We start from the raw sequence: 72,089 nt of genomic DNA, 5'->3' as shown, positions 1-72,089 counted from the left end.
ACACAACCTGAGCCCGAACCTGCTGACCAACACCCAGGAAACTGACCGCAACTGAGCACGTCAGACCCCCCATGGCCTTAAGTCGTCATCTCTTCCCAACTGCGGATTTCACGCTTCAGAACCTAGACCTTATCTCCAACCACTGCCCAGGGTTGAAAATGATGCAGAAATCAGAACTCCTTCCCCATGGTTAGAAAACTTGTTTTTGGCATGTTGTCCAAAGTTCAGTGTAGTTGAAACCAGTGTGGCCCATGAGGCCCTGCCCATGCCCGCGGGCTATGTTGGTCACAAACACACATTGTTACAACTCAGCCTGAGCCCAGTCCTCAAGTAAGGCCTCTCAGTGGCTGGATGAAGAGACAGCATATTGGGCCTGCCATGCCCCTAGGCCCCAATTTTTAACCTTAGTTTGGGTTGTCCCTTCTCTCTTCACCAGGGCTCTGCTTTCGAATTCCTCTTTGGTTGGGACACCTGAGGTAACAAACCTAAAAGGAGACATCCATTCCCACAGATTGACGAAAAATATTGGGACTGCGCCAAATCCACAGAGAGGAAGATTCGTCCATGGCCCATGAGGCCTCCCCACATTCCACGGCCATCGCTGATACAAAATCCAGAGACAAAAGCCTGAGCAAGCGCATCAGAATCGCTCATTCTTTATATCCTGAAGAGTTTTTCTCATGGTTTGTAGATTGGGCCTGCCATACCTATATCCCCAAACCTAAGCTGAGTTTGTGTTTTCAGACTTCCTCCCTCAAAGTCCTGGGCCCCACACCCTCCAGGCTGGGGCCCCTGGAGCCACACATTAGGACGCTGCCTACCCCATCCATGGGAATTCTGCCCATTCCATTGTCCAAAATCGAACAAATTAGGATAACCCTCCAAAGTCCCCGAGGCCATCCCAAAAGTGTAGGTCTCCCGGGACAAAGAAAGGCGGTGACACCAGTTAAGCATCCACCTCCACTCATACCATAGATGGATGAACCCAGAGAAGAAGATTGAACCAGACAGGACCCTAGGCCATAATCAGATCCATTGCTTTGGTTTACAGGCATGTCTCATCAAATGCCTGGATTCCAATACCAGCATAGAGGGTTTCCTGAGGCACCCATCAGAACAAATCGTCTACACAAGAAAACTTGTGCAAGGCAGCTATGTCAAAAGCTTAGGAGAATACTTCAGGGTCAGGGTGCCTCCGCCCCATTCCAAGGCCCCCATGGACATAAACACTCATTAGGCCCCATACTCAGGAAAGTCCATTTCAACTCAGCCACCCCAGCAGAGCCATCAGATCTCAACTGTCTTGTTGCTAGGAGACAATTGGAATGCGAGGCGGGCTTCCCTGGCATTCATACTCGAACGGTGCTCTGGAGTCATTCTGTATGGGATGTCCTGGAGCTGCACAACAGTTCTCAATTGTCCCGCAGAAGGAATCATTGAAGGGGGCATCCCACAACTCCCAACGTGGGAAAACCTCCATGGCCTTGAGACTCCGCTCCGTTCATGAAGGGGAAGTCATGCACAGAAACTCCAACCTGAGCCAACGTCTGATGCTCGCCGTGACTTCAGATGCTTGAGATATTGGTTCAGATCTGCAAGAGTACCTGCCGTGCCCTCGGCCTGAGCCGAAGTCTAGCTTGTGTTCTCAGAGTTCTGTCCTCACACTCCTGGCCCAGAAGCCCTCAAGTTTGGCAATTCTGGACCAACAATGCAGCACTCTGACAGCCCTCTAGAAAGAATATATTCCCTAATGAGCTGCCCAGGCACCTCAATAGAGGATCAACCTACACGGCACTCGACTATACCCAAATTATATAGTCTAACCTGGGCATTAATGCACTGTCTGACACAACCTGAGCCCGAACCTCCTGACCAACAGCCAGGCAGCTGACCGCACACTGAGCGCATACGACCCGCCAAGGCCTTAGGTCATCATCTCTCCACAACTGCGGTTTTCAGGCTTCAGAACCTAGACCTTATCTCCAAACACTGCCCAGGGTTGAAAATGATGCAGAAATATGAACTCCTTACCCATGGCAAGAAACCTTGTGATTGGCCTGTTGTCCAAAGTTCAGTGTAGTTGAAACCAGTGTGGCCCATGAGGCACTGCCCATGCCCCAGGGCCACCTTGGTCACAAACACACATTGTGACCCTCAGCCTGAGACCTGTCCTCAAGTAAGGCCTCTCAGTGGCTGGATGAAGAGACAGCATATTGGGCCTGCCATGCCCCTAGGCCCCAATTTTTAACCATAGTTTGGGTTGTCCCTTCACTCTTCCCCATGGCTCTGCTTTGTAATTCCTCTTTGGTTGGGACACCTGAGGTAACAAACCTGAAAGGAGACATCCATTCCCACAGATTGATGAAAAACAATTGGGACTGGGCCAAATCCACAGAATGGAAGATTCGTCCATGGCCCATGAGGCCTCCCCACATTCCACGGCCACGTTTATACAAAATCCAGAGACAAAAGCCTGAGCAATCGCATCAGACTGGCTCATTCTTTATATCCTGAAGAGTTCTCCTCATCTTTTGTAGATTGGGCCTGCCATACCTATATCCCCAAACCTAAGATCAGTTTGTGTTTAAGACTTCCTCACTCAAAGTCCTGGGCCCCACACCCTCCAGGCTGGGGCCCCTGGAGCCACACATTAGGACGCTGCCTACCCAATCCATGGGAATTCTGCCCATTCCATTGGCCAAAATCGTACAAATTAGGAGAAGCCTCCAAAGTCCCCGAGGCCATCCCAATAGTGTAGGTCTCCCGGGACAAACAAGGGCGGTCTGACACCAGCTAAGCATCCACCTTTACTCATACCATAGATGGATGAACCCTGATAAGAAGATTGAACCAGGCAGGACCCTAGGCCATAATCGGATCCATTGCTTTGGTTTACAGGCATGTCTCATCAAATGCCTGGATTCCAATACCAGCATAGGGGGTTTCCTGAGGCAACCATCAGAACAAATCTCGTCACCACAAGGAAACTTGTGCATAGCAGCTATGTCAAAATCTTAGGAGAATACTTCAGGGTCACGGTGCCTCCGCCCCATTCCAAGGCCCCCATGGACATAAACACTCATTAGGCCCCATACTCAGGAAAGTCCATTTCAACTCAGCCACCCCAGCAGAGCCATCAGATCTCAACTGTCTTGTTGCTAGGAGACAATTGAAATGCGAGGCGGGCTTGCCTGGCATCCATCCTCTAACTGTGCTATGGAGTCATTCCATATGGGATGTCCTGGAGCTGCCCAACAGTTCTCATTTGTCCCGCACAAGGAATCCTTCAAGGGGGCATCCCACAACTCCCAACGTGGGAAAACATCCATGGCCTTGAGACTGTGCTCCGTTCATGAAGGGGCAGTCATGTACAGAAACTCCAACCTGAGCCAACGTCTGATCCTCGCCGTGACTTCAGATGCTTGAGATATTGGTTCAGATCTGCAGGGGGTACCTGCCGTGCCCTCGGCCTGAAGCCCAAGTCTAGCTTGTGTTCTCAGACTTCTGTCCTCACACTCCTGGCCCTGAAGCCCTCAAGTTTGTCAATTCCGGACCCACAATGTGGCACTCTGCCTGCCCTCCAAAAAGAATATATTGCCTAATGAGCTGCCCAGGCACCACAAATGAGGATCAACCTACACGGCACTCGACTGTACCCAGGTGTCTAACCTGGGTACTAATGCACTGTCTGACACAACCTGAGCCCGAACCTGCTGACCAACACCCAGGAAACTGACCGCAACTGAGCACGTCAGACCCCCCATGGCCTTAAGTCGTCATCTCTTCCCAACTGCGGATTTCACGCTTCAGAACCTAGACCTTATCTCCAACCACTGCCCAGGGTTGAAAATGATGCAGAAATCAGAACTCCTTCCCCATGGTTAGAAAACTTGTTTTTGGCATGTTGTCCAAAGTTCAGTGTAGTTGAAACCAGTGTGGCCCATGAGGCCCTGCCCATGCCCGCGGGCTATGTTGGTCACAAACACACATTGTTACAACTCAGCCTGAGCCCAGTCCTCAAGTAAGGCCTCTCAGTGGCTGGATGAAGAGACAGCATATTGGGCCTGCCATGCCCCTAGGCCCCAATTTTTAACCTTAGTTTGGGTTGTCCCTTCTCTCTTCACCAGGGCTCTGCTTTCGAATTCCTCTTTGGTTGGGACACCTGAGGTAACAAACCTAAAAGGAGACATCCATTCCCACAGATTGACGAAAAATATTGGGACTGCGCCAAATCCACAGAGAGGAAGATTCGTCCATGGCCCATGAGGCCTCCCCACATTCCACGGCCATCGCTGATACAAAATCCAGAGACAAAAGCCTGAGCAAGCGCATCAGAATCGCTCATTCTTTATATCCTGAAGAGTTTTTCTCATGGTTTGTAGATTGGGCCTGCCATACCTATATCCCCAAACCTAAGCTGAGTTTGTGTTTTCAGACTTCCTCCCTCAAAGTCCTGGGCCCCACACCCTCCAGGCTGGGGCCCCTGGAGCCACACATTAGGACGCTGCCTACCCCATCCATGGGAATTCTGCCCATTCCATTGTCCAAAATCGAACAAATTAGGATAACCCTCCAAAGTCCCCGAGGCCATCCCAAAAGTGTAGGTCTCCCGGGACAAAGAAAGGCGGTGACAACAGTTAAGCATCCACCTCCACTCATACCATAGATGGATGAACCCAGAGAAGAAGATTGAACCAGACAGGACCCTAGGCCATAATCAGATCCATTGCTTTGGTTTACAGGCATGTCTCATCAAATGCCTGGATTCCAATACCAGCATAGAGGGTTTCCTGAGGCACCCATCAGAACAAATCGTCTCCACAAGAAAACTTGTGCAAGGCAGCTATGTCAAAAGCTTAGGAGAATACTTCAGGGTCAGGGTGCCTCCGCCCCATTCCAAGGCCCCCATGGACATAAACACTCATTAGGCCCCATACTCAGGAAAGTCCATTTCAACTCAGCCACCCCAGCAGAGCCATCAGATCTCAACTGTCTTGTTGCTAGGAGACAATTGGAATGCGAGGCGGGCTTCCCTGGCATTCATACTCGAACGGTGCTCTGGAGTCATTCCGTATGGGATGTCCTGGAGCTGCGCAACAGTTCTCAATTGTCCCGCAGAAGGAATCATTGAAGGGGGCATCCCACAACTCCCAACGTGGGAAAACCTCCATGGCCTTGAGACTCCGCTCCGTTCATGAAGGGGAAGTCATGCACAGAAACTCCAACCTGAGCCAACGTCTGATGCTCGCCGTGACTTCAGATGCTTGAGATATTGGTTCAGATGTGCAAGAGTACCTGCCGTGCCCTCGGCCTGAGCCGAAGTCTAGCTTGTGTTCTCAGAGTTCTGTCCTCACACTCCTGGCCCAGAAGCCCTCAAGTTTGGCAATTCTGGACCAACAATGCAGCACTCTGACAGCCCTCTAGAAAGAATATATTCCCTAATGAGCTGCCCAGGCACCTCAATAGAGGATCAACCTACACGGCACTCGACTATACCCAAATTATATAGTCTAACCTGGGCATTAATGCACTGTCTGACACAACCTGAGCCCGAACCTCCTGACCAACAGCCAGGCAGCTGACCGCACACTGAGCGCATACGACCCGCCAAGGCCTTAGGTCATCATCTCTCCACAACTGCGGTTTTCAGGCTTCAGAACCTAGACCTTATCTCCAAACACTGCCCAGGGTTGAAAATGATGCAGAAATATGAACTCCTTACCCATGGCAAGAAACCTTGTGATTGGCCTGTTGTCCAAAGTTCAGTGTAGTTGAAACCAGTGTGGCCCATGAGGCACTGCCCATGCCCCAGGGCCACCTTGGTCACAAACACACATTGTGACCCTCAGCCTGAGACCTGTCCTCAAGTAAGGCCTCTCAGTGGCTGGATGAAGAGACAGCATATTGGGCCTGCCATGCCCCTAGGCCCCAATTTTTAACCATAGTTTGGGTTGTCCCTTCACTCTTCCCCATGGCTCTGCTTTGTAATTCCTCTTTGGTTGGGACACCTGAGGTAACAAACCTGAAAGGAGACATCCATTCCCACAGATTGATGAAAAACAATTGGGACTGGGCCAAATCCACAGAATGGAAGATTCGTCCATGGCCCATGAGGCCTCCCCACATTCCACGGCCACGTTTATACAAAATCCAGAGACAAAAGCCTGAGCAATCGCATCAGACTGGCTCATTCTTTATATCCTGAAGAGTTCTCCTCATCTTTTGTAGATTGGGCCTGCCATACCTATATCCCCAAACCTAAGATCAGTTTGTGTTTAAGACTTCCTCACTCAAAGTCCTGGGCCCCACACCCTCCAGGCTGGGGCCCCTGGAGCCACACATTAGGACGCTGCCTACCCAATCCATGGGAATTCTGCCCATTCCATTGGCCAAAATCGTACAAATTAGGAGAAGCCTCCAAAGTCCCCGAGGCCATCCCAATAGTGTAGGTCTCCCGGGACAAACAAGGGCGGTCTGACACCAGCTAAGCATCCACCTTTACTCATACCATAGATGGATGAACCCTGATAAGAAGATTGAACCAGGCAGGACCCTAGGCCATAATCGGATCCATTGCTTTGGTTTACAGGCATGTCTCATCAAATGCCTGGATTCCAATACCAGCATAGGGGGTTTCCTGAGGCAACCATCAGAACAAATCTCGTCACCACAAGGAAACTTGTGCATAGCAGCTATGTCAAAATCTTAGGAGAATACTTCAGGGTCACGGTGCCTCCGCCCCATTCCAAGGCCCCCATGGACATAAACACTCATTAGGACCCATACTCAGGAAAGTCCATTTCAACTCAGCCACCCCAGCAGAGCCATCAGATCTCAACTGTCTTGTTGCTAGGAGACAATTGAAATGCGAGGCGGGCTTGCCTGGCATCCATCCTCTAACTGTGCTATGGAGTCATTCCATATGGGATGTCCTGGAGCTGCCCAACAGTTCTCATTTGTCCCGCACAAGGAATCCTTCAAGGGGGCATCCCACAACTCCCAACGTGGGAAAACATCCATGGCCTTGAGACTGTGCTCCGTTCATGAAGGGGCAGTCATGTACAGAAACTCCAACCTGAGCCAACGTCTGATCCTCGCCGTGACTTCAGATGCTTGAGATATTGGTTCAGATCTGCAGGGGGTACCTGCCGTGCCCTCGGCCTGAAGCCCAAGTCTAGCTTGTGTTCTCAGACTTCTGTCCTCACACTCCTGGCCCTGAAGCCCTCAAGTTTGTCAATTCCGGACCCACAATGCGGCACTCTGCCTGCCCTCCAAAAAGAATATATTGCCTAATGAGCTGCCCAGGCACCACAAATGAGGATCAACCTACACGGCACTCGACTGTACCCAGGTGTCTAACCTGGGTACTAATGCACTGTCTGACACAACCTGAGCCCGAACCTGCTGACCAACACCCAGGAAACTGACCGCAACTGAGCACGTCAGACCCCCCATGGCCTTAAGTCGTCATCTCTTCCCAACTGCGGATTTCACGCTTCAGAACCTAGACCTTATCTCCAAACACTGCCCAGGGTTGAAAATGATGCAGAAATCAGAACTCCTTCCCCATGGTTAGAAACCTTGTTTTTGGCATGTTGTCCAAAGTTCAGTGTAGTTGAAACCAGTGTGGCCCATGAGGCCCTGCCCATGCCCGCGGGCTATGTTGGTCACAAACACACATTGTTACAACTCAGCCTGAGCCCAGTCCTCAAGTAAGGCCTCTCAGTGGCTGGATGAAGAGACAGCATATTGGGCCTGCCATGCCCCTAGGCCCCAATTTTTAACCTTAGTTTGGGTTGTCCCTTCTCTCTTCACCAGGGCTCTGCTTTCGAATTCCTCTTTGGTTGGGACACCTGAGGTAACAAACCTAAAAGGAGACATCCATTCCCACAGATTGACGAAAAATATTGGGACTGCGCCAAATCCACAGAGAGGAAGATTCGTCCATGGCCCATGAGGCCTCCCCACATTACACGGCCATCGCTGATACAAAATCCAGAGACAAAAGCCTGAGCAAGCGCATCAGAATCGCTCATTCTTTATATCCTGAAGAGTTTTTCTCATGGTTTGTAGATTGGGCCTGCCATACCTATATCCCCAAACCTAAGCTGAGTTTGTGTTTTCAGACTTCCTCCCTCAAAGTCCTGGGCCCCACACCCTCCAGGCTGGGGCCCCTGGAGCCACACATTAGGACGCTGCCTACCCCATCCATGGGAATTCTGCCCATTCCATTGTCCAAAATCGAACAAATTAGGATAACCCTCCAAAGTCCCCGAGGCCATCCCAAAAGTGTAGGTCTCCCGGGACAAAGAAAGGCGGTGACACCAGTTAAGCATCCACCTCCACTCATACCATAGATGGATGAACCCAGAGAAGAAGATTGAACCAGACAGGACCCTAGGCCATAATCAGATCCATTGCTTTGGTTTACAGGCATGTCTCATCAAATGCCTGGATTCCAATACCAGCATAGAGGGTTTCCTGAGGCACCCATCAGAACAAATCGTCTCCACAAGAAAACTTGTGCAAGGCAGCTATGTCAAAAGCTTAGGAGAATACTTCAGGGTCAGGGTGCCTCCGCCCCATTCCAAGGCCCCCATGGACATAAACACTCATTAGGCCCCATACTCAGGAAAGTCCATTTCAACTCAGCCACCCCAGCAGAGCCATCAGATCTCAACTGTCTTGTTGCTAGGAGACAATTGGAATGCGAGGCGGGCTTCCCTGGCATTCATACTCGAACGGTGCTCTGGAGTCATTCCATATGGGATGTCCTGGAGCTGCGCAACAGTTCTCAATTGTCCCGCAGAAGGAATCATTGAAGGGGGCATCCCACAACTCCCAACGTGGGAAAACCTCCATGGCCTTGAGACTCCGCTCCGTTCATGAAGGGGAAGTCATGCACAGAAACTCCAACCTGAGCCAACGTCTGATGCTCGCCGTGACTTCAGATGCTTGAGATATTGGTTCAGATCTGCAAGAGTACCTGCCGTGCCCTCGGCCTGAGCCGAAGTCTAGCTTGTGTTCTCAGAGTTCTGTCCTCACACTCCTGGCCCAGAAGCCCTCAAGTTTGGCAATTCTGGACCAACAATGCAGCACTCTGACAGCCCTCTAGAAAGAATATATTCCCTAATGAGCTGCCCAGGCACCTCAATAGAGGATCAACCTACACGGCACTCGACTATACCCAAATTATATAGTCTAACCTGGGCATTAATGCACTGTCTGACACAACCTGAGCCCGAACCTCCTGACCAACAGCCAGGCAGCTGACCGCACACTGAGCGCATACGACCCGCCAAGGCCTTAGGTCATCATCTCTCCACAACTGCGGTTTTCAGGCTTCAGAACCTAGACCTTATCTCCAAACACTGCCCAGGGTTGAAAATGATGCAGAAATATGAACTCCTTACCCATGGCAAGAAACCTTGTGATTGGCCTGTTGTCCAAAGTTCAGTGTAGTTGAAACCAGTGTGGCCCATGAGGCACTGCCCATGCCCCAGGGCCACCTTGGTCACAAACACACATTGTGACCCTCAGCCTGAGACCTGTCCTCAAGTAAGGCCTCTCAGTGGCTGGATGAAGAGACAGCATATTGGGCCTGCCATGCCCCTAGGCCCCAATTTTTAACCATAGTTTGGGTTGTCCCTTCACTCTTCCCCATGGCTCTGCTTTGTAATTCCTCTTTGTTTGGGACACCTGAGGTAACAAACCTGAAAGGAGACATCCATTCCCACAGATTGATGAAAAACAATTGGGACTGGGCCAAATCCACAGAATGGAAGATTCGTCCATGGCCCATGAGGCCTCCCCACATTCCACGGCCACGTTTATACAAAATCCAGAGACAAAAGCCTGAGCAATCGCATCAGACTGGCTCATTCTTTATATCCTGAAGAGTTCTCCTCATCTTTTGTAGATTGGGCCTGCCATACCTATATCCCCAAACCTAAGATCAGTTTGTGTTTAAGACTTCCTCACTCAAAGTCCTGGGCCCCACACCCTCCAGGCTGGGGCCCCTGGAGCCACACATTAGGACGCTGCCTACCCAATCCATGGGAATTCTGCCCATTCCATTGGCCAAAATCGTACAAATTAGGAGAAGCCTCCAAAGTCCCCGAGGCCATCCCAATAGTGTAGGTCTCCCGGGACAAACAAGGGCGGTCTGACACCAGCTAAGCATCCACCTTTACTCATACCATAGATGGATGAACCCTGATAAGAAGATTGAACCAGGCAGGACCCTAGGCCATAATCGGATCCATTGCTTTGGTTTACAGGCATGTCTCATCAAATGCCTGGATTCCAATACCAGCATAGGGGGTTTCCTGAGGCAACCATCAGAACAAATCTCGTCACCACAAGGAAACTTGTGCAAGGCAGCTATGTCAAAATCTTAGGAGAATACTTCAGGGTCACGGTGCCTCCGCCCCATTCCAAGGCCCCCATGGACATAAACACTCATTAGGACCCATACTCAGGAAAGTCCATTTCAACTCAGCCACCCCAGCAGAGCCATCAGATCTCAACTGTCTTGTTGCTAGGAGACAATTGAAATGCGAGGCGGGCTTGCCTGGCATCCATCCTCTAACTGTGCTATGGAGTCATTCCATATGGGATGTCCTGGAGCTGCCCAACAGTTCTCATTTGTCCCGCACAAGGAATCCTTCAAGGGGGCATCCCACAACTCCCAACGTGGGAAAACATCCATGGCCTTGAGACTGTGCTCCGTTCATGAAGGGGCAGTCATGTACAGAAACTCCAACCTGAGCCAACGTCTGATCCTCGCCGTGACTTCAGATGCTTGAGATATTGGTTCAGATCTGCAGGGGGTACCTGCCGTGCCCTCGGCCTGAAGCCCAAGTCTAGCTTGTGTTCTCAGACTTCTGTCCTCACACTCCTGGCCCTGAAGCCCTCAAGTTTGTCAATTCCGGACCCACAATGCGGCACTCTGCCTGCCCTCCAAAAAGAATATATTGCCTAATGAGCTGCCCAGGCACCACAAATGAGGATCAACCTACACGGCACTCGACTGTACCCAGGTGTCTAACCTGGGTACTAATGCACTGTCTGACACAACCTGAGCCCGAACCTGCTGACCAACACCCAGGAAACTGACCGCAACTGAGCACGTCAGACCCCCCATGGCCTTAAGTCGTCATCTCTTCCCAACTGCGGATTTCACGCTTCAGAACCTAGACCTTATCTCCAACCACTGCCCAGGGTTGAAAATGATGCAGAAATCAGAACTCCTTCCCCATGGTTAGAAACCTTGTTTTTGGCATGTTGTCCAAAGTTCAGTGTAGTTGAAACCAGTGTGGCCCATGAGGCCCTGCCCATGCCCGCGGGCTATGTTGGTCACAAACACACATTGTTACAACTCAGCCTGAGCCCAGTCCTCAAGTAAGGCCTCTCAGTGGCTGGATGAAGAGACAGCATATTGGGCCTGCCATGCCCCTAGGCCCCAATTTTTAACCTTAGTTTGGGTTGTCCCTTCTCTCTTCACCAGGGCTCTGCTTTCGAATTCCTCTTTGGTTGGGACACCTGAGGTAACAAACCTAAAAGGAGACATCCATTCCCACAGATTGACGAAAAATATTGGGACTGCGCCAAATCCACAGAGAGGAAGATTCGTCCATGGCCCATGAGGCCTCCCCACATTCCACGGCCATCGCTGATACAAAATCCAGAGACAAAAGCCTGAGCAAGCGCATCAGAATCGCTCATTCTTTATATCCTGAAGAGTTTTTCTCATGGTTTGTAGATTGGGCCTGCCATACCTATATCCCCAAACCTAAGCTGAGTTTGTGTTTTCAGACTTCCTCCCTCAAAGTCCTGGGCCCCACACCCTCCAGGCTGGGGCCCCTGGAGCCACACATTAGGACGCTGCCTACCCCATCCATGGGAATTCTGCCCATTCCATTGTCCAAAATCGAACAAATTAGGATAACCCTCCAAAGTCCCCGAGGCCATCCCAAAAGTGTAGGTCTCCCGGGACAAAGAAAGGCGGTGACACCAGTTAAGCATCCACCTCCACTCATACCATAGATGGATGAACCCAGAGAAGAAGATTGAACCAGACAGGACCCTAGGCCATAATCAGATCCATTGCTTTGGTTTACAGGCATGTCTCATCAAATGCCTGGATTCCAATACCAGCATAGAGGGTTTCCTGAGGCACCCATCAGAACAAATCGTCTCCACAAGAAAACTTGTGCAAGGCAGCTATGTCAAAAGCTTAGGAGAATACTTCAGGGTCAGGGTGCCTCCGCCCCATTCCAAGGCCCCCATGGACATAAACACTCATTAGGCCCCATACTCAGGAAAGTCCATTTCAACTCAGCCACCCCAGCAGAGCCATCAGATCTCAACTGTCTTGTTGCTAGGAGACAATTGGAATGCGAGGCGGGCTTCCCTGGCATTCATACTCGAACGGTGCTCTGGAGTCATTCCATATGGGATGTCCTGGAGCTGCGCAACAGTTCTCAATTGTCCCGCAGAAGGAATCATTGAAGGGGGCATCCCACAACTCCCAACGTGGGAAAACCTCCATGGCCTTGAGACTCCGCTCCGTTCATGAAGGGGAAGTCATGCACAGAAACTCCAACCTGAGCCAACGTCTGATGCTCGCCGTGACTTCAGATGCTTGAGATATTGGTTCAGATGTGCAAGAGTACCTGCCGTGCCCTCGGCCTGAGCCGAAGTCTAGCTTGTGTTCTCAGAGTTCTGTCCTCACACTCCTGGCCCAGAAGCCCTCAAGTTTGGCAATTCTGGACCAACAATGCAGCACTCTGACAGCCCTCTAGAAAGAATATATTCCCTAATGAGCTGCCCAGGCACCTCAATAGAGGATCAACCTACACGGCACTCGACTATACCCAAATTATATAGTCTAACCTGGGCATTAATGCACTGTCTGACACAACCTGAGCCCGAACCTCCTGACCAACAGCCAGGCAGCTGACCGCACACTGAGCGCATACGACCCGCCAAGGCCTTAGGTCATCATCTCTCCACAACTGCGGTTTTCAGGCTTCAGAACCTAGACCTTATCTCCAAACACTGCCCAGGGTTGAAAATGATGCAGAAATATGAACTCCTTACCCATGGCAAGAAACCTTGTGATTGGCCTGTTGTCCAAAGTTCAGTGTAGTTGAAACCAGTGTGGCCCATGAGGCACTGCCCATGCCCCAGGGCCACCTTGGTCACAAACACACATTGTGACCCTCAGCCTGAGACCTGTCCTCAAGTAAGGCCTCTCAGTGGCTGGATGAAGAGACAGCATATTGGGCCTGCCATGCCCCTAGGCCCCAATTTTTAACCATAGTTTGGGTTGTCCCTTCACTCTTCCCCATGGCTCTGCTTTGTAATTCCTCTTTGGTTGGGACACCTGAGGTAACAAACCTGAAAGGAGACATCCATTCCCACAGATTGATGAAAAACAATTGGGACTGGGCCAAATCCACAGAATGGAAGATTCGTCCATGGCCCATGAGGCCTCCCCACATTCCACGGCCACGTTTATACAAAATCCAGAGACAAAAGCCTGAGCAATCGCATCAGACTGGCTCATTCTTTATATCCTGAAGAGTTCTCCTCATCTTTTGTAGATTGGGCCTGCCATACCTATATCCCCAAACCTAAGATCAGTTTGTGTTTAAGACTTCCTCACTCAAAGTCCTGGGCCCCACACCCTCCAGGCTGGGGCCCCTGGAGCCACACATTAGGACGCTGCCTACCCAATCCATGGGAATTCTGCCCATTCCATTGGCCAAAATCGTACAAATTAGGAGAAGCCTCCAAAGTCCCCGAGGCCATCCCAATAGTGTAGGTCTCCCGGGACAAACAAGGGCGGTCTGACACCAGCTAAGCATCCACCTTTACTCATACCATAGATGGATGAACCCTGATAAGAAGATTGAACCAGGCAGGACCCTAGGCCATAATCGGATCCATTGCTTTGGTTTACAGGCATGTCTCATCAAATGCCTGGATTCCAATACCAGCATAGGGGGTTTCCTGAGGCAACCATCAGAACAAATCTCGTCACCACAAGGAAACTTGTGCATAGCAGCTATGTCAAAATCTTAGGAGAATACTTCAGGGTCACGGTGCCTCCGCCCCATTCCAAGGCCCCCATGGACATAAACACTCATTAGGACCCATACTCAGGAAAGTCCATTTCAACTCAGCCACCCCAGCAGAGCCATCAGATCTCAACTGTCTTGTTGCTAGGAGACAATTGAAATGCGAGGCGGGCTTGCCTGGCATCCATCCTCTAACTGTGCTATGGAGTCATTCCATATGGGATGTCCTGGAGCTGCCCAACAGTTCTCATTTGTCCCGCACAAGAAATCCTTCAAGGGGGCATCCCACAACTCCCAACGTGGGAAAACATCCATGGCCTTGAGACTGTGCTCCGTTCATGAAGGGGCAGTCATGTACAGAAACTCCAACCTGAGCCAACGTCTGATCCTCGCCGTGACTTCAGATGCTTGAGATATTGGTTCAGATCTGCAGGGGGTACCTGCCGTGCCCTCGGCCTGAAGCCCAAGTCTAGCTTGTGTTCTCAGACTTCTGTCCTCACACTCCTGGCCCTGAAGCCCTCAAGTTTGTCAATTCCGGACCCACAATGCGGCACTCTGCCTGCCCTCCAAAAAGAATATATTGCCTAATGAGCTGCCCAGGCACCACAAATGAGGATCAACCTACACGGCACTCGACTGTACCCAGGTGTCTAACCTGGGTACTAATGCACTGTCTGACACAACCTGAGCCCGAACCTGCTGACCAACACCCAGGAAACTGACCGCAACTGAGCACGTCAGACCCCCCATGGCCTTAAGTCGTCATCTCTTCCCAACTGCGGATTTCACGCTTCAGAACCTAGACCTTATCTCCAACCACTGCCCAGGGTTGAAAATGATGCAGAAATCAGAACTCCTTCCCCATGGTTAGAAACCTTGTTTTTGGCATGTTGTCCAAAGTTCAGTGTAGTTGAAACCAGTGTGGCCCATGAGGCCCTGCCCATGCCCGCGGGCTATGTTGGTCACAAACACACATTGTTACAACTCAGCCTGAGCCCAGTCCTCAAGTAAGGCCTCTCAGTGGCTGGATGAAGAGACAGCATATTGGGCCTGCCATGCCCCTAGGCCCCAATTTTTAACCTTAGTTTGGGTTGTCCCTTCTCTCTTCACCAGGGCTCTGCTTTCGAATTCCTCTTTGGTTGGGACACCTGAGGTAACAAACCTAAAAGGAGACATCCATTCCCACAGATTGACGAAAAATATTGGGACTGCGCCAAATCCACAGAGAGGAAGATTCGTCCATGGCCCATGAGGCCTCCCCACATTCCACGGCCATCGCTGATACAAAATCCAGAGACAAAAGCCTGAGCAAGCGCATCAGAATCGCTCATTCTTTATATCCTGAAGAGTTTTTCTCATGGTTTGTAGATTGGGCCTGCCATACCTATATCCCCAAACCTAAGCTGAGTTTGTGTTTTCAGACTTCCTCCCTCAAAGTCCTGGGCCCCACACCCTCCAGGCTGGGGCCCCTGGAGCCACACATTAGGACGCTGCCTACCCCATCCATGGGAATTCTGCCCATTCCATTGTCCAAAATCGAACAAATTAGGATAACCCTCCAAAGTCCCCGAGGCCATCCCAAAAGTGTAGGTCTCCCGGGACAAAGAAAGGCGGTGACAACAGTTAAGCATCCACCTCCACTCATACCATAGATGGATGAACCCAGAGAAGAAGATTGAACCAGACAGGACCCTAGGCCATAATCAGATCCATTGCTTTGGTTTACAGGCATGTCTCATCAAATGCCTGGATTCCAATACCAGCATAGAGGGTTTCCTGAGGCACCCATCAGAACAAATCGTCTCCACAAGAAAACTTGTGCAAGGCAGCTATGTCAAAAGCTTAGGAGAATACTTCAGGGTCAGGGTGCCTCCGCCCCATTCCAAGGCCCCCATGGACATAAACACTCATTAGGCCCCATACTCAGGAAAGTCCATTTCAACTCAGCCACCCCAGCAGAGCCATCAGATCTCAACTGTCTTGTTGCTAGGAGACAATTGGAATGCGAGGCGGGCTTCCCTGGCATTCATACTCGAACGGTGCTCTGGAGTCATTCCATATGGGATGTCCTGGAGCTGCGCAACAGTTCTCAATTGTCCCGCAGAAGGAATCATTGAAGGGGGCATCCCACAACTCCCAACGTGGGAAAACCTCCATGGCCTTGAGACTCCGCTCCGTTCATGAAGGGGAAGTCATGCACAGAAACTCCAACCTGAGCCAACGTCTGATGCTCGCCGTGACTTCAGATGCTTGAGATATTGGTTCAGATCTGCAAGAGTACCTGCCGTGCCCTCGGCCTGAGCCGAAGTCTAGCTTGTGTTCTCAGAGTTCTGTCCTCACACTCCTGGCCCAGAAGCCCTCAAGTTTGGCAATTCTGGACCAACAATGCAGCACTCTGACAGCCCTCTAGAAAGAATATATTCCCTAATGAGCTGCCCAGGCACCTCAATAGAGGATCAACCTACACGGCACTCGACTATACCCAAATTATATAGTCTAACCTGGGCATTAATGCACTGTCTGACACAACCTGAGCCCGAACCTCCTGACCAACAGCCAGGCAGCTGACCGCACACTGAGCGCATACGACCCGCCAAGGCCTTAGGTCATCATCTCTCCACAACTGCGGTTTTCAGGCTTCAGAACCTAGACCTTATCTCCAAACACTGCCCAGGGTTGAAAATGATGCAGAAATATGAACTCCTTACCCATGGCAAGAAACCTTGTGATTGGCCTGTTGTCCAAAGTTCAGTGTAGTTGAAACCAGTGTGGCCCATGAGGCACTGCCCATGCCCCAGGGCCACCTTGGTCACAAACACACATTGTGACCCTCAGCCTGAGACCTGTCCTCAAGTAAGGCCTCTCAGTGGCTGGATGAAGAGACAGCATATTGGGCCTGCCATGCCCCTAGGCCCCAATTTTTAACCATAGTTTGGGTTGTCCCTTCACTCTTCCCCATGGCTCTGCTTTGTAATTCCTCTTTGGTTGGGACACCTGAGGTAACAAACCTGAAAGGAGACATCCATTCCCACAGATTGATGAAAAACAATTGGGACTGGGCCAAATCCACAGAATGGAAGATTCGTCCATGGCCCATGAGGCCTCCCCACATTCCACGGCCACGTTTATACAAAATCCAGAGACAAAAGCCTGAGCAATCGCATCAGACTGGCTCATTCTTTATATCCTGAAGAGTTCTCCTCATCTTTTGTAGATTGGGCCTGCCATACCTATATCCCCAAACCTAAGATCAGTTTGTGTTTAAGACTTCCTCACTCAAAGTCCTGGGCCCCACACCCTCCAGGCTGGGGCCCCTGGAGCCACACATTAGGACGCTGCCTACCCAATCCATGGGAATTCTGCCCATTCCATTGGCCAAAATCGTACAAATTAGGAGAAGCCTCCAAAGTCCCCGAGGCCATCCCAATAGTGTAGGTCTCCCGGGACAAACAAGGGCGGTCTGACACCAGCTAAGCATCCACCTTTACTCATACCATAGATGGATGAACCCTGATAAGAAGATTGAACCAGGCAGGACCCTAGGCCATAATCGGATCCATTGCTTTGGTTTACAGGCATGTCTCATCAAATGCCTGGATTCCAATACCAGCATAGGGGGTTTCCTGAGGCAACCATCAGAACAAATCTCGTCACCACAAGGAAACTTGTGCATAGCAGCTATGTCAAAAGCTTAGGAGAATACTTCAGGGTCAGGGTGCCTCTGCCCCATTCCAAGGCCCCCATGGACATAAACACTCATTAGGACCCATACTCAGGAAAGTCCATTTCAACTCAGCCACCCCAGCAGAGCCATCAGATCTCAACTGTCTTGTTGCTAGGAGACAATTGAAATGCGAGGCGGGCTTGCCTGGCATCCATCCTCTAACTGTGCTATGGAGTCATTCCATATGGGATGTCCTGGAGCTGCCCAACAGTTCTCATTTGTCCCGCACAAGGAATCCTTCAAGGGGGCATCCCACAACTCCCAACGTGGGAAAACATCCATGGCCTTGAGACTGTGCTCCGTTCATGAAGGGGCAGTCATGTACAGAAACTCCAACCTGAGCCAACGTCTGATCCTCGCCGTGACTTCAGATGCTTGAGATATTGGTTCAGATCTGCAGGGGGTACCTGCCGTGCCCTCGGCCTGAAGCCCAAGTCTAGCTTGTGTTCTCAGACTTCTGTCCTCACACTCCTGGCCCTGAAGCCCTCAAGTTTGTCAATTCCGGACCCACAATGCGGCACTCTGCCTGCCCTCCAAAAAGAATATATTGCCTAATGAGCTGCCCAGGCACCACAAATGAGGATCAACCTACACGGCACTCGACTGTACCCAGGTGTCTAACCTGGGTACTAATGCACTGTCTGACACAACCTGAGCCTGAACCTGCTGACCAACACCCAGGAAACTGACCGCAACTGAGCACGTCAGACCCCCCATGGCCTTAAGTCGTCATCTCTTCCCAACTGCGGATTTCACGCTTCAGAACCTAGACCTTATCTCCAACCACTGCCCAGGGTTGAAAATGATGCAGAAATCAGAACTCCTTCCCCATGGTTAGAAACCTTGTTTTTGGCATGTTGTCCAAAGTTCAGTGTAGTTGAAACCAGTGTGGCCCATGAGGCCCTGCCCATGCCCGCGGGCTATGTTGGTCACAAACACACATTGTTACAACTCAGCCTGAGCCCAGTCCTCAAGTAAGGCCTCTCAGTGGCTGGATGAAGAGACAGCATATTGGGCCTGCCATGCCCCTAGGCCCCAATTTTTAACCTTAGTTTGGGTTGTCCCTTCTCTCTTCACCAGGGCTCTGCTTTCGAATTCCTCTTTGGTTGGGACACCTGAGGTAACAAACCTAAAAGGAGACATCCATTCCCACAGATTGACGAAAAATATTGGGACTGCGCCAAATCCACAGAGAGGAAGATTCGTCCATGGCCCATGAGGCCTCCCCACATTCCACGGCCATCGCTGATACAAAATCCAGAGACAAAAGCCTGAGCAAGCGCATCAGAATCGCTCATTCTTTATATCCTGAAGAGTTTTTCTCATGGTTTGTAGATTGGGCCTGCCATACCTATATCCCCAAACCTAAGCTGAGTTTGTGTTTTCAGACTTCCTCCCTCAAAGTCCTGGGCCCCACACCCTCCAGGCTGGGGCCCCTGGAGCAACACATTAGGACGCTGCCTACCCCATCCATGGGAATTCTGCCCATTCCATTGTCCAAAATCAAACAAATTAGGATAACCCTCCAAAGTCCCCGAGGCCATCCCAAAAGTGTAGGTCTCCCGGGACAAAGAAAGGCGGTGACACCAGTTAAGCATCCACCTCCACTCATACCATAGATGGATGAACCCAGAGAAGAAGATTGAACCAGACAGGACCCTAGGCCATAATCAGATCCATTGCTTTGGTTTACAGGCATGTCTCATCAAATGCCTGGATTCCAATACCAGCATAGAGGGTTTCCTGAGGCACCCATCAGAACAAATCGTCTCCACAAGAAAACTTGTGCAAGGCAGCTATGTCAAAAGCTTAGGAGAATACTTCAGGGTCAGGGTGCCTCCGCCCCATTCCAAGGCCCCCATGGACATAAACACTCATTAGGCCCCATACTCAGGAAAGTCCATTTCAACTCAGCCACCCCAGCAGAGCCATCAGATCTCAACTGTCTTGTTGCTAGGAGACAATTGGAATGCGAGGCGGGCTTCCCTGGCATTCATACTCGAACGGTGCTCTGGAGTCATTCCATATGGGATGTCCTGGAGCTGCGCAACAGTTCTCAATTGTCCCGCAGAAGGAATCATTGAAGGGGGCATCCCACAACTCCCAACGTGGGAAAACCTCCATGGCCTTGAGACTCCGCTCCGTTCATGAAGGGGAAGTCATGCACAGAAACTCCAACCTGAGCCAACGTCTGATGCTCGCCGTGACTTCAGATGCTTGAGATATTGGTTCAGATCTGCAAGAGTACCTGCCGTGCCCTCGGCCTGAGCCGAAGTCTAGCTTGTGTTCTCAGAGTTCTGTCCTCACACTCCTGGCCCAGAAGCCCTCAAGTTTGGCAATTCTGGACCAACAATGCAGCACTCTGACAGCCCTCTAGAAAGAATATATTCCCTAATGAGCTGCCCAGGCACCTCAATAGAGGATCAACCTACACGGCACTCGACTATACCCAAATTATATAGTCTAACCTGGGCATTAATGCACTGTCTGACACAACCTGAGCCCGAACCTCCTGACCAACAGCCAGGCAGCTGACCGCACACTGAGCGCATACGACCCGCCAAGGCCTTAGGTCATCATCTCTCCACAACTGCGGTTTTCAGGCTTCAGAACCTAGACCTTATCTCCAAACACTGCCCAGGGTTGAAAATGATGCAGAAATATGAACTCCTTACCCATGGCAAGAAACCTTGTGATTGGCCTGTTGTCCAAAGTTCAGTGTAGTTGAAACCAGTGTGGCCCATGAGGCACTGCCCATGCCCCAGGGCCACCTTGGTCACAAACACACATTGTGACCCTCAGCCTGAGACCTGTCCTCAAGTAAGGCCTCTCAGTGGCTGGATGAAGAGACAGCATATTGGGCCTGCCATGCCCCTAGGCCCCAATTTTTAACCATAGTTTGGGTTGTCCCTTCACTCTTCCCCATGGCTCTGCTTTGTAATTCCTCTTTGGTTGGGACACCTGAGGTAACAAACCTGAAAGGAGACATCCATTCCCACAGATTGATGAAAAACAATTGGGACTGGGCCAAATCCACAGAATGGAAGATTCGTCCATGGCCCATGAGGCCTCCCCACATTCCACGGCCACGTTTATACAAAATCCAGAGACAAAAGCCTGAGCAATCGCATCAGACTGGCTCATTCTTTATATCCTGAAGAGTTCTCCTCATCTTTTGTAGATTGGGCCTGCCATACCTATATCCCCAAACCTAAGATCAGTTTGTGTTTAAGACTTCCTCACTCAAAGTCCTGGGCCCCACACCCTCCAGGCTGGGGCCCCTGGAGCCACACATTAGGACGCTGCCTACCCAATCCATGGGAATTCTGCCCATTCCATTGGCCAAAATCGTACAAATTAGGAGAAGCCTCCAAAGTCCCCGAGGCCATCCCAATAGTGTAGGTCTCCCGGGACAAACAAGGGCGGTCTGACACCAGCTAAGCATCCACCTTTACTCATACCATAGATGGATGAACCCTGATAAGAAGATTGAACCAGGCAGGACCCTAGGCCATAATCGGATCCATTGCTTTGGTTTACAGGCATGTCTCATCAAATGCCTGGATTCCAATACCAGCATAGGGGGTTTCCTGAGGCAACCATCAGAACAAATCTCGTCACCACAAGGAAACTTGTGCATAGCAGCTATGTCAAAAGCTTAGGAGAATACTTCAGGGTCAGGGTGCCTCCGCCCCATTCCAAGGCCCCCATGGACATAAACACTCATTAGGCCCCATACTCAGGAAAGTCCATTTCAACTCAGCCACCCCAGCAGAGCCATCAGATCTCAACTGTCTTGTTGCTAGGAGACAATTGAAATGCGAGGCGGGCTTGCCTGGCATCCATCCTCTAACTGTGCTATGGAGTCATTCCATATGGGATGTCCTGGAGCTGCCCAACAGTTCTCATTTGTCCCGCACAAGGAATCCTTCAAGGGGGCATCCCACAACTCCCAACGTGGGAAAACATCCATGGCCTTGAGACTGTGCTCCGTTCATGAAGGGGCAGTCATGTACTGAAACTCCAACCTGAGCCAACGTCTGATCCTCGCCGTGACTTCAGATGCTTGAGATATTGGTTCAGATCTGCAGGGGGTACCTGCCGTGCCCTCGGCCTGAAGCCCAAGTCTAGCTTGTGTTCTCAGACTTCTGTCCTCACACTCCTGGCCCTGAAGCCCTCAAGTTTGTCAATTCCGGACCCACAATGCGGCACTCTGCCTGCCCTCCAAAAAGAATATATTGCCTAATGAGCTGCCCAGGCACCACAAATGAGGATCAACCTACACGGCACTCGACTGTACCCAGGTGTCTAACCTGGGTACTAATGCACTGTCTGACACAACCTGAGCCCGAACCTGCTGACCAACACCCAGGAAACTGACCGCAACTGAGCACGTCAGACCCCCCATGGCCTTAAGTCGTCATCTCTTCCCAACTGCGGATTTCACGCTTCAGAACCTAGACCTTATCTCCAACCACTGCCCAGGGTTGAAAATGATGCAGAAATCAGAACTCCTTCCCCATGGTTAGAAACCTTGTTTTTGGCATGTTGTCCAAAGTTCAGTGTAGTTGAAACCAGTGTGGCCCATGAGGCCCTGCCCATGCCCGCGGGCTATGTTGGTCACAAACACACATTGTTACATCTCAGCCTGAGCCCAGTCCTCAAGTAAGGCCTCTCAGTGGCTGGATGAAGAGACAGCATATTGGGCCTGCCATGCCCCTAGGCCCCAATTTTTAACCTTAGTTTGGGTTGTCCCTTCTCTCTTCACCAGGGCTCTGCTTTCGAATTCCTCTTTGGTTGGGACACCTGAGGTAACAAACCTAAAAGGAGACATCCATTCCCACAGATTGACGAAAAATATTGGGACTGCGCCAAATCCACAGAGAGGAAGATTCGTCCATGGCCCATGAGGCCTCCCCACATTCCACGGCCATCGCTGATACAAAATCCAGAGACAAAAGCCTGAGCAAGCGCATCAGAATCGCTCATTCTTTATATCCTGAAGAGTTTTTCTCATGGTTTGTAGATTGGGCCTGCCATACCTATATCCCCAAACCTAAGCTGAGTTTGTGTTTTCAGACTTCCTCCCTCAAAGTCCTGGGCCCCACACCCTCCAGGCTGGGGCCCCTGGAGCCACACATTAGGACGCTGCCTACCCAATCCATGGGAATTCTGCCCATTCCATTGTCCAAAATCGAACAAATTAGGATAACCCTCCAAAGTCCCCGAGGCCATCCCAAAAGTGTAGGTCTCCCGGGACAAAGAAAGGCGGTGACACCAGTTAAGCATCCACCTCCACTCATACCATAGATGGATGAACCCAGAGAAGAAGATTGAACCAGACAGGACCCTAGGCCATAATCAGATCCATTGCTTTGGTTTACAGGCATGTCTCATCAAATGCCTGGATTCCAATACCAGCATAGAGGGTTTCCTGAGGCACCCATCAGAACAAATCGTCTCCACAAGAAAACTTGTGCAAGGCAGCTATGTCAAAAGCTTAGGAGAATACTTCAGGGTCAGAGTGCCTCCGCCCCATTCCAAGGCCCCCATGGACATAAACACTCATTAGGCCCCATACTCAGGAAAGTCCATTTCAACTCAGCCACCCCAGCAGAGCCATCAGATCTCAACTGTCTTGTTGCTAGGAGACAATTGGAATGCGAGGCGGGCTTCCCTGGCATTCATACTCGAACGGTGCTCTGGAGTCATTCCATATGGGATGTCCTGGAGCTGCGCAACAGTTCTCAATTGTCCCGCAGAAGGAATCATTGAAGGGGGCATCCCACAACTCCCAACGTGGGAAAACCTCCATGGCCTTGAGACTCCGCTCCGTTCATGAAGGGGAAGTCATGCACAGAAACTCCAACCTGAGCCAACGTCTGATGCTCGCCGTGACTTCAGATGCTTGAGATATTGGTTCAGATCTGCAAGAGTACCTGCCGTGCCCTCGGCCTGAGCCGAAGTCTAGCTTGTGTTCTCAGAGTTCTGTCCTCACACTCCTGGCCCAGAAGCCCTCAAGTTTGGCAATTCTGGACCAACAATGCAGCACTCTGACAGCCCTCTAGAAAGAATATATTCCCTAATGAGCTGCCCAGGCACCTCAATAGAGGATCAACCTACACGGCACTCGACTATACCCAAATTATATAGTCTAACCTGGGCATTAATGCACTGTCTGACACAACCTGAGCCCGAACCTCCTGACCAACAGCCAGGCAGCTGACCGCACACTGAGCGCATACGACCCGCCAAGGCCTTAGGTCATCATCTCTCCACAACTGCGGTTTTCAGGCTTCAGAACCTAGACCTTATCTCCAAACACTGCCCAGGGTTGAAAATGATGCAGAAATATGAACTCCTTACCCATGGCAAGAAACCTTGTGATTGGCCTGTTGTCCAAAGTTCAGTGTAGTTGAAACCAGTGTGGCCCATGAGGCACTGCCCATGCCCCAGGGCCACCTTGGTCACAAACACACATTGTGACCCTCAGCCTGAGACCTGTCCTCAAGTAAGGCCTCTCAGTGGCTGGATGAAGAGACAGCATATTGGGCCTGCCATGCCCCTAGGCCCCAATTTTTAACCATAGTTTGGGTTGTCCCTTCACTCTTCCCCATGGCTCTGCTTTGTAATTCCTCTTTGGTTGGGACACCTGAGGTAACAAACCTGAAAGGAGACATCCATTCCCACAGATTGATGAAAAACAATTGGGACTGGGCCAAATCCACAGAATGGAAGATTCGTCCATGGCCCATGAGGCCTCCCCACATTCCACGGCCACGTTTATACAAAATCCAGAGACAAAAGCCTGAGCAATCGCATCAGACTGGCTCATTCTTTATATCCTGAAGAGTTCTCCTCATCTTTTGTAGATTGGGCCTGCCATACCTATATCCCCAAACCTAAGATCAGTTTGTGTTTAAGACTTCCTCACTCAAAGTCCTGGGCCCCACACCCTCCAGGCTGGGGCCCCTGGAGCCACACATTAGGACGCTGCCTACCCAATCCATGGGAATTCTGCCCATTCCATTGGCCAAAATCGTACAAATTAGGAGAAGCCTCCAAAGTCCCCGAGGCCATCCCAATAGTGTAGGTCTCCCGGGACAAACAAGGGCGGTCTGACACCAGCTAAGCATCCACCTTTACTCATACCATAGATGGATGAACCCTGATAAGAAGATTGAACCAGGCAGGACCCTAGGCCATAATCGGATCCATTGCTTTGGTTTACAGGCATGTCTCATCAAATGCCTGGATTCCAATACCAGCATAGGGGGTTTCCTGAGGCAACCATCAGAACAAATCTCGTCACCACAAGGAAACTTGTGCATAGCAGCTATGTCAAAAGCTTAGGAGAATACTTCAGGGTCAGGGTGCCTCCGCCCCATTCCAAGGCCCCCATGGACATAAACACTCATTAGGACCCATACTCAGGAAAGTCCATTTCAACTCAGCCACCCCAGCAGAGCCATCAGATCTCAACTGTCTTGTTGCTAGGAGACAATTGAAATGCGAGGCGGGCTTGCCTGGCATCCATCCTCTAACTGTGCTATGGAGTCATTCCATATGGGATGTCCTGGAGCTGCCCAACAGTTCTCATTTGTCCCGCACAAGGAATCCTTCAAGGGGGCATCCCACAACTCCCAACGTGGGAAAACATCCATGGCCTTGAGACTGTGCTCCGTTCATGAAGGGGCAGTCATGTACTGAAACTCCAACCTGAGCCAACGTCTGATCCTCGCCGTGACTTCAGATGCTTGAGATATTGGTTCAGATCTGCAGGGGGTACCTGCCGTGCCCTCGGCCTGAAGCCCAAGTCTAGCTTGTGTTCTCAGACTTCTGTCCTCACACTCCTGGCCCTGAAGCCCTCAAGTTTGTCAATTCCGGACCCACAATGCGGCACTCTGCCTGCCCTCCAAAAAGAATATATTGCCTAATGAGCTGCCCAGGCACCACAAATGAGGATCAACCTACACGGCACTCGACTGTACCCAGGTGTCTAACCTGGGTACTAATGCACTGTCTGACACAACCTGAGCCCGAACCTGCTGACCAACACCCAGGAAACTGACCGCAACTGAGCACGTCAGACCCCCCATGGCCTTAAGTCGTCATCTCTTCCCAACTGCGGATTTCACGCTTCAGAACCTAGACCTTATCTCCAACCACTGCCCAGGGTTGAAAATGATGCAGAAATCAGAACTCCTTCCCCATGGTTAGAAACCTTGTTTTTGGCATGTTGTCCAAAGTTCAGTGTAGTTGAAACCAGTGTGGCCCATGAGGCCCTGCCCATGCCCGCGGGCTATGTTGGTCACAAACACACATTGTTACAACTCAGCCTGAGCCCAGTCCTCAAGTAAGGCCTCTCAGTGGCTGGATGAAGAGACAGCATATTGGGCCTGCCATGCCCCTAGGCCCCAATTTTTAACCTTAGTTTGGGTTGTCCCTTCTCTCTTCACCAGGGCTCTGCTTTCGAATTCCTCTTTGGTTGGGACACCTGAGGTAACAAACCTAAAAGGAGACATCCATTCCCACAGATTGACGAAAAATATTGGGACTGCGCCAAATCCACAGAGAGGAAGATTCGTCCATGGCCCATGAGGCCTCCCCACATTCCACGGCCATCGCTGATACAAAATCCAGAGACAAAAGCCTGAGCAAGCGCATCAGAATCGCTCTTTCTTTATATCCTGAAGAGTTTTTCTCATGGTTTGTAGATTGGGCCTGCCATACCTATATCCCCAAACCTAAGCTGAGTTTGTGTTTTCAGACTTCCTCCCTCAAAGTCCTGGGCCCCACACCCTCCAGGCTGGGGCCCCTGGAGCAACACATTAGGACGCTGCCTACCCCATCCATGGGAATTCTGCCCATTCCATTGTCCAAAATCAAACAAATTAGGATAACCCTCCAAAGTCCCCGAGGCCATCCCAAAAGTGTAGGTCTCCCGGGACAAAGAAAGGCGGTGACACCAGTTAAGCATCCACCTCCACTCATACCATAGATGGATGAACCCAGAGAAGAAGATTGAACCAGACAGGACCCTAGGCCATAATCAGATCCATTGCTTTGGTTTACAGGCATGTCTCATCAAATGCCTGGATTCCAATACCAGCATAGAGGGTTTCCTGAGGCACCCATCAGAACAAATCGTCTCCACAAGAAAACTTGTGCAAGGCAGCTATGTCAAAAGCTTAGGAGAATACTTCAGGGTCAGGGTGCCTCCGCCCCATTCCAAGGCCCCCATGGACATAAACACTCATTAGGCCCCATACTCAGGAAAGTCCATTTCAACTCAGCCACCCCAGCAGAGCCATCAGATCTCAACTGTCTTGTTGCTAGGAGACAATTGGAATGCGAGGCGGGCTTCCCTGGCATTCATACTCGAACGGTGCTCTGGAGTCATTCCATATGGGATGTCCTGGAGCTGCGCAACAGTTCTCAATTGTCCCGCAGAAGGAATCATTGAAGGGGGCATCCCACAACTCCCAACGTGGGAAAACCTCCATGGCCTTGAGACTCCGCTCCGTTCATGAAGGGGAAGTCATGCACAGAAACTCCAACCTGAGCCAACGTCTGATGCTCGCCGTGACTTCAGATGCTTGAGATATTGGTTCAGATCTGCAAGAGTACCTGCCGTGCCCTCGGCCTGAGCCGAAGTCTAGCTTGTGTTCTCAGAGTTCTGTCCTCACACTCCTGGCCCAGAAGCCCTCAAGTTTGGCAATTCTGGACCAACAATGCAGCACTCTGACAGCCCTCTAGAAAGAATATATTCCCTAATGAGCTGCCCAGGCACCTCAATAGAGGATCAACCTACACGGCACTCGACTATACCCAAATTATATAGTCTAACCTGGGCATTAATGCACTGTCTGACACAACCTGAGCCCGAACCTCCTGACCAACAGCCAGGCAGCTGACCGCACACTGAGCGCATACGACCCGCCAAGGCCTTAGGTCATCATCTCTCCACAACTGCGGTTTTCAGGCTTCAGAACCTAGACCTTATCTCCAAACACTGCCCAGGGTTGAAAATGATGCAGAAATATGAACTCCTTACCCATGGCAAGAAACCTTGTGATTGGCCTGTTGTCCAAAGTTCAGTGTAGTTGAAACCAGTGTGGCCCATGAGGCACTGCCCATGCCCCAGGGCCACCTTGGTCACAAACACACATTGTGACCCTCAGCCTGAGACCTGTCCTCAAGTAAGGCCTCTCAGTGGCTGGATGAAGAGACAGCATATTGGGCCTGCCATGCCCCTAGGCCCCAATTTTTAACCATAGTTTGGGTTGTCCCTTCACTCTTCCCCATGGCTCTGCTTTGTAATTCCTCTTTGGTTGGGACACCTGAGGTAACAAACCTGAAAGGAGACATCCATTCCCACAGATTGATGAAAAACAATTGGGACTGGGCCAAATCCACAGAATGGAAGATTCGTCCATGGCCCATGAGGCCTCCCCACATTCCACGGCCACGTTTATACAAAATCCAGAGACAAAAGCCTGAGCAATCGCATCAGACTGGCTCATTCTTTATATCCTGAAGAGTTCTCCTCATCTTTTGTAGATTGGGCCTGCCATACCTATATCCCCAAACCTAAGATCAGTTTGTGTTTAAGACTTCCTCACTCAAAGTCCTGGGCCCCACACCCTCCAGGCTGGGGCCCCTGGAGCCACACATTAGGACGCTGCCTACCCAATCCATGGGAATTCTGCCCATTCCATTGGCCAAAATCGTACAAATTAGGAGAAGCCTCCAAAGTCCCCGAGGCCATCCCAATAGTGTAGGTCTCCCGGGACAAACAAGGGCGGTCTGACACCAGCTAAGCATCCACCTTTACTCATACCATAGATGGATGAACCCTGATAAGAAGATTGAACCAGGCAGGACCCTAGGCCATAATCGGATCCATTGCTTTGGTTTACAGGCATGTCTCATCAAATGCCTGGATTCCAATACCAGCATAGGGGGTTTCCTGAGGCAACCATCAGAACAAATCTCGTCACCACAAGGAAACTTGTGCATAGCAGCTATGTCAAAAGCTTAGGAGAATACTTCAGGGTCAGGGTGCCTCCGCCCCATTCCAAGGCCCCCATGGACATAAACACTCATTAGGCCCCATACTCAGGAAAGTCCATTTCAACTCAGCCACCCCAGCAGAGCCATCAGATCTCAACTGTCTTGTTGCTAGGAGACAATTGAAATGCGAGGCGGGCTTGCCTGGCATCCATCCTCTAACTGTGCTATGGAGTCATTCCATATGGGATGTCCTGGAGCTGCCCAACAGTTCTCATTTGTCCCGCACAAGGAATCCTTCAAGGGGGCATCCCACAACTCCCAACGTGGGAAAACATCCATGGCCTTGAGACTGTGCTCCGTTCATGAAGGGGCAGTCATGTACAGAAACTCCAACCTGAGCCAACGTCTGATCCTCGCCGTGACTTCAGATGCTTGAGATATTGGTTCAGATCTGCAGGGGGTACCTGCCGTGCCCTCGGCCTGAAGCCCAAGTCTAGCTTGTGTTCTCAGACTTCTGTCCTCACACTCCTGGCCCTGAAGCCCTCAAGTTTGTCAATTCCGGACCCACAATGCGGCACTCTGCCTGCCCTCCAAAAAGAATATATTGCCTAATGAGCTGCCCAGGCACCACAAATGAGGATCAACCTACACGGCACTCGACTGTACCCAGGTGTCTAACCTGGGTACTAATGCACTGTCTGACACAACCTGAGCCCGAACCTGCTGACCAACACCCAGGAAACTGACCGCAACTGAGCACGTCAGACCCCCCATGGCCTTAAGTCGTCATCTCTTCCCAACTGCGGATTTCACGCTTCAGAACCTAGACCTTATCTCCAACCACTGCCCAGGGTTGAAAATGATGCAGAAATCAGAACTCCTTCCCCATGGTTAGAAACCTTGTTTTTGGCATGTTGTCCAAAGTTCAGTGTAGTTGAAACCAGTGTGGCCCATGAGGCCCTGCCCATGCCCGCGGGCTATGTTGGTCACAAACACACATTGTTACAACTCAGCCTGAGCCCAGTCCTCAAGTAAGGCCTCTCAGTGGCTGGATGAAGAGACAGCATATTGGGCCTGCCATGCCCCTAGGCCCCAATTTTTAACCTTAGTTTGGGTTGTCCCTTCTCTCTTCACCAGGGCTCTGCTTTCGAATTCCTCTTTGGTTGGGACACCTGAGGTAACAAACCTAAAAGGAGACATCCATTCCCACAGATTGACGAAAAATATTGGGACTGCGCCAAATCCACAGAGAGGAAGATTCGTCCATGGCCCATGAGGCCTCCCCACATTCCACGGCCATCGCTGATACAAAATCCAGAGACAAAAGCCTGAGCAAGCGCATCAGAATCGCTCATTCTTTATATCCTGAAGAGTTTTTCTCATGGTTTGTAGATTGGGCCTGCCATACCTATATCCCCAAACCTAAGCTGAGTTTGTGTTTTCAGACTTCCTCCCTCAAAGTCCTGGGCCCCACACCCTCCAGGCTGGGGCCCCTGGAGCCACACATTAGGACGCTGCCTACCCCATCCATGGGAATTCTGCCCATTCCATTGTCCAAAATCGAACAAATTAGGATAACCCTCCAAAGTCCCCGAGGCCATCCCAAAAGTGTAGGTCTCCCGGGACAAAGAAAGGCGGTGACACCAGTTAAGCATCCACCTCCACTCATACCATAGATGGATGAACCCAGAGAAGAAGATTGAACCAGACAGGACCCTAGGCCATAATCAGATCCATTGCTTTGGTTTACAGGCATGTCTCATCAAATGCCTGGATTCCAATACCAGCATAGAGGGTTTCCTGAGGCACCCATCAGAACAAATCGTCTCCACAAGAAAACTTGTGCAAGGCAGCTATGTCAAAAGCTTAGGAGAATACTTCAGGGTCAGGGTGCCTCCGCCCCATTCCAAGGCCCCCATGGACATAAACACTCATTAGGCCCCATACTCAGGAAAGTCCATTTCAACTCAGCCACCCCAGCAGAGCCATCAGATCTCAACTGTCTTGTTGCTAGGAGACAATTGGAATGCGAGGCGGGCTTCCCTGGCATTCATACTCGAACGGTGCTCTGGAGTCATTCCATATGGGATGTCCTGGAGCTGCGCAACAGTTCTCAATTGTCCCGCAGAAGGAATCATTGAAGGGGGCATCCCACAACTCCCAACGTGGGAAAACCTCCATGGCCTTGAGACTCCGCTCCGTTCATGAAGGGGAAGTCATGCACAGAAACTCCAACCTGAGCCAACGTCTGATGCTCGCCGTGACTTCAGATGCTTGAGATATTGGTTCAGATCTGCAAGAGTACCTGCCGTGCCCTCGGCCTGAGCCGAAGTCTAGCTTGTGTTCTCAGAGTTCTGTCCTCACACTCCTGGCCCAGAAGCCCTCAAGTTTGGCAATTCTGGACCAACAATGCAGCACTCTGACAGCCCTCTAGAAAGAATATATTCCCTAATGAGCTGCCCAGGCACCTCAATAGAGGATCAACCTACACGGCACTCGACTATACCCAAATTATATAGTCTAACCTGGGCATTAATGCACTGTCTGACACAACCTGAGCCCGAACCTCCTGACCAACAGCCAGGCAGCTGACCGCACACTGAGCGCATACGACCCGCCAAGGCCTTAGGTCATCATCTCTCCACAACTGCGGTTTTCAGGCTTCAGAACCTAGACCTTATCTCCAAACACTGCCCAGGGTTGAAAATGATGCAGAAATATGAACTCCTTACCCATGGCAAGAAACCTTGTGATTGGCCTGTTGTCCAAAGTTCAGTGTAGTTGAAACCAGTGTGGCCCATGAGGCACTGCCCATGCCCCAGGGCCACCTTGGTCACAAACACACATTGTGACCCTCAGCCTGAGACCTGTCCTCAAGTAAGGCCTCTCAGTGGCTGGATGAAGAGACAGCATATTGGGCCTGCCATGCCCCTAGGCCCCAATTTTTAACCATAGTTTGGGTTGTCCCTTCACTCTTCCCCATGGCTCTGCTTTGTAATTCCTCTTTGGTTGGGACACCTGAGGTAACAAACCTGAAAGGAGACATCCATTCCCACAGATTGATGAAAAACAATTGGGACTGGGCCAAATCCACAGAATGGAAGATTCGTCCATGGCCCATGAGGCCTCCCCACATTCCACGGCCACGTTTATACAAAATCCAGAGACAAAAGCCTGAGCAATCGCATCAGACTGGCTCATTCTTTATATCCTGAAGAGTTCTCCTCATCTTTTGTAGATTGGGCCTGCCATACCTATATCCCCAAACCTAAGATCAGTTTGTGTTTAAGACTTCCTCACTCAAAGTCCTGGGCCCCACACCCTCCAGGCTGGGGCCCCTGGAGCCACACATTAGGACGCTGCCTACCCAATCCATGGGAATTCTGCCCATTCCATTGGCCAAAATCGTACAAATTAGGAGAAGCCTCCAAAGTCCCCGAGGCCATCCCAATAGTGTAGGTCTCCCGGGACAAACAAGGGCGGTCTGACACCAGCTAAGCATCCATCTTTACTCATACCATAGATGGATGAACCCTGATAAGAAGATTGAACCAGGCAGGACCCTAGGCCATAATCGGATCCATTGCTTTGGTTTACAGGCATGTCTCATCAAATGCCTGGATTCCAATACCAGCATAGGGGGTTTCCTGAGGCAACCATCAGAACAAATCTCGTCACCACAAGGAAACTTGTGCATAGCAGCTATGTCAAAAGCTTAGGAGAATACTTCAGGGTCAGGGTGCCTCCGCCCCATTCCAAGGCCCCCATGGACATAAACACTCATTAGGACCCATACTCAGGAAAGTCCATTTCAACTCAGCCACCCCAGCAGAGCCATCAGATCTCAACTGTCTTGTTGCTAGGAGACAATTGAAATGCGAGGCGGGCTTGCCTGGCATCCATCCTCTAACTGTGCTATGGAGTCATTCCATATGGGATGTCCTGGAGCTGCCCAACAGTTCTCATTTGTCCCGCACAAGGAATCCTTCAAGGGGGCATCCCACAACTCCCAACGTGGGAAAACATCCATGGCCTTGAGACTGTGCTCCGTTCATGAAGGGGCAGTCATGTACAGAAACTCCAACCTGAGCCAACGTCTGATCCTCGCCGTGACTTCAGATGCTTGAGATATTGGTTCAGATCTGCAGGGGGTACCTGCCGTGCCCTCGGCCTGAAGCCCAAGTCTAGCTTGTGTTCTCAGACTTCTGTCCTCACACTCCTGGCCCTGAAGCCCTCAAGTTTGTCAATTCCGGACCCACAATGCGGCACTCTGCCTGCCCTCCAAAAAGAATATATTGCCTAATGAGCTGCCCAGGCACCACAAATGAGGATCAACCTACACGGCACTCGACTGTACCCAGGTGTCTAACCTGGGTACTAATGCACTGTCTGACACAACCTGAGCCCGAACCTGCTGACCAACACCCAGGAAACTGACCGCAACTGAGCACGTCAGACCCCCCATGGCCTTAAGTCGTCATCTCTTCCCAACTGCGGATTTCACGCTTCAGAACCTAGACCTTATCTCCAACCACTGCCCAGGGTTGAAAATGATGCAGAAATCAGAACTCCTTCCCCATGGTTAGAAACCTTGTTTTTGGCATGTTGTCCAAAGTTCAGTGTAGTTGAAACCAGTGTGGCCCATGAGGCCCTGCCCATGCCCGCGGGCTATGTTGGTCACAAACACACATTGTTACAACTCAGCCTGAGCCCAGTCCTCAAGTAAGGCCTCTCAGTGGCTGGATGAAGAGACAGCATATTGGGCCTGCCATGCCCCTAGGCCCCAATTTTTAACCTTAGTTTGGGTTGTCCCTTCTCTCTTCACCAGGGCTCTGCTTTCGAATTCCTCTTTGGTTGGGACACCTGAGGTAACAAACCTAAAAGGAGACATCCATTCCCACAGATTGACGAAAAATATTGGGACTGCGCCAAATCCACAGAGAGGAAGATTCGTCCATGGCCCATGAGGCCTCCCCACATTCCACGGCCATCGCTGATACAAAATCCAGAGACAAAAGCCTGAGCAAGCGCATCAGAATCGCTCATTCTTTATATCCTGAAGAGTTTTTCTCATGGTTTGTAGATTGGGCCTGCCATACCTATATCCCCAAACCTAAGCTGAGTTTGTGTTTTCAGACTTCCTCCCTCAAAGTCCTGGGCCCCACACCCTCCAGGCTGGGGCCCCTGGAGCAACACATTAGGACGCTGCCTACCCCATCCATGGGAATTCTGCCCATTCCATTGTCCAAAATCAAACAAATTAGGATAACCCTCCAAAGTCCCCGAGGCCATCCCAAAAGTGTAGGTCTCCCGGGGCAAAGAAAGGCGGTGACACCAGTTAAGCATCCACCTCCACTCATACCATAGATGGATGAACCCAGAGAAGAAGATTGAACCAGACAGGACCCTAGGCCATAATCAGATCCATTGCTTTGGTTTACAGGCATGTCTCATCAAATGCCTGGATTCCAATACCAGCATAGAGGGTTTCCTGAGGCACCCATCAGAACAAATCGTCTCCACAAGAAAACTTGTGCAAGGCAGCTATGTCAAAAGCTTAGGAGAATACTTCAGGGTCAGGGTGCCTCCGCCCCATTCCAAGGCCCCCATGGACATAAACACTCATTAGGCCCCATACTCAGGAAAGTCCATTTCAACTCAGCCACCCCAGCAGAGCCATCAGATCTCAACTGTCTTGTTGCTAGGAGACAATTGGAATGCGAGGCGGGCTTCCCTGGCATTCATACTCGAACGGTGCTCTGGAGTCATTCCATATGGGATGTCCTGGAGCTGCGCAACAGTTCTCAATTGTCCCGCAGAAGGAATCATTGAAGGGGGCATCCCACAACTCCCAACGTGGGAAAACCTCCATGGCCTTGAGACTCCGCTCCGTTCATGAAGGGGAAGTCATGCACAGAAACTCCAACCTGAGCCAACGTCTGATGCTCGCCGTGACTTCAGATGCTTGAGATATTGGTTCAGATCTGCAAGAGTACCTGCCGTGCCCTCGGCCTGAGCCGAAGTCTAGCTTGTGTTCTCAGAGTTCTGTCCTCACACTCCTGGCCCAGAAGCCCTCAAGTTTGGCAATTCTGGACCAACAATGCAGCACTCTGACAGCCCTCTAGAAAGAATATATTCCCTAATGAGCTGCCCAGGCACCTCAATAGAGGATCAACCTACACGGCACTCGACTATACCCAAATTATATAGTCTAACCTGGGCATTAATGCACTGTCTGACACAACCTGAGCCCGAACCTCCTGACCAACAGCCAGGCAGCTGACCGCACACTGAGCGCATACGACCCGCCAAGGCCTTAGGTCATCATCTCTCCACAACTGCGGTTTTCAGGCTTCAGAACCTAGACCTTATCTCCAAACACTGCCCAGGGTTGGAAATGATGCAGAAATATGAACTCCTTACCCATGGCAAGAAACCTTGTGATTGGCCTGTTGTCCAAAGTTCAGTGTAGTTGAAACCAGTGTGGCCCATGAGGCACTGCCCATGCCCCAGGGCCACCTTGGTCACAAACACACATTGTGACCCTCAGCCTGAGACCTGTCCTCAAGTAAGGCCTCTCAGTGGCTGGATGAAGAGACAGCATATTGGGCCTGCCATGCCCCTAGGCCCCAATTTTTAACCATAGTTTGGGTTGTCCCTTCACTCTTCCCCATGGCTCTGCTTTGTAATTCCTCTTTGGTTGGGACACCTGAGGTAACAAACCTGAAAGGAGACATCCATTCCCACAGATTGATGAAAAACAATTGGGACTGGGCCAAATCCACAGAATGGAAGATTCGTCCATGGCCCATGAGGCCTCCCCACATTCCACGGCCACGTTTATACAAAATCCAGAGACAAAAGCCTGAGCAATCGCATCAGACTGGCTCATTCTTTATATCCTGAAGAGTTCTCCTCATCTTTTGTAGATTGGGCCTGCCATACCTATATCCCCAAACCTAAGATCAGTTTGTGTTTAAGACTTCCTCACTCAAAGTCCTGGGCCCCACACCCTCCAGGCTGGGGCCCCTGGAGCCACACATTAGGACGCTGCCTACCCAATCCATGGGAATTCTGCCCATTCCATTGGCCAAAATCGTACAAATTAGGAGAAGCCTCCAAAGTCCCCGAGGCCATCCCAATAGTGTAGGTCTCCCGGGACAAACAAGGGCGGTCTGACACCAGCTAAGCATCCACCTTTACTCATACCATAGATGGATGAACCCTGATAAGAAGATTGAACCAGGCAGGACCCTAGGCCATAATCGGATCCATTGCTTTGGTTTACAGGCATGTCTCATCAAATGCCTGGATTCCAATACCAGCATAGGGGGTTTCCTGAGGCAACCATCAGAACAAATCTCGTCACCACAAGGAAACTTGTGCATAGCAGCTATGTCAAAAGCTTAGGAGAATACTTCAGGGTCAGGGTGCCTCCGCCCCATTCCAAGGCCCCCATGGACATAAACACTCATTAGGCCCCATACTCAGGAAAGTCCATTTCAACTCAGCCACCCCAGCAGAGCCATCAGATCTCAACTGTCTTGTTGCTAGGAGACAATTGAAATGCGAGGCGGGCTTGCCTGGCATCCATCCTCTAACTGTGCTATGGAGTCATTCCATATGGGATGTCCTGGAGCTGCCCAACAGTTCTCATTTGTCCCGCACAAGGAATCCTTCAAGGGGGCATCCCACAACTCCCAACGTGGGAAAACATCCATGGCCTTGAGACTGTGCTCCGTTCATGAAGGGGCAGTCATGTACAGAAACTCCAACCTGAGCCAACGTCTGATCCTCGCCGTGACTTCAGATGCTTGAGATATTGGTTCAGATCTGCAGGGGGTACCTGCCGTGCCCTCGGCCTGAAGCCCAAGTCTAGCTTGTGTTCTCAGACTTCTGTCCTCACACTCCTGGCCCTGAAGCCCTCAAGTTTGTCAATTCCGGACCCACAATGCGGCACTCTGCCTGCCCTCCAAAAAGAATATATTGCCTAATGAGCTGCCCAGGCACCACAAATGAGGATCAACCTACACGGCACTCGACTGTACCCAGGTGTCTAACCTGGGTACTAATGCACTGTCTGACACAACCTGAGCCCGAACCTGCTGACCAACACCCAGGAAACTGACCGCAACTGAGCACGTCAGACCCCCCATGGCCTTAAGTCGTCATCTCTTCCCAACTGCGGATTTCACGCTTCAGAACCTAGACCTTATCTCCAACCACTGCCCAGGGTTGAAAATGATGCAGAAATCAGAACTCCTTCCCCATGGTTAGAAACCTTGTTTTTGGCATGTTGTCCAAAGTTCAGTGTAGTTGAAACCAGTGTGGCCCATGAGGCCCTGCCCATGCCCGCGGGCTATGTTGGTCACAAACACACATTGTTACAACTCAGCCTGAGCCCAGTCCTCAAGTAAGGCCTCTCAGTGGCTGGATGAAGAGACAGCATATTGGGCCTGCCATGCCCCTAGGCCCCAATTTTTAACCTTAGTTTGGGTTGTCCCTTCTCTCTTCACCAGGGCTCTGCTTTCGAATTCCTCTTTGGTTGGGACACCTGAGGTAACAAACCTAAAAGGAGACATCCATTCCCACAGATTGACGAAAAATATTGGGACTGCGCCAAATCCACAGAGAGGAAGATTCGTCCATGGCCCATGAGGCCTCCCCACATTCCACGGCCATCGCTGATACAAAATCCAGAGACAAAAGCCTGAGCAAGCGCATCAGAATCGCTCATTCTTTATATCCTGAAGAGTTTTTCTCATGGTTTGTAGATTGGGCCTGCCATACCTATATCCCCAAACCTAAGCTGAGTTTGTGTTTTCAGACTTCCTCCCTCAAAGTCCTGGGCCCCACACCCTCCAGGCTGGGGCCCCTGGAGCCACACATTAGGACGCTGCCTACCCCATCCATGGGAATTCTGCCCATTCCATTGTCCAAAATCGAACAAATTAGGATAACCCTCCAAAGTCCCCGAGGCCATCCCAAAAGTGTAGGTCTCCCGGGACAAAGAAAGGCGGTGACACCAGTTAAGCATCCACCTCCACTCATACCATAGATGGATGAACCCAGAGAAGAAGATTGAACCAGACAGGACCCTAGGCCATAATCAGATCCATTGCTTTGGTTTACAGGCATGTCTCATCAAATGCCTGGATTCCAATACCAGCATAGAGGGTTTCCTGAGGCACCCATCAGAACAAATCGTCTCCACAAGAAAACTTGTGCAAGGCAGCTATGTCAAAAGCTTAGGAGAATACTTCAGGGTCAGGGTGCCTCCGCCCCATTCCAAGGCCCCCATGGACATAAACACTCATTAGGCCCCATACTCAGGAAAGTCCATTTCAACTCAGCCACCCCAGCAGAGCCATCAGATCTCAACTGTCTTGTTGCTAGGAGACAATTGGAATGCGAGGCGGGCTTCCCTGGCATTCATACTCGAACGGTGCTCTGGAGTCATTCCATATGGGATGTCCTGGAGCTGCGCAACAGTTCTCAATTGTCCCGCAGAAGGAATCATTGAAGGGGGCATCCCACAACTCCCAACGTGGGAAAACCTCCATGGCCTTGAGACTCCGCTCCGTTCATGAAGGGGAAGACATGCACAGAAACTCCAACCTGAGCCAACGTCTGATGCTCGCCGTGACTTCAGATGCTTGAGATATTGGTTCAGATCTGCAAGAGTACCTGCCGTGCCCTCGGCCTGAGCCGAAGTCTAGCTTGTGTTCTCAGAGTTCTGTCCTCACACTCCTGGCCCAGAAGCCCTCAAGTTTGGCAATTCTGGACCAACAATGCAGCACTCTGACAGCCCTCTAGAAAGAATATATTCCCTAATGAGCTGCCCAGGCACCTCAATAGAGGATCAACCTACACGGCACTCGACTATACCCAAATTATATAGTCTAACCTGGGCATTAATGCACTGTCTGACACAACCTGAGCCCGAACCTCCTGACCAACAGCCAGGCAGCTGACCGCACACTGAGCGCATACGACCCGCCAAGGCCTTAGGTCATCATCTCTCCACAACTGCGGTTTTCAGGCTTCAGAACCTAGACCTTATCTCCAAACACTGCCCAGGGTTGAAAATGATGCAGAAATATGAACTCCTTACCCATGGCAAGAAACCTTGTGATTGGCCTGTTGTCCAAAGTTCAGTGTAGTTGAAACCAGTGTGGCCCATGAGGCACTGCCCATGCCCCAGGGCCACCTTGGTCACAAACACACATTGTGACCCTCAGCCTGAGACCTGTCCTCAAGTAAGGCCTCTCAGTGGCTGGATGAAGAGACAGCATATTGGGCCTGCCATGCCCCTAGGCCCCAATTTTTAACCATAGTTTGGGTTGTCCCTTCACTCTTCCCCATGGCTCTGCTTTGTAATTCCTCTTTGGTTGGGACACCTGAGGTAACAAACCTGAAAGGAGACATCCATTCCCACAGATTGATGAAAAACAATTGGGACTGGGCCAAATCCACAGAATGGAAGATTCGTCCATGGCCCATGAGGCCTCCCCACATTCCACGGCCACGTTTATACAAAATCCAGAGACAAAAGCCTGAGCAATCGCATCAGACTGGCTCATTCTTTATATCCTGAAGAGTTCTCCTCATCTTTTGTAGATTGGGCCTGCCATACCTATATCCCCAAACCTAAGATCAGTTTGTGTTTAAGACTTCCTCACTCAAAGTCCTGGGCCCCACACCCTCCAGGCTGGGGCCCCTGGAGCCACACATTAGGACGCTGCCTACCCAATCCATGGGAATTCTGCCCATTCCATTGGCCAAAATCGTACAAATTAGGAGAAGCCTCCAAAGTCCCCGAGGCCATCCCAATAGTGTAGGTCTCCCGGGACAAACAAGGGCGGTCTGACACCAGCTAAGCATCCACCTTTACTCATACCATAGATGGATGAACCCTGATAAGAAGATTGAACCAGGCAGGACCCTAGGCCATAATCGGATCCATTGCTTTGGTTTACAGGCATGTCTCATCAAATGCCTGGATTCCAATACCAGCATAGGGGGTTTCCTGAGGCAACCATCAGAACAAATCTCGTCACCACAAGGAAACTTGTGCATAGCAGCTATGTCAAAATCTTAGGAGAATACTTCAGGGTCACGGTGCCTCCGCCCCATTCCAAGGCCCCCATGGACATAAACACTCATTAGGACCCATACTCAGGAAAGTCCATTTCAACTCAGCCACCCCAGCAGAGCCATCAGATCTCAACTGTCTTGTTGCTAGGAGACAATTGAAATGCGAGGCGGGCTTGCCTGGCATCCATCCTCTAACTGTGCTATGGAGTCATTCCATATGGGATGTCCTGGAGCTGCCCAACAGTTCTCATTTGTCCCGCACAAGGAATCCTTCAAGGGGGCATCCCACAACTCCCAACGTGGGAAAACATCCATGGCCTTGAGACTGTGCTCCGTTCATGAAGGGGCAGTCATGTACAGAAACTCCAACCTGAGCCAACGTCTGATCCTCGCCGTGACTTCAGATGCTTGAGATATTGGTTCAGATCTGCAGGGGGTACCTGCCGTGCCCTCGGCCTGAAGCCCAAGTCTAGCTTGTGTTCTCAGACTTCTGTCCTCACACTCCTGGCCCTGAAGCCCTCAAGTTTGTCAATTCCGGACCCACAATGCGGCACTCTGCCTGCCCTCCAAAAAGAATATATTGCCTAATGAGCTGCCCAGGCACCACAAATGAGGATCAACCTACACGGCACTCGACTGTACCCAGGTGTCTAACCTGGGTACTAATGCACTGTCTGACACAACCTGAGCCCGAACCTGCTGACCAACACCCAGGAAACTGACCGCAACTGAGCACGTCAGACCCCCCATGGCCTTAAGTCGTCATCTCTTCCCAACTGCGGATTTCACGCTTCAGAACCTAGACCTTATCTCCAACCACTGCCCAGGGTTGAAAATGATGCAGAAATCAGAACTCCTTCCCCATGGTTAGAAACCTTGTTTTTGGCATGTTGTCCAAAGTTCAGTGTAGTTGAAACCAGTGTGGCCCATGAGGCCCTGCCCATGCCCGCGGGCTATGTTGGTCACAAACACACATTGTTACAACTCAGCCTGAGCCCAGTCCTCAAGTAAGGCCTCTCAGTGGCTGGATGAAGAGACAGCATATTGGGCCTGCCATGCCCCTAGGCCCCAATTTTTAACCTTAGTTTGGGTTGTCCCTTCTCTCTTCACCAGGGCTCTGCTTTCGAATTCCTCTTTGGTTGGGACACCTGAGGTAACAAACCTAAAAGGAGACATCCATTCCCACAGATTGACGAAAAATATTGGGACTGCGCCAAATCCACAGAGAGGAAGATTCGTCCATGGCCCATGAGGCCTCCCCACATTCCACGGCCATCGCTGATACAAAATCCAGAGACAAAAGCCTGAGCAAGCGCATCAGAATCGCTCATTCTTTATATCCTGAAGAGTTTTTCTCATGGTTTGTAGATTGGGCCTGCCATACCTATATCCCCAAACCTAAGCTGAGTTTGTGTTTTCAGACTTCCTCCCTCAAAGTCCTGGGCCCCACACCCTCCAGGCTGGGGCCCCTGGAGCCACACATTAGGACGCTGCCTACCCCATCCATGGGAATTCTGCCCATTCCATTGTCCAAAATCGAACAAATTAGGATAACCCTCCAAAGTCCCCGAGGCCATCCCAAAAGTGTAGGTCTCCCGGGACAAAGAAAGGCGGTGACACCAGTTAAGCATCCACCTCCACTCATACCATAGATGGATGAACCCAGAGAAGAAGATTGAACCAGACAGGACCCTAGGCCATAATCAGATCCATTGCTTTGGTTTACAGGCATGTCTCATCAAATGCCTGGATTCCAATACCAGCATAGAGGGTTTCCTGAGGCACCCATCAGAACAAATCGTCTCCACAAGAAAACTTGTGCAAGGCAGCTATGTCAAAAGCTTAGGAGAATACTTCAGGGTCAGGGTGCCTCCGCCCCATTCCAAGGCCCCCATGGACATAAACACTCATTAGGCCCCATACTCAGGAAAGTCCATTTCAACTCAGCCACCCCAGCAGAGCCATCAGATCTCAACTGTCTTGTTGCTAGGAGACAATTGGAATGCGAGGCGGGCTTCCCTGGCATTCATACTCGAACGGTGCTCTGGAGTCATTCCATATGGGATGTCCTGGAGCTGCGCAACAGTTCTCAATTGTCCCGCAGAAGGAATCATTGAAGGGGGCATCCCACAACTCCCAACGTGGGAAAACCTCCATGGCCTTGAGACTCCGCTCCGTTCATGAAGGGGAAGTCATGCACAGAAACTCCAACCTGAGCCAACGTCTGATGCTCGCCGTGACTTCAGATGCTTGAGATATTGGTTCAGATCTGCAAGAGTACCTGCCGTGCCCTCGGCCTGAGCCGAAGTCTAGCTTGTGTTCTCAGAGTTCTGTCCTCACACTCCTGGCCCAGAAGCCCTCAAGTTTGGCAATTCTGGACCAACAATGCAGCACTCTGACAGCCCTCTAGAAAGAATATATTCCCTAATGAGCTGCCCAGGCACCTCAATAGAGGATCAACCTACACGGCACTCGACTATACCCAAATTATATAGTCTAACCTGGGCATTAATGCACTGTCTGACACAACCTGAGCCCGAACCTCCTGACCAACAGCCAGGCAGCTGACCGCACACTGAGCGCATACGACCCGCCAAGGCCTTAGGTCATCATCTCTCCACAACTGCGGTTTTCAGGCTTCAGAACCTAGACCTTATCTCCAAACACTGCCCAGGGTTGAAAATGATGCAGAAATATGAACTCCTTACCCATGGCAAGAAACCTTGTGATTGGCCTGTTGTCCAAAGTTCAGTGTAGTTGAAACCAGTGTGGCCCATGAGGCACTGCCCATGCCCCAGGGCCACCTTGGTCACAAACACACATTGTGACCCTCAGCCTGAGACCTGTCCTCAAGTAAGGCCTCTCAGTGGCTGGATGAAGAGACAGCATATTGGGCCTGCCATGCCCCTAGGCCCCAATTTTTAACCATAGTTTGGGTTGTCCCTTCACTCTTCCCCATGGCTCTGCTTTGTAATTCCTCTTTGGTTGGGACACCTGAGGTAACAAACCTGAAAGGAGACATCCATTCCCACAGATTGATGAAAAACAATTGGGACTGGGCCAAATCCACAGAATGGAAGATTCGTCCATGGCCCATGAGGCCTCCCCACATTCCACGGCCACGTTTATACAAAATCCAGAGACAAAAGCCTGAGCAATCGCATCAGACTGGCTCATTCTTTATATCCTGAAGAGTTCTCCTCATCTTTTGTAGATTGGGCCTGCCATACCTATATCCCCAAACCTAAGATCAGTTTGTGTTTAAGACTTCCTCACTCAAAGTCCTGGGCCCCACACCCTCCAGGCTGGGGCCCCTGGAGCCACACATTAGGACGCTGCCTACCCAATCCATGGGAATTCTGCCCATTCCATTGGCCAAAATCGTACAAATTAGGAGAAGCCTCCAAAGTCCCCGAGGCCATCCCAATAGTGTAGGTCTCCCGGGACAAACAAGGGCGGTCTGACACCAGCTAAGCATCCACCTTTACTCATACCATAGATGGATGAACCCTGATAAGAAGATTGAACCAGGCAGGACCCTAGGCCATAATCGGATCCATTGCTTTGGTTTACAGGCATGTCTCATCAAATGCCTGGATTCCAATACCAGCATAGGGGGTTTCCTGAGGCAACCATCAGAACAAATCTCGTCACCACAAGGAAACTTGTGCATAGCAGCTATGTCAAAATCTTAGGAGAATACTTCAGGGTCAGGGTGCCTCCGCCCCATTCCAAGGCCCCCATGGACATAAACACTCATTAGGCCCCATACTCAGGAAAGTCCATTTCAACTCAGCCACCCCAGCAGAGCCATCAGATCTCAACTGTCTTGTTGCTAGGAGACAATTGAAATGCGAGGCGGGCTTGCCTGGCATCCATCCTCTAACTGTGCTATGGAGTCATTCCATATGGGATGTCCTGGAGCTGCCCAACAGTTCTCATTTGTCCCGCACAAGGAATCCTTCAAGGGGGCATCCCACAACTCCCAACGTGGGAAAACATCCATGGCCTTGAGACTGTGCTCCGTTCATGAAGGGGCAGTCATGTACAGAAACTCCAACCTGAGCCAACGTCTGATCCTCGCCGTGACTTCAGATGCTTGAGATATTGGTTCAGATCTGCAGGGGGTACCTGCCGTGCCCTCGGCCTGAAGCCCAAGTCTAGCTTGTGTTCTCAGACTTCTGTCCTCACACTCCTGGCCCTGAAGCCCTCAAGTTTGTCAATTCCGGACCCACAATGCGGCACTCTGCCTGCCCTCCAAAAAGAATATATTGCCTAATGAGCTGCCCAGGCACCACAAATGAGGATCAACCTACACGGCACTCGACTGTACCCAGGTGTCTAACCTGGGTACTAATGCACTGTCTGACACAACCTGAGCCCGAACCTGCTGACCAACACCCAGGAAACTGACCGCAACTGAGCACGTCAGACCCCCCATGGCCTTAAGTCGTCATCTCTTCCCAACTGCGGATTTCACGCTTCAGAACCTAGACCTTATCTCCAACCACTGCCCAGGGTTGAAAATGATGCAGAAATCAGAACTCCTTCCCCATGGTTAGAAACCTTGTTTTTGGCATGTTGTCCAAAGTTCAGTGTAGTTGAAACCAGTGTGGCCCATGAGGCCCTGCCCATGCCCGCGGGCTATGTTGGTCACAAACACACATTGTTACAACTCAGCCTGAGCCCAGTCCTCAAGTAAGGCCTCTCAGTGGCTGGATGAAGAGACAGCATATTGGGCCTGCCATGCCCCTAGGCCCCAATTTTTAACCTTAGTTTGGGTTGTCCCTTCTCTCTTCACCAGGGCTCTGCTTTCGAATTCCTCTTTGGTTGGGACACCTGAGGTAACAAACCTAAAAGGAGACATCCATTCCCACAGATTGACGAAAAATATTGGGACTGCGCCAAATCCACAGAGAGGAAGATTCGTCCATGGCCCATGAGGCCTCCCCACATTCCACGGCCATCGCTGATACAAAATCCAGAGACAAAAGCCTGAGCAAGCGCATCAGAATCGCTCATTCTTTATATCCTGAAGAGTTTTTCTCATGGTTTGTAGATTGGGCCTGCCATACCTATATCCCCAAACCTAAGCTGAGTTTGTGTTTTCAGACTTCCTCCCTCAAAGTCCTGGGCCCCACACCCTCCAGGCTGGGGCCCCTGGAGCCACACATTAGGACGCTGCCTACCCCATCCATGGGAATTCTGCCCATTCCATTGTCCAAAATCGAACAAATTAGGATAACCCTCCAAAGTCCCCGAGGCCATCCCAAAAGTGTAGGTCTCCCGGGACAAAGAAAGGCGGTGACACCAGTTAAGCATCCACCTCCACTCATACCATAGATGGATGAACCCAGAGAAGAAGATTGAACCAGACAGGACCCTAGGCCATAATCAGATCCATTGCTTTGGTTTACAGGCATGTCTCATCAAATGCCTGGATTCCAATACCAGCATAGAGGGTTTCCTGAGGCACCCATCAGAACAAATCGTCTCCACAAGAAAACTTGTGCAAGGCAGCTATGTCAAAAGCTTAGGAGAATACTTCAGGGTCAGGGTGCCTCCGCCCCATTCCAAGGCCCCCATGGACATAAACACTCATTAGGCCCCATACTCAGGAAAGTCCATTTCAACTCAGCCACCCCAGCAGAGCCATCAGATCTCAACTGTCTTGTTGCTAGGAGACAATTGGAATGCGAGGCGGGCTTCCCTGGCATTCATACTCGAACGGTGCTCTGGAGTCATTCCATATGGGATGTCCTGGAGCTGCGCAACAGTTCTCAATTGTCCCGCAGAAGGAATCATTGAAGGGGGCATCCCACAACTCCCAACGTGGGAAAACCTCCATGGCCTTGAGACTCCGCTCCGTTCATGAAGGGGAAGTCATGCACAGAAACTCCAACCTGAGCCAACGTCTGATGCTCGCCGTGACTTCAGATGCTTGAGATATTGGTTCAGATCTGCAAGAGTACCTGCCGTGCCCTCGGCCTGAGCCGAAGTCTAGCTTGTGTTCTCAGAGTTCTGTCCTCACACTCCTGGCCCAGAAGCCCTCAAGTTTGGCAATTCTGGACCAACAATGCAGCACTCTGACAGCCCTCTAGAAAGAATATATTCCCTAATGAGCTGCCCAGGCACCTCAATAGAGGATCAACCTACACGGCACTCGACTATACCCAAATTATATAGTCTAACCTGGGCATTAATGCACTGTCTGACACAACCTGAGCCCGAACCTCCTGACCAACAGCCAGGCAGCTGACCGCACACTGAGCGCATACGACCCGCCAAGGCCTTAGGTCATCATCTCTCCACAACTGCGGTTTTCAGGCTTCAGAACCTAGACCTTATCTCCAAACACTGCCCAGGGTTGAAAATGATGCAGAAATATGAACTCCTTACCCATGGCAAGAAACCTTGTGATTGGCCTGTTGTCCAAAGTTCAGTGTAGTTGAAACCAGTGTGGCCCATGAGGCACTGCCCATGCCCCAGGGCCACCTTGGTCACAAACACACATTGTGACCCTCAGCCTGAGACCTGTCCTCAAGTAAGGCCTCTCAGTGGCTGGATGAAGAGACAGCATATTGGGCCTGCCATGCCCCTAGGCCCCAATTTTTAACCATAGTTTGGGTTGTCCCTTCACTCTTCCCCATGGCTCTGCTTTGTAATTCCTCTTTGGTTGGGACACCTGAGGTAACAAACCTGAAAGGAGACATCCATTCCCACAGATTGATGAAAAACAATTGGGACTGGGCCAAATCCACAGAATGGAAGATTCGTCCATGGCCCATGAGGCCTCCCCACATTCCATGGCCACGTTTATACAAAATCCAGAGACAAAAGCCTGAGCAATCGCATCAGACTGGCTCATTCTTTATATCCTGAAGAGTTCTCCTCATCTTTTGTAGATTGGGCCTGCCATACCTATATCCCCAAACCTAAGATCAGTTTGTGTTTAAGACTTCCTCACTCAAAGTCCTGGGCCCCACACCCTCCAGGCTGGGGCCCCTGGAGCCACACATTAGGACGCTGCCTACCCAATCCATGGGAATTCTGCCCATTCCATTGGCCAAAATCGTACAAATTAGGAGAAGCCTCCAAAGTCCCCGAGGCCATCCCAATAGTGTAGGTCTCCCGGGACAAACAAGGGCGGTCTGACACCAGCTAAGCATCCACCTTTACTCATACCATAGATGGATGAACCCTGATAAGAAGATTGAACCAGGCAGGACCCTAGGCCATAATCGGATCCATTGCTTTGGTTTACAGGCATGTCTCATCAAATGCCTGGATTCCAATACCAGCATAGGGGGTTTCCTGAGGCAACCATCAGAACAAATCTCGTCACCACAAGGAAACTTGTGCATAGCAGCTATGTCAAAATCTTAGGAGAATACTTCAGGGTCACGGTGCCTCCGCCCCATTCCAAGGCCCCCATGGACATAAACACTCATTAGGACCCATACTCAGGAAAGTCCATTTCAACTCAGCCACCCCAGCAGAGCCATCAGATCTCAACTGTCTTGTTGCTAGGAGACAATTGAAATGTGAGGCGGGCTTGCCTGGCATCCATCCTCTAACTGTGCTATGGAGTCATTCCATATGGGATGTCCTGGAGCTGCCCAACAGTTCTCATTTGTCCCGCACAAGGAATCCTTCAAGGGGGCATCCCACAACTCCCAACGTGGGAAAACATCCATGGCCTTGAGACTGTGCTCCGTTCATGAAGGGGCAGTCATGTACAGAAACTCCAACCTGAGCCAACGTCTGATCCTCGCCGTGACTTCAGATGCTTGAGATATTGGTTCAGATCTGCAGGGGGTACCTGCCGTGCCCTCGGCCTGAAGCCCAAGTCTAGCTTGTGTTCTCAGACTTCTGTCCTCACACTCCTGGCCCTGAAGCCCTCAAGTTTGTCAATTCCGGACCCACAATGCGGCACTCTGCCTGCCCTCCAAAAAGAATATATTGCCTAATGAGCTGCCCAGGCACCACAAATGAGGATCAACCTACACGGCACTCGACTGTACCCAGGTGTCTAACCTGGGTACTAATGCACTGTCTGACACAACCTGAGCCCGAACCTGCTGACCAACACCCAGGAAACTGACCGCAACTGAGCACGTCAGACCCCCCATGGCCTTAAGTCGTCATCTCTTCCCAACTGCGGATTTCACGCTTCAGAACCTAGACCTTATCTCCAACCACTGCCCAGGGTTGAAAATGATGCAGAAATCAGAACTCCTTCCCCATGGTTAGAAACCTTGTTTTTGGCATGTTGTCCAAAGTTCAGTGTAGTTGAAACCAGTGTGGCCCATGAGGCCCTGCCCATGCCCGCGGGCTATGTTGGTCACAAACACACATTGTTACAACTCAGCCTGAGCCCAGTCCTCAAGTAAGGCCTCTCAGTGGCTGGATGAAGAGACAGCATATTGGGCCTGCCATGCCCCTAGGCCCCAATTTTTAACCTTAGTTTGGGTTGTCCCTTCTCTCTTCACCAGGGCTCTGCTTTCGAATTCCTCTTTGGTTGGGACACCTGAGGTAACAAACCTAAAAGGAGACATCCATTCCCACAGATTGACGAAAAATATTGGGACTGCGCCAAATCCACAGAGAGGAAGATTCGTCCATGGCCCATGAGGCCTCCCCACATTCCACGGCCATCGCTGATACAAAATCCAGAGACAAAAGCCTGAGCAAGCGCATCAGAATCGCTCATTCTTTATATCCTGAAGAGTTTTTCTCATGGTTTGTAGATTGGGCCTGCCATACCTATATCCCCAAACCTAAGCTGAGTTTGTGTTTTCAGACTTCCTCCCTCAAAGTCCTGGGCCCCACACCCTCCAGGCTGGGGCCCCTGGAGCCACACATTAGGACGCTGCCTACCCCATCCATGGGAATTCTGCCCATTCCATTGTCCAAAATCGAACAAATTAGGATAACCCTCCAAAGTCCCCGAGGCCATCCCAAAAGTGTAGGTCTCCCGGGACAAAGAAAGGCGGTGACACCAGTTAAGCATCCACCTCCACTCATACCATAGATGGATGAACCCAGAGAAGAAGATTGAACCAGACAGGACCCTAGGCCATAATCAGATCCATTGCTTTGGTTTACAGGCATGTCTCATCAAATGCCTGGATTCCAATACCAGCATAGAGGGTTTCCTGAGGCACCCATCAGAACAAATCGTCTCCACAAGAAAACTTGTGCAAGGCAGCTATGTCAAAAGCTTAGGAGAATACTTCAGGGTCAGGGTGCCTCCGCCCCATTCCAAGGCCCCCATGGACATAAACACTCATTAGTCCCCATACTCAGGAAAGTCCATTTCAACTCAGCCACCCCAGCAGAGCCATCAGATCTCAACTGTCTTGTTGCTAGGAGACAATTGGAATGCGAGGCGGGCTTCCCTGGCATTCATACTCGAACGGTGCTCTGGAGTCATTCCATATGGGATGTCCTGGAGCTGCGCAACAGTTCTCAATTGTCCCGCAGAAGGAATCATTGAAGGGGGCATCCCACAACTCCCAACGTGGGAAAACCTCCATGGCCTTGAGACTCCGCTCCGTTCATGAAGGGGAAGTCATGCACAGAAACTCCAACCTGAGCCAACGTCTGATGCTCGCCGTGACTTCAGATGCTTGAGATATTGGTTCAGATCTGCAAGAGTACCTGCCGTGCCCTCGGCCTGAGCCGAAGTCTAGCTTGTGTTCTCAGAGTTCTGTCCTCACACTCCTGGCCCAGAAGCCCTCAAGTTTGGCAATTCTGGACCAACAATGCAGCACTCTGACAGCCCTCTAGAAAGAATATATTCCCTAATGAGCTGCCCAGGCACCTCAATAGAGCATCAACCTACACGGCACTCGACTATACCCAAATTATATAGTCTAACCTGGGCATTAATGCACTGTCTGACACAACCTGAGCCCGAACCTCCTGACCAACAGCCAGGCAGCTGACCGCACACTGAGCGCATACGACCCGCCAAGGCCTTAGGTCATCATCTCTCCACAACTGTGGTTTTCAGGCTTCAGAACCTAGACCTTATCTCCAAACACTGCCCAGGGTTGAAAATGATGCAGAAATATGAACTCCTTACCCATGGCAAGAAACCTTGTGATTGGCCTGTTGTCCAAAGTTCAGTGTAGTTGAAACCAGTGTGGCCCATGAGGCACTGCCCATGCCCCAGGGCCACCTTGGTCACAAACACACATTGTGACCCTCAGCCTGAGACCTGTCCTCAAGTAAGGCCTCTCAGTGGCTGGATGAAGAGACAGCATATTGGGCCTGCCATGCCCCTAGGCCCCAATTTTTAACCATAGTTTGGGTTGTCCCTTCACTCTTCCCCATGGCTCTGCTTTGTAATTCCTCTTTGGTTGGGACACCTGAGGTAACAAACCTGAAAGGAGACATCCATTCCCACAGATTGATGAAAAACAATTGGGACTGGGCCAAATCCACAGAATGGAAGATTCGTCCATGGCCCATGAGGCCTCCCCACATTCCACGGCCACATTTATACAAAATCCAGAGACAAAAGCCTGAGCAATCGCATCAGACTGGCTCATTCTTTATATCCTGAAGAGTTCTCCTCATCTTTTGTAGATTGGGCCTGTCATACCTATATCCCCAAACCTAAGATCAGTTTGTGTTTAAGACTTCCTCACTCAAAGTCCTGGGCCCCACACCCTCCAGGCTGGGGCCCCTGGAGCCACACATTAGGACGCTGCCTACCCAATCCATGGGAATTCTGCCCATTCCATTGGCCAAAATCGTACAAATTAGGAGAAGCCTCCAAAGTCCCCGAGGCCATCCCAATAGTGTAGGTCTCCCGGGACAAACAAGGGCGGTCTGACACCAGCTAAGCATCCACCTTTACTCATACCATAGATGGATGAACCCTGATAAGAAGATTGAACCAGGCAGGACCCTAGGCCATAATCGGATCCATTGCTTTGGTTTACAGGCATGTCTCATCAAATGCCTGGATTCCAATACCAGCATAGGGGGTTTCCTGAGGCAACCATCAGAACAAATCTCGTCACCACAAGGAAACTTGTGCATAGCAGCTATGTCAAAATCTTAGGAGAATACTTCAGGGTCACGGTGCCTCCGCCCCATTCCAAGGCCCCCATGGACATAAACACTCATTAGGACCCATACTCAGGAAAGTCCATTTCAACTCAGCCACCCCAGCAGAGCCATCAGATCTCAACTGTCTTGTTGCTAGGAGACAATTGAAATGCGAGGCGGGCTTGCCTGGCATCCATCCTCTAACTGTGCTATGGAGTCATTCCATATGGGATGTCCTGGAGCTGCCCAACAGTTCTCATTTGTCCCGCACAAGGAATCCTTCAAGGGGGCATCCCACAACTCCCAACGTGGGAAAACATCCATGGCCTTGAGACTGTGCTCCGTTCATGAAGGGGCAGTCATGTACAGAAACTCCAACCTGAGCCAACGTCTGATCCTCGCCGTGACTTCAGATGCTTGAGATATTGGTTCAGATCTGCAGGGGGTACCTGCCGTGCCCTCGGCCTGAAGCCCAAGTCTAGCTTGTGTTCTCAGACTTCTGTCCTCACACTCCTGGCCCTGAAGCCCTCAAGTTTGTCAATTCCGGACCCACAATGCGGCACTCTGCCTGCCCTCCAAAAAGAATATATTGCCTAATGAGCTGCCCAGGCACCACAAATGAGGATCAACCTACACGGCACTCGACTGTACCCAGGTGTCTAACCTGGGTACTAATGCACTGTCTGACACAACCTGAGCCCGAACCTGCTGACCAACACCCAGGAAACTGACCGCAACTGAGCACGTCAGACCCCCCATGGCCTTAAGTCGTCATCTCTTCCCAACTGCGGATTTCACGCTTCAGAACCTAGACCTTATCTCCAACCACTGCCCAGGGTTGAAAATGATGCAGAAATCAGAACTCCTTCCCCATGGTTAGAAACCTTGTTTTTGGCATGTTGTCCAAAGTTCAGTGTAGTTGAAACCAGTGTGGCCCATGAGGCCCTGCCCATGCCCGCGGGCTATGTTGGTCACAAACACACATTGTTACAACTCAGCCTGAGCCCAGTCCTCAAGTAAGGCCTCTCAGTGGCTGGATGAAGAGACAGCATATTGGGCCTGCCATGCCCCTAGGCCCCAATTTTTAACCTTAGTTTGGGTTGTCCCTTCTCTCTTCACCAGGGCTCTGCTTTCGAATTCCTCTTTGGTTGGGACACCTGAGGTAACAAACCTAAAAGGAGACATCCATTCCCACAGATTGACGAAAAATATTGGGACTGCGCCAAATCCACAGAGAGGAAGATTCGTCCATGGCCCATGAGGCCTCCCCACATTCCACGGCCATCGCTGATACAAAATCCAGAGACAAAAGCCTGAGCAAGCGCATCAGAATCGCTCATTCTTTATATCCTGAAGAGTTTTTCTCATGGTTTGTAGATTGGGCCTGCCATACCTATATCCCCAAACCTAAGCTGAGTTTGTGTTTTCAGACTTCCTCCCTCAAAGTCCTGGGCCCCACACCCTCCAGGCTGGGGCCCCTGGAGCCACACATTAGGACGCTGCCTACCCCATCCATGGGAATTCTGCCCATTCCATTGTCCAAAATCGAACAAATTAGGATAACCCTCCAAAGTCCCCGAGGCCATCCCAAAAGTGTAGGTCTCCCGGGACAAAGAAAGGCGGTGACACCAGTTAAGCATCCACCTCCACTCATACCATAGATGGATGAACCCAGAGAAGAAGATTGAACCAGACAGGACCCTAGGCCATAATCAGATCCATTGCTTTGGTTTACAGGCATGTCTCATCAAATGCCTGGATTCCAATACCAGCATAGAGGGTTTCCTGAGGCACCCATCAGAACAAATCGTCTCCACAAGAAAACTTGTGCAAGGCAGCTATGTCAAAAGCTTAGGAGAATACTTCAGGGTCAGGGTGCCTCCGCCCCATTCCAAGGCCCCCATGGACATAAACACTCATTAGGCCCCATACTCAGGAAAGTCCATTTCAACTCAGCCACCCCAGCAGAGCCATCAGATCTCAACTGTCTTGTTGCTAGGAGACAATTGGAATGCGAGGCGGGCTTCCCTGGCATTCATACTCGAACGGTGCTCTGGAGTCATTCCATATGGGATGTCCTGGAGCTGCGCAACAGTTCTCAATTGTCCCGCAGAAGGAATCATTGAAGGGGGCATCCCACAACTCCCAACGTGGGAAAACCTCCATGGCCTTGAGACTCCGCTCCGTTCATGAAGGGGAAGTCATGCACAGAAACTCCAACCTGAGCCAACGTCTGATGCTCGCCGTGACTTCAGATGCTTGAGATATTGGTTCAGATCTGCAAGAGTACCTGCCGTGCCCTCGGCCTGAGCCGAAGTCTAGCTTGTGTTCTCAGAGTTCTGTCCTCACACTCCTGGCCCAGAAGCCCTCAAGTTTGGCAATTCTGGACCAACAATGCAGCACTCTGACAGCCCTCTAGAAAGAATATATTCCCTAATGAGCTGCCCAGGCACCTCAATAGAGGATCAACCTACACGGCACTCGACTATACCCAAATTATATAGTCTAACCTGGGCATTAATGCACTGTCTGACACAACCTGAGCCCGAACCTCCTGACCAACAGCCAGGCAGCTGACCGCACACTGAGCGCATACGACCCGCCAAGGCCTTAGGTCATCATCTCTCCACAACTGCGGTTTTCAGGCTTCAGAACCTAGACCTTATCTCCAAACACTGCCCAGGGTTGAAAATGATGCAGAAATATGAACTCCTTACCCATGGCAAGAAACCTTGTGATTGGCCTGTTGTCCAAAGTTCAGTGTAGTTGAAACCAGTGTGGCCCATGAGGCACTGCCCATGCCCCAGGGCCACCTTGGTCACAAACACACATTGTGACCCTCAGCCTGAGACCTGTCCTCAAGTAAGGCCTCTCAGTGGCTGGATGAAGAGACAGCATATTGGGCCTGCCATGCCCCTAGGCCCCAATTTTTAACCATAGTTTGGGTTGTCCCTTCACTCTTCCCCATGGCTCTGCTTTGTAATTCCTCTTTGGTTGGGACACCTGAGGTAACAAACCTGAAAGGAGACATCCATTCCCACAGATTGATGAAAAACAATTGGGACTGGGCCAAATCCACAGAATGGAAGATTCGTCCATAGCCCATGAGGCCTCCCCACATTCCACGGCCACGTTTATACAAAATCCAGAGACAAAAGCCTGAGCAATCGCATCAGACTGGCTCATTCTTTATATCCTGAAGAGTTCTCCTCATCTTTTGTAGATTGGGCCTGCCATACCTATATCCCCAAACCTAAGATCAGTTTGTGTTTAAGACTTCCTCACTCAAAGTCCTGGGCCCCACACCCTCCAGGCTGGGGCCCCTGGAGCCACACATTAGGACGCTGCCTACCCAATCCATGGGAATTCTGCCCATTCCATTGGCCAAAATCGTACAAATTAGGATAACCCTCCAAAGTCCCCGAGGCCATCCCAATAGTGTAGGTCTCCCGGGACAAACAAGGGCGGTCTGACACCAGCTAAGCATCCACCTTTACTCATACCATAGATGGATGAACCCTGATAAGAAGATTGAACCAGGCAGGACCCTAGGCCATAATCGGATCCATTGCTTTGGTTTACAGGCATGTCTCATCAAATGCCTGGATTCCAATACCAGCATAGGGGGTTTCCTGAGGCAACCATCAGAACAAATCTCGTCACCACAAGGAAACTTGTGCATAGCAGCTATGTCAAAATCTTAGGAGAATACTTCAGGGTCAGGGTGCCTCCGCCCCATTCCAAGGCCCCCATGGACATAAACACTCATTAGGCCCCATACTCAGGAAAGTCCATTTCAACTCAGCCACCCCAGCAGAGCCATCAGATCTCAACTGTCTTGTTGCTAGGAGACAATTGAAATGCGAGGCGGGCTTGCCTGGCATCCATCCTCTAACTGTGCTATGGAGTCATTCCATATGGGATGTCCTGGAGCTGCCCAACAGTTCTCATTTGTCCCGCACAAGGAATCCTTCAAGGGGGCATCCCACAACTCCCAACGTGGGAAAACATCCATGGCCTTGAGACTGTGCTCCGTTCATGAAGGGGCAGTCATGTACAGAAACTCCAACCTGAGCCAACGTCTGATCCTCGCCGTGACTTCAGATGCTTGAGATATTGGTTCAGATCTGCAGGGGGTACCTGCCGTGCCCTCGGCCTGAAGCCCAAGTCTAGCTTGTGTTCTCAGACTTCTGTCCTCACACTCCTGGCCCTGAAGCCCTCAAGTTTGTCAATTCCGGACCCACAATGCGGCACTCTGCCTGCCCTCCAAAAAGAATATATTGCCTAATGAGCTGCCCAGGCACCACAAATGAGGATCAACCTACACGGCACTCGACTGTACCCAGGTGTCTAACCTGGGTACTAATGCACTGTCTGACACAACCTGAGCCCGAACCTGCTGACCAACACCCAGGAAACTGACCGCAACTGAGCACGTCAGACCCCCCATGGCCTTAAGTCGTCATCTCTTCCCAACTGCGGATTTCACGCTTCAGAACCTAGACCTTATCTCCAACCACTGCCCAGGGTTGAAAATGATGCAGAAATCAGAACTCCTTCCCCATGGTTAGAAACCTTGTTTTTGGCATGTTGTCCAAAGTTCAGTGTAGTTGAAACCAGTGTGGCCCATGAGGCCCTGCCCATGCCCGCGGGCTATGTTGGTCACAAACACACATTGTTACAACTCAGCCTGAGCCCAGTCCTCAAGTAAGGCCTCTCAGTGGCTGGATGAAGAGACAGCATATTGGGCCTGCCATGCCCCTAGGCCCCAATTTTTAACCTTAGTTTGGGTTGTCCCTTCTCTCTTCACCAGGGCTCTGCTTTCGAATTCCTCTTTGGTTGGGACACCTGAGGTAACAAACCTAAAAGGAGACATCCATTCCCACAGATTGACGAAAAATATTGGGACTGCGCCAAATCCACAGAGAGGAAGATTCGTCCATGGCCCATGAGGCCTCCCCACATTCCACGGCCATCGCTGATACAAAATCCAGAGACAAAAGCCTGAGCAAGCGCATCAGAATCGCTCATTCTTTATATCCTGAAGAGTTTTTCTCATGGTTTGTAGATTGGGCCTGCCATACCTATATCCCCAAACCTAAGCTGAGTTTGTGTTTTCAGACTTCCTCCCTCAAAGTCCTGGGCCCCACACCCTCCAGGCTGGGGCCCCTGGAGCCACACATTAGGACGCTGCCTACCCCATCCATGGGAATTCTGCCCATTCCATTGTCCAAAATCGAACAAATTAGGATAACCCTCCAAAGTCCCCGAGGCCATCCCAAAAGTGTAGGTCTCCCGGGACAAAGAAAGGCGGTGACACCAGTTAAGCATCCACCTCCACTCATACCATAGATGGATGAACCCAGAGAAGAAGATTGAACCAGACAGGACCCTAGGCCATAATCAGATCCATTGCTTTGGTTTACAGGCATGTCTCATCAAATGCCTGGATTCCAATACCAGCATAGAGGGTTTCCTGAGGCACCCATCAGAACAAATCGTCTCCACAAGAAAACTTGTGCAAGGCAGCTATGTCAAAAGCTTAGGAGAATACTTCAGGGTCAGGGTGCCTCCGCCCCATTCCAAGGCCCCCATGGACATAAACACTCATTAGGCCCCATACTCAGGAAAGTCCATTTCAACTCAGCCACCCCAGCAGAGCCATCAGATCTCAACTGTCTTGTTGCTAGGAGACAATTGGAATGCGAGGCGGGCTTCCCTGGCATTCATACTCGAACGGTGCTCTGGAGTCATTCCATATGGGATGTCCTGGAGCTGCGCAACAGTTCTCAATTGTCCCGCAGAAGGAATCATTGAAGGGGGCATCCCACAACTCCCAACGTGGGAAAACCTCCATGGCCTTGAGACTCCGCTCCGTTCATGAAGGGGAAGTCATGCACAGAAACTCCAACCTGAGCCAACGTCTGATGCTCGCCGTGACTTCAGATGCTTGAGATATTGGTTCAGATCTGCAAGAGTACCTGCCGTGCCCTCGGCCTGAGCCGAAGTCTAGCTTGTGTTCTCAGAGTTCTGTCCTCACACTCCTGGCCCAGAAGCCCTCAAGTTTGGCAATTCTGGACCAACAATGCAGCACTCTGACAGCCCTCTAGAAAGAATATATTCCCTAATGAGCTGCCCAGGCACCTCAATAGAGGATCAACCTACACGGCACTCGACTATACCCAAATTATATAGTCTAACCTGGGCATTAATGCACTGTCTGACACAACCTGAGCCCGAACCTCCTGACCAACAGCCAGGCAGCTGACCGCACACTGAGCGCATACGACCCGCCAAGGCCTTAGGTCATCATCTCTCCACAACTGCGGTTTTCAGGCTTCAGAACCTAGACCTTATCTCCAAACACTGCCCAGGGTTGAAAATGATGCAGAAATATGAACTCCTTACCCATGGCAAGAAACCTTGTGATTGGCCTGTTGTCCAAAGTTCAGTGTAGTTGAAACCAGTGTGGCCCATGAGGCACTGCCCATGCCCCAGGGCCACCTTGGTCACAAACACACATTGTGACCCTCAGCCTGAGACCTGTCCTCAAGTAAGGCCTCTCAGTGGCTGGATGAAGAGACAGCATATTGGGCCTGCCATGCCCCTAGGCCCCAATTTTTAACCATAGTTTGGGTTGTCCCTTCACTCTTCCCCATGGCTCTGCTTTGTAATTCCTCTTTGGTTGGGACACCTGAGGTAACAAACCTGAAAGGAGACATCCATTCCCACAGATTGATGAAAAACAATTGGGACTGGGCCAAATCCACAGAATGGAAGATTCGTCCATGGCCCATGAGGCCTCCCCACATTCCATGGCCACGTTTATACAAAATCCAGAGACAAAAGCCTGAGCAATCGCATCAGACTGGCTCATTCTTTATATCCTGAAGAGTTCTCCTCATCTTTTGTAGATTGGGCCTGCCATACCTATATCCCCAAACCTAAGATCAGTTTGTGTTTAAGACTTCCTCACTCAAAGTCCTGGGCCCCACACCCTCCAGGCTGGGGCCCCTGGAGCCACACATTAGGACGCTGCCTACCCAATCCATGGGAATTCTGCCCATTCCATTGGCCAAAATCGTACAAATTAGGAGAAGCCTCCAAAGTCCCCGAGGCCATCCCAATAGTGTAGGTCTCCCGGGACAAACAAGGGCGGTCTGACACCAGCTAAGCATCCACCTTTACTCATACCATAGATGGATGAACCCTGATAAGAAGATTGAACCAGGCAGGACCCTAGGCCATAATCGGATCCATTGCTTTGGTTTACAGGCATGTCTCATCAAATGCCTGGATTCCAATACCAGCATAGGGGGTTTCCTGAGGCAACCATCAGAACAAATCTCGTCACCACAAGGAAACTTGTGCATAGCAGCTATGTCAAAATCTTAGGAGAATACTTCAGGGTCACGGTGCCTCCGCCCCATTCCAAGGCCCCCATGGACATAAACACTCATTAGGACCCATACTCAGGAAAGTCCATTTCAACTCAGCCACCCCAGCAGAGCCATCAGATCTCAACTGTCTTGTTGCTAGGAGACAATTGAAATGTGAGGCGGGCTTGCCTGGCATCCATCCTCTAACTGTGCTATGGAGTCATTCCATATGGGATGTCCTGGAGCTGCCCAACAGTTCTCATTTGTCCCGCACAAGGAATCCTTCAAGGGGGCATCCCACAACTCCCAACGTGGGAAAACATCCATGGCCTTGAGACTGTGCTCCGTTCATGAAGGGGCAGTCATGTACAGAAACTCCAACCTGAGCCAACGTCTGATCCTCGCCGTGACTTCAGATGCTTGAGATATTGGTTCAGATCTGCAGGGGGTACCTGCCGTGCCCTCGGCCTGAAGCCCAAGTCTAGCTTGTGTTCTCAGACTTCTGTCCTCACACTCCTGGCCCTGAAGCCCTCAAGTTTGTCAATTCCGGACCCACAATGCGGCACTCTGCCTGCCCTCCAAAAAGAATATATTGCCTAATGAGCTGCCCAGGCACCACAAATGAGGATCAACCTACACGGCACTCGACTGTACCCAGGTGTCTAACCTGGGTACTAATGCACTGTCTGACACAACCTGAGCCCGAACCTGCTGACCAACACCCAGGAAACTGACCGCAACTGAGCACGTCAGACCCCCCATGGCCTTAAGTCGTCATCTCTTCCCAACTGCGGATTTCACGCTTCAGAACCTAGACCTTATCTCCAACCACTGCCCAGGGTTGAAAATGATGCAGAAATCAGAACTCCTTCCCCATGGTTAGAAACCTTGTTTTTGGCATGTTGTCCAAAGTTCAGTGTAGTTGAAACCAGTGTGGCCCATGAGGCCCTGCCCATGCCCGCGGGCTATGTTGGTCACAAACACACATTGTTACAACTCAGCCTGAGCCCAGTCCTCAAGTAAGGCCTCTCAGTGGCTGGATGAAGAGACAGCATATTGGGCCTGCCATGCCCCTAGGCCCCAATTTTTAACCTTAGTTTGGGTTGTCCCTTCTCTCTTCACCAGGGCTCTGCTTTCGAATTCCTCTTTGGTTGGGACACCTGAGGTAACAAACCTAAAAGGAGACATCCATTCCCACAGATTGACGAAAAATATTGGGACTGCGCCAAATCCACAGAGAGGAAGATTCGTCCATGGCCCATGAGGCCTCCCCACATTCCACGGCCATCGCTGATACAAAATCCAGAGACAAAAGCCTGAGCAAGCGCATCAGAATCGCTCATTCTTTATATCCTGAAGAGTTTTTCTCATGGTTTGTAGATTGGGCCTGCCATACCTATATCCCCAAACCTAAGCTGAGTTTGTGTTTTCAGACTTCCTCCCTCAAAGTCCTGGGCCCCACACCCTCCAGGCTGGGGCCCCTGGAGCCACACATTAGGACGCTGCCTACCCCATCCATGGGAATTCTGCCCATTCCATTGTCCAAAATCGAACAAATTAGGATAACCCTCCAAAGTCCCCGAGGCCATCCCAAAAGTGTAGGTCTCCCGGGACAAAGAAAGGCGGTGACACCAGTTAAGCATCCACCTCCACTCATACCATAGATGGATGAACCCAGAGAAGAAGATTGAACCAGACAGGACCCTAGGCCATAATCAGATCCATTGCTTTGGTTTACAGGCATGTCTCATCAAATGCCTGGATTCCAATACCAGCATAGAGGGTTTCCTGAGGCACCCATCAGAACAAATCGTCTCCACAAGAAAACTTGTGCAAGGCAGCTATGTCAAAAGCTTAGGAGAATACTTCAGGGTCAGGGTGCCTCCGCCCCATTCCAAGGCCCCCATGGACATAAACACTCATTAGTCCCCATACTCAGGAAAGTCCATTTCAACTCAGCCACCCCAGCAGAGCCATCAGATCTCAACTGTCTTGTTGCTAGGAGACAATTGGAATGCGAGGCGGGCTTCCCTGGCATTCATACTCGAACGGTGCTCTGGAGTCATTCCATATGGGATGTCCTGGAGCTGCGCAACAGTTCTCAATTGTCCCGCAGAAGGAATCATTGAAGGGGGCATCCCACAACTCCCAACGTGGGAAAACCTCCATGGCCTTGAGACTCCGCTCCGTTCATGAAGGGGAAGTCATGCACAGAAACTCCAACCTGAGCCAACGTCTGATGCTCGCCGTGACTTCAGATGCTTGAGATATTGGTTCAGATCTGCAAGAGTACCTGCCGTGCCCTCGGCCTGAGCCGAAGTCTAGCTTGTGTTCTCAGAGTTCTGTCCTCACACTCCTGGCCCAGAAGCCCTCAAGTTTGGCAATTCTGGACCAACAATGCAGCACTCTGACAGCCCTCTAGAAAGAATATATTCCCTAATGAGCTGCCCAGGCACCTCAATAGAGGATCAACCTACACGGCACTCGACTATACCCAAATTATATAGTCTAACCTGGGCATTAATGCACTGTCTGACACAACCTGAGCCCGAACCTCCTGACCAACAGCCAGGCAGCTGACCGCACACTGAGCGCATACGACCCGCCAAGGCCTTAGGTCATCATCTCTCCACAACTGTGGTTTTCAGGCTTCAGAACCTAGACCTTATCTCCAAACACTGCCCAGGGTTGAAAATGATGCAGAAATATGAACTCCTTACCCATGGCAAGAAACCTTGTGATTGGCCTGTTGTCCAAAGTTCAGTGTAGTTGAAACCAGTGTGGCCCATGAGGCACTGCCCATGCCCCAGGGCCACCTTGGTCACAAACACACATTGTGACCCTCAGCCTGAGACCTGTCCTCAAGTAAGGCCTCTCAGTGGCTGGATGAAGAGACAGCATATTGGGCCTGCCATGCCCCTAGGCCCCAATTTTTAACCATAGTTTGGGTTGTCCCTTCACTCTTCCCCATGGCTCTGCTTTGTAATTCCTCTTTGGTTGGGACACCTGAGGTAACAAACCTGAAAGGAGACATCCATTCCCACAGATTGATGAAAAACAATTGGGACTGGGCCAAATCCACAGAATGGAAGATTCGTCCATGGCCCATGAGGCCTCCCCACATTCCACGGCCACATTTATACAAAATCCAGAGACAAAAGCCTGAGCAATCGCATCAGACTGGCTCATTCTTTATATCCTGAAGAGTTCTCCTCATCTTTTGTAGATTGGGCCTGCCATACCTATATCCCCAAACCTAAGATCAGTTTGTGTTTAAGACTTCCTCACTCAAAGTCCTGGGCCCCACACCCTCCAGGCTGGGGCCCCTGGAGCCACACATTAGGACGCTGCCTACCCAATCCATGGGAATTCTGCCCATTCCATTGGCCAAAATCGTACAAATTAGGAGAAGCCTCCAAAGTCCCCGAGGCCATCCCAATAGTGTAGGTCTCCCGGGACAAACAAGGGCGGTCTGACACCAGCTAAGCATCCACCTTTACTCATACCATAGATGGATGAACCCTGATAAGAAGATTGAACCAGGCAGGACCCTAGGCCATAATCGGATCCACTGCTTTGGTTTACAGGCATGTCTCATCAAATGCCTGGATTCCAATACCAGCAGAGGGGGTTTCCTGAGGCAACCATCAGAACAAATCTCGTCACCACAAGGAAACTTGTGCATAGCAGCTATGTCAAAATCTTAGGAGAATACTTCAGGGTCACGGTGCCTCCGCCCCATTCCAAGGCCCCCATGGACATAAACACTCATTAGGACCCATACTCAGGAAAGTCCATTTCAACTCAGCCACCCCAGCAGAGCCATCAGATCTCAACTGTCTTGTTGCTAGGAGACAATTGAAATGCGAAGCGGGCTTGCCTGGCATCCATCCTCTAACTGTGCTATGGAGTCATTCCATATGGGATGTCCTGGAGCTGCCCAACAGTTCTCATTTGTCCCGCACAAGGAATCCTTCAAGGGGGCATCCCACAACTCCCAACGTGGGAAAACATCCATGGCCTTGAGACTGTGCTCCGTTCATGAAGGGGCAGTCATGTACAGAAACTCCAACCTGAGCCAACGTCTGATCCTCGCCGTGACTTCAGATGCTTGAGATATTGGTTCAGATCTGCAGGGGGTACCTGCCGTGCCCTCGGCCTGAAGCCCAAGTCTAGCTTGTGTTCTCAGACTTCTGTCCTCACACTCCTGGCCCTGAAGCCCTCAAGTTTGTCAATTCCGGACCCACAATGCGGCACTCTGCCTGCCCTCCAAAAAGAATATATTGCCTAATGAGCTGCCCAGGCACCACAAATGAGGATCAACCTACACGGCACTCGACTGTACCCAGGTGTCTAACCTGGGTACTAATGCACTGTCTGACACAACCTGAGCCCGAACCTGCTGACCAACACCCAGGAAACTGACCGCAACTGAGCACGTCAGACCCCCCATGGCCTTAAGTCGTCATCTCTTCCCAACTGCGGATTTCACGCTTCAGAACCTAGACCTTATCTCCAACCACTGCCCAGGGTTGAAAATGATGCAGAAATCAGAACTCCTTCCCCATGGTTAGAAACCTTGTTTTTGGCATGTTGTCCAAAGTTCAGTGTAGTTGAAACCAGTGTGGCCCATGAGGCCCTGCCCATGCCCGCGGGCTATGTTGGTCACAAACACACATTGTTACAACTCAGCCTGAGCCCAGTCCTCAAGTAAGGCCTCTCAGTGGCTGGATGAAGAGACAGCATATTGGGCCTGCCATGCCCCTAGGCCCCAATTTTTAACCTTAGTTTGGGTTGTCCCTTCTCTCTTCACCAGGGCTCTGCTTTCGAATTCCTCTTTGGTTGGGACACCTGAGGTAACAAACCTAAAAGGAGACATCCATTCCCACAGATTGACGAAAAATATTGGGACTGCGCCAAATCCACAGAGAGGAAGATTCGTCCATGGCCCATGAGGCCTCCCCACATTCCACGGCCATCGCTGATACAAAATCCAGAGACAAAAGCCTGAGCAAGCGCATCAGAATCGCTCATTCTTTATATCCTGAAGAGTTTTTCTCATGGTTTGTAGATTGGGCCTGCCATACCTATATCCCCAAACCTAAGCTGAGTTTGTGTTTTCAGACTTCCTCCCTCAAAGTCCTGGGCCCCACACCCTCGAGGCTGGGGCCCCTGGAGCCACACATTAGGATGCTGCCTACCCCATCCATGGGAATTCTGCCCATTCCATTGTCCAAAATCGAACAAATTAGGATAACCCTCCAAAGTCCCTGAGGCCATCCCAAAAGTGTAGGTCTCTCGGGACAAAGAAAGGCGGTGACACCAGTTAAGCATCCACCTCCACTCATACCATAGATGGATGAACCCAGAGAAGAAGATTGAACCAGACAGGACCCTAGGCCATAATCAGATCCATTGCTTTGGTTTACAGGCATGTCTCATCAAATGCCTGGATTCCAATACCAGCATAGAGGGTTTCCTGAGGCACCCATCAGAACAAATCGTCTCCACAAGAAAACTTGTGCAAGGCAGCTATGTCAAAAGCTTAGGAGAATACTTCAGGGTCAGGGTGCCTCCGCCCCATTCCAAGGCCCCCATGGACATAAACACTCATTAGGCCCCATACTCAGGAAAGTCCATTTCAACTCAGCCACCCCAGCAGAGCCATCAGATCTCAACTGTCTTGTTGCTAGGAGACAATTGGAATGCGAGGCGGGCTTCCCTGGCATTCATACTCGAACGGTGCTCTGGAGTCATTCCATATGGGATGTCCTGGAGCTGCGCAACAGTTCTCAATTGTCCCGCAGAAGGAATCATTGAAGGGGGCATCCCACAACTCCCAACGTGGGAAAACCTCCATGGCCTTGAGACTCCGCTCCGTTCATGAAGGGGAAGTCATGCACAGAAACTCCAACCTGAGCCAACGTCTGATGCTCGCCGTGACTTCAGATGCTTGAGATATTGGTTCAGATCTGCAAGAGTACCTGCCGTGCCCTCGGCCTGAGCCGAAGTCTAGCTTGTGTTCTCAGAGTTCTGTCCTCACACTCCTGGCCCAGAAGCCCTCAAGTTTGGCAATTCTGGACCAACAATGCAGCACTCTGACAGCCCTCTAGAAAGAATATATTCCCTAATGAGCTGCCCAGGCACCTCAATAGAGGATCAACCTACACGGCACTCGACTATACCCAAATTATATAGTCTAACCTGGGCATTAATGCACTGTCTGACACAACCTGAGCCCGAACCTCCTGACCAACAGCCAGGCAGCTGACCGCACACTGAGCGCATACGACCCGCCAAGGCCTTAGGTCATCATCTCTCCACAACTGCGGTTTTCAGGCTTCAGAACCTAGACCTTATCTCCAAACACTGCCCAGGGTTGAAAATGATGCAGAAATATGAACTCCTTACCCATGGCAAGAAACCTTGTGATTGGCCTGTTGTCCAAAGTTCAGTGTAGTTGAAACCAGTGTGGCCCATGAGGCACTGCCCATGCCCCAGGGCCACCTTGGTCACAAACACACATTGTGACCCTCAGCCTGAGACCTGTCCTCAAGTAAGGCCTCTCAGTGGCTGGATGAAGAGACAGCATATTGGGCCTGCCATGCCCCTAGGCCCCAATTTTTAACCATAGTTTGGGTTGTCCCTTCACTCTTCCCCATGGCTCTGCTTTGTAATTCCTCTTTGGTTGGGACACCTGAGGTAAAAAACCTGAAAGGAGACATCCATTCCCACAGATTGATGAAAAACAATTGGGACTGGGCCAAATCCACAGAATGGAAGATTCGTCCATGGCCCATGAGGCCTCCCCACATTCCACGGCCACATTTATACAAAATCCAGAGACAAAAGCCTGAGCAATCGCATCAGACTGGCTCATTCTTTATATCCTGAAGAGTTCTCCTCATCTTTTGTAGATTGGGCCTGCCATACCTATATCCCCAAACCTAAGATCAGTTTGTGTTTAAGACTTCCTCACTCAAAGTCCTGGGCCCCACACCCTCCAGGCTGGGGCCCCTGGAGCCACACATTAGGACGCTGCCTACCCAATCCATGGGAATTCTGCCCATTCCATTGGCCAAAATCGTACAAATTAGGAGAAGCCTCCAAAGTCCCCGAGGCCATCCCAATAGTGTAGGTCTCCCGGGACAAACAAGGGCGGTCTGACACCAGCTAAGCATCCACCTTTACTCATACCATAGATGGATGAACCCTGATAAGAAGATTGAACCAGGCAGGACCCTAGGCCATAATCGGATCCATTGCTTTGGTTTACAGGCATGTCTCATCAAATGCCTGGATTCCAATACCAGCATAGGGGGTTTCCTGAGGCAACCATCAGAACAAATCTCGTCACCACAAGGAAACTTGTGCAAGGCAGCTATGTCAAAATCTTAGGAGAATACTTCAGGGTCACGGTGCCTCCGCCCCATTCCAAGGCCCCCATGGACATAAACACTCATTAGGACCCATACTCAGGAAAGTCCATTTCAACTCAGCCACCCCAGCAGAGCCATCAGATCTCAACTGTCTTGTTGCTAGGAGACAATTGAAATGCGAGGCGGGCTTGCCTGGCATCCATCCTCTAACTGTGCTATGGAGTCATTCCATATGGGATGTCCTGGAGCTGCCCAACAGTTCTCATTTGTCCCGCACAAGGAATCCTTCAAGGGGGCATCCCACAACTCCCAACGTGGGAAAACATCCATGGCCTTGAGACTGTGCTCCGTTCATGAAGGGGCAGTCATGTACAGAAACTCCAACCTGAGCCAACGTCTGATCCTCGCCGTGACTTCAGATGCTTGAGATATTGGTTCAGATCTGCAGGGGGTACCTGCCGTGCCCTCGGCCTGAAGCCCAAGTCTAGCTTGTGTTCTCAGACTTCTGTCCTCACACTCCTGGCCCTGAAGCCCTCAAGTTTGTCAATTCCGGACCCACAATGCGGCACTCTGCCTGCCCTCCAAAAAGAATATATTGCCTAATGAGCTGCCCAGGCACCACAAATGAGGATCAACCTACACGGCACTCGACTGTACCCAGGTGTCTAACCTGGGTACTAATGCACTGTCTGACACAACCTGAGCCCGAACCTGCTGACCAACACCCAGGAAACTGACCGCAACTGAGCACGTCAGACCCCCCATGGCCTTAAGTCGTCATCTCTTCCCAACTGCGGATTTCACGCTTCAGAACCTAGACCTTATCTCCAACCACTGCCCAGGGTTGAAAATGATGCAGAAATCAGAACTCCTTCCCCATGGTTAGAAACCTTGTTTTTGGCATGTTGTCCAAAGTTCAGTGTAGTTGAAACCAGTGTGGCCCATGAGGCCCTGCCCATGCCCGCGGGCTATGTTGGTCACAAACACACATTGTTACAACTCAGCCTGAGCCCAGTCCTCAAGTAAGGCCTCTCAGTGGCTGGATGAAGAGACAGCATATTGGGCCTGCCATGCCCCTAGGCCCCAATTTTTAACCTTAGTTTGGGTTGTCCCTTCTCTCTTCACCAGGGCTCTGCTTTCGAATTCCTCTTTGGTTGGGACACCTGAGGTAACAAACCTAAAAGGAGACATCCATTCCCACAGATTGACGAAAAATATTGGGACTGCGCCAAATCCACAGAGAGGAAGATTCGTCCATGGCCCATGAGGCCTCCCCACATTCCACGGCCATCGCTGATACAAAATCCAGAGACAAAAGCCTGAGCAAGCGCATCAGAATCGCTCATTCTTTATATCCTGAAGAGTTTTTCTCATGGTTTGTAGATTGGGCCTGCCATACCTATATCCCCAAACCTAAGCTGAGTTTGTGTTTTCAGACTTCCTCCCTCAAAGTCCTGGGCCCCACACCCTCCAGGCTGGGGCCCCTGGAGCCACACATTAGGACGCTGCATACCCCATCCATGGGAATTCTGCCCATTCCATTGTCCAAAATCGAACAAATTAGGATAACCCTCCAAAGTCCCCGAGGCCATCCCAAAAGTGTAGGTCTCCCGGGACAAAGAAAGGCGGTGACACCAGTTAAGCATCCACCTCCACTCATACCATAGATGGATGAACCCAGAGAAGAAGATTGAACCAGACAGGACCCTAGGCCATAATCAGATCCATTGCTTTGGTTTACAGGCATGTCTCATCAAATGCCTGGATTCCAATACCAGCATAGAGGGTTTCCTGAGGCACCCATCAGAACAAATCGTCTCCACAAGAAAACTTGTGCAAGGCAGCTATGTCAAAAGCTTAGGAGAATACTTCAGGGTCAGGGTGCCTCCGCCCCATTCCAAGGCCCCCATGGACATAAACACTCATTAGGCCCCATACTCAGGAAAGTCCATTTCAACTCAGCCACCCCAGCAGAGCCATCAGATCTCAACTGTCTTGTTGCTAGGAGACAATTGGAATGCGAGGCGGGCTTCCCTGGCATTCATACTCGAACGGTGCTCTGGAGTCATTCCATATGGGATGTCCTGGAGCTGCGCAACAGTTCTCAATTGTCCCGCAGAAGGAATCATTGAAGGGGGCATCCCACAACTCCCAACGTGGGAAAACCTCCATGGCCTTGAGACTCCGCTCCGTTCATGAAGGGGAAGTCATGCACAGAAACTCCAACCTGAGCCAACGTCTGATGCTCGCCGTGACTTCAGATGCTTGAGATATTGGTTCAGATCTGCAAGAGTACCTGCCGTGCCCTCGGCCTGAGCCGAAGTCTAGCTTGTGTTCTCAGAGTTCTGTCCTCACACTCCTGGCCCAGAAGCCCTCAAGTTTGGCAATTCTGGACCAACAATGCAGCACTCTGACAGCCCTCTAGAAAGAATATATTCCCTAATGAGCTGCCCAGGCACCTCAATAGAGGATCAACCTACACGGCACTCGACTATACCCAAATTATATAGTCTAACCTGGGCATTAATGCACTGTCTGACACAACCTGAGCCCGAACCTCCTGACCAACAGCCAGGCAGCTGACCGCACACTGAGCGCATACGACCCGCCAAGGCCTTAGGTCATCATCTCTCCACAACTGCGGTTTTCAGGCTTCAGAACCTAGACCTTATCTCCAAACACTGCCCAGGGTTGAAAATGATGCAGAAATATGAACTCCTTACCCATGGCAAGAAACCTTGTGATTGGCCTGTTGTCCAAAGTTCAGTGTAGTTGAAACCAGTGTGGCCCATGAGGCACTGCCCATGCCCCAGGGCCACCTTGGTCACAAACACACATTGTGACCCTCAGCCTGAGACCTGTCCTCAAGTAAGGCCTCTCAGTGGCTGGATGAAGAGACAGCATATTGGGCCTGCCATGCCCCTAGGCCCCAATTTTTAACCATAGTTTGGGTTGTCCCTTCACTCTTCCCCATGGCTCTGCTTTGTAATTCCTCTTTGGTTGGGACACCTGAGGTAACAAACCTGAAAGGAGACATCCATTCCCACAGATTGATGAAAAACAATTGGGACTGGGCCAAATCCACAGAATGGAAGATTCGTCCATGGCCCATGAGGCCTCCCCACATTCCACGGCCACGTTTATACAAAATCCAGAGACAAAAGCCTGAGCAATCGCATCAGACTGGCTCATTCTTTATATCCTGAAGAGTTCTCCTCATCTTTTGTAGATTGGGCCTGCCATACCTATATCCCCAAACCTAAGATCAGTTTGTGTTTAAGACTTCCTCACTCAAAGTCCTGGGCCCCACACCCTCCAGGCTGGGGCCCCTGGAGCCACACATTAGGACGCTGCCTACCCAATCCATGGGAATTCTGCCCATTCCATTGGCCAAAATCGTACAAATTAGGAGAAGCCTCCAAAGTCCCCGAGGCCATCCCAATAGTGTAGGTCTCCCGGGACAAACAAGGGCGGTCTGACACCAGCTAAGCATCCACCTTTACTCATACCATAGATGGATGAACCCTGATAAGAAGATTGAACCAGGCAGGACCCTAGGCCATAATCGGATCCATTGCTTTGGTTTACAGGCATGTCTCATCAAATGCCTGGATTCCAATACCAGCATAGGGGGTTTCCTGAGGCAACCATCAGAACAAATCTCGTCACCACAAGGAAACTTGTGCAAGGCAGCTATGTCAAAATCTTAGGAGAATACTTCAGGGTCACGGTGCCTCCGCCCCATTCCAAGGCCCCCATGGACATAAACACTCATTAGGACCCATACTCAGGAAAGTCCATTTCAACTCAGCCACCCCAGCAGAGCCATCAGATCTCAACTGTCTTGTTGCTAGGAGACAATTGAAATGCGAGGCGGGCTTGCCTGGCATCCATCCTCTAACTGTGCTATGGAGTCATTCCATATGGGATGTCCTGGAGCTGCCCAACAGTTCTCATTTGTCCCGCACAAGGAATCCTTCAAGGGGGCATCCCACAACTCCCAACGTGGGAAAACATCCATGGCCTTGAGACTGTGCTCCGTTCATGAAGGGGCAGTCATGTACAGAAACTCCAACCTGAGCCAACGTCTGATCCTCGCCGTGACTTCAGATGCTTGAGATATTGGTTCAGATCTGCAGGGGGTACCTGCCGTGCCCTCGGCCTGAAGCCCAAGTCTAGCTTGTGTTCTCAGACTTCTGTCCTCACACTCCTGGCCCTGAAGCCCTCAAGTTTGTCAATTCCGGACCCACAATGCGGCACTCTGCCTGCCCTCCAAAAAGAATATATTGCCTAATGAGCTGCCCAGGCACCACAAATGAGGATCAACCTACACGGCACTCGACTGTACCCAGGTGTCTAACCTGGGTACTAATGCACTGTCTGACACAACCTGAGACCGAACCTGCTGACCAACACCCAGGAAACTGACCGCAACTGAGCACGTCAGACCCCCCATGGCCTTAAGTCGTCATCTCTTCCCAACTGCGGATTTCACGCTTCAGAACCTAGACCTTATCTCCAAACACTGCCCAGGGTTGAAAATGATGCAGAAATCAGAACTCCTTCCCCATGGTTAGAAACCTTGTTTTTGGCATGTTGTCCAAAGTTCAGTGTAGTTGAAACCAGTGTGGCCCATGAGGCCCTGCCCATGCCCGCGGGCTATGTTGGTCACAAACACACATTGTTACAACTCAGCCTGAGCCCAGTCCTCAAGTAAGGCCTCTCAGTGGCTGGATGAAGAGACAGCATATTGGGCCTGCCATGCCCCTAGGACCCAATTTTTAACCATAGTTTGGGTTGTCCCTTCACTCTTCCCCATGGCTCTGTTTGGAATTCCTCTTTGGTTGGGACACCTGGGATAACAAACCTGAAAGGAGACAGCCATTCCCACAGATTGACGAAAAACAATTGGGACTGGGCAAATCCACAGAGAGGAAGATTCGTCCATGGCCCATGAGGCCTCCCCACATTCCACGGCCATCGTTGATACAAAATCCAGAGACAAAAGCGTGAGCAAGCGCATCAGACTCGCTCATATTTTATTTCCTGAAGAGTTCTTCTCATGGTTTGTAGATTGGGCCTGCCATACCTATGTCCCCAAACCTAAGCTGAGTTTGTGTTTTCAGACTTCCTCCCTCAAAGTCCTGGGCCCCACACCCTCCAGGCTGGGGCCCCTGGAGCCACACATTAGAACGCTGCCTACCCCATCCATGGGAATTCTGCCCATTCCATTGTCCAAAATTGTACAAATTAGGAGAACTCTCCAAAGTCCCCGAGGCCATCCCAATAGTGTAGTTCTCCCGGGACAAACAAGGTCGGTGACACCAGCTAAGCATCCACCTCCACTCATACCATAGATGGATGAACCCAGAAAAGAAGATTGAATCAGACAGGACCCTAGGCCATAATCGGATCCATTGCTTTGGTTACAGGCATGTCTCATCAAATGCCTGGATTCCAATACCAGCAGAGGGGTTTCCTGAGGCACCCATCAGAACAAATCTGGTCACCACACGGAAACTTGTGCAAGGCAGCTATGTCAAAAGCTTAGGAGAATACTTCAGGGTCATGGTGCCTCCACCCCATTCCAAGTCCCCCATGGACATAAACACTCATTAGGCCCCATATTTAGGAAAGTCCATTTCAACTCAGCCACCCCTGCAGAGCCATCAGATCTCAACTGTATTGTTGCTAGGAGACAATTGGAATGCGAGGCGGGCTTCCCTGGCATGCATCCTCTAAAGGTGCTCTGGAGTCATTCCATATGGTATGTCCTGGAGCTGCCCACAGGTCTCAATTGTCCCGCACAAGGAATCCTTCAAGGGGGCATCCCACAACTCCCAACGTGGGAAAACCTCCATGGCCTTAAGACTCTGCTCCGTTCATGAAGGGGCAGTCAGGCACAGAAACTCCAACCTGAGCCAACGTCTGATCCTCGCCGTGACTTCAGATGCTTGAGATATTGGTTCAGATCTGCAGGGGGTACCTGCCATGCCCTCGCCTGAAGCCCAAATCTAGCTTGTTTTCTCAGACTTCTGTCCTCACACTCCTGGCCCAGATGCCCTCAAGTCTGGCAATACCGGACCCACAATGCAGCATTCTTCCTGCCCTCCAACAAGAATATATTGCCTAATGAGCTGCCCAGGCACCACAAATGAGGATCAACCTACACGGCACTCGAGTGTACCCAAATTATATTGTCTAACCTGGGCACTAATGCACTGTCTGACACAACCTGAGCCCGAACCTCCTGACCAACAGCCAGACAGCTGACCACACACTGAGCACGTCAGACCCGCCATGGCCTTAGGTCGTCATCTCTTCCCAACTGCGGTTTTCAGGT

This window comes from Mustela nivalis, assembly GCF_964662115.1.
Source record: "Mustela nivalis genome assembly, chromosome: 9".
Classification (NCBI taxonomy): Eukaryota; Metazoa; Chordata; class Mammalia; order Carnivora; family Mustelidae; genus Mustela; species Mustela nivalis.
This window is presented reverse-complemented; position numbering follows the sequence as displayed.